The following is a 72,089-nucleotide window of genomic DNA, read 5'->3' on the forward strand; positions in this document are numbered from 1 at the left end:
AATAGCACAATAAAGAGGGAGAGAAAATATGGTAACATTCTGTTTTAAAGTGTTCTGTTCTAAGGTTCTAATGCTGTTTTCACACCATACGGAAAGCAAAGCAAGTACATTTTTGGGATTGAATCACAACAAAATAGTTTATTTTTGGTTGATAGAGCAGCATTACTATACTGCAGCTGTAAAATAGGCGCTACACCGGACCATGTTGGTGAAGAGAGAGTTGAGCCCAGAGGGGAAGCTTGTAATTCAGTGTAGAAATGAATAGTCATTATCTTTGATAGGTTGAATTTCTTCAGCTGCCTCAGGAAGACCAACCAATGCTGAGCCTTCTTAGTAATAGTGAGAATTAGTGATGGAGCTGATGTTGCGCTGAGGTCCGAGGATATGATATGACTCCAAAGAGGTGACAGGTGAATCTGCCAAGATGATTTTTTAGCTCTAGTTTTTTAATGACTGGACTGCCAGTTCTCGCTGTAGATTCTGCTATATTAGATTAAATTGACTGCTAGCGTGCCCTCCTATCTTTGCTAGTTTTGACCTGATCTAGCAAAGCTGACTTAAATCATTGAAACTCCCAGTTTGTAGACTGTGAATGTTTAATGATATGGGTGATGAAGTGGTTGTTGTTTTGCATTTTGAGGAGTTTCTGCTGAGGGCGATCAACCTTTTAGTTTCCTGTCCTAACGACTAGGGGTGTGGTCAGCGCAGCCAAGTAGAGGTTAAATTCTCATTCCTGGACCTGACCTGATCAGTGTGACTTGACTATTGGGCCTTCAGACATCAAGGCGACGTGAAATCGGACTATCGGTAAGTATCTTTTGTTTAAACCCAGCTAGTCTGCTAAATTTGTTGTTTATTCTGCTGTTTTAAGTTAATATGAATGCTAGTTTGCTTTAGCTCCTGCCATTTTTTAATGACTGGACTGACAGTTCTCGCTTTCAATTCTGCTATATTAGATTTAATTAACTGCTAGCGGGCTAGAGGGTAGCTTCAGCATTTTTCAAGACTCGTTGCAACAAGACGAGTAGGACAACAACAAGGGAGTCTTCGGGGGCGGCTGAGTGGGGGCCTTTGATTGTTAATTATTAATAATGTGTTTGCTCCCGGTACCTGTAGCTGTTCGAATCTCTTCCCACAGATACTACAGGATAGATCTGCTCTTTAGTAACCTTTCCTCTCTTACCTATTCCACCCGCTCCACACACATCCAACACCTTGTCAGAAGAGGCATCTGGAACTGCCAGTAGGCTACTTACAAGGGAAACTTCATCTCTAGCTTTGCTATCCAGCAGCCGCTCGACTTCCTCGCTCTCAATGAGACCTGGATGACACCGGACAACACATCCACCCCTGCTGTTTTCTTCTCTGCCTCTCCCTTCAGCCACACACCCAGACGCACCTGGGTAGGAGAATCTTTTCCCGGAAAGAAGTAGTTTAGTCTTTTTGTGGGGTTGATTTATTTTCAGATAGTGAGCAGACATCCACTGAGAGATGTCAGTCAGACAGGCATGGATCTGTGCGGCCACCTGAGGGGACCCAGGGCAGAGCCTTGGGGAACTCCAGTAGTAAGAGGACAAGTTTCTGACACAGATCCTCATTATCCTAGTTGTCCGGGTGGTATGGCCGTTAAGGTAGGATGAGAGAAGTGAGAGAGCAGAGCCTGAGACACCAAGTTCCTGAAGGGCGGAAATAAAGATCTGGTCGTGTACTGTGTCAAATGCAGCAGAACGTTTCAGAAGGATAAGGACAAAGAGGCTCTAACAGTGTGTAGTTGCTCTGAGACAGCAAGGAGAGCAGTGTCTGTGGGATGGCCTGCCTTGAAGCCCGACTGGTGAGGGTCAGGAAGGTTGTTATGGTCGAGATAGAAGGAGAGTTGGTTAAATATAGCACGTTCAAGAGTTTTGGACAAAAAAAGGAAGACAGGAGCGATAGATTGTAGAATATGGGATGGAATGGGGTCGGACGGCAGAGGGCGATAGAGGTGAAGTCGATGGGGCCCAAGTATTAGAAGAGGGGTTTGATAAAAGAGGAGCAATGTGAGTAATTACTTTGGTAAAATAGTTGATAAAGTCTCGCGGAAGAAAGAGGAGGGGGGAAGAGGGCTAGGGGGTTCGAGGAGGTTGGAGAAGAAGGAAAACAGTTTTTTAAAGGTTAGAAAATAAATGTGGTGGCACAGGTTTATTCATTTCACCCAAATGGACCTCTTCTGGTGTTGTGGCCTCTCTCAGTGCACACGTTTGTCATCTCTGACCGCCTAGCCTAAACTGTGTCTTCATTTAGTCACAACTGCTAAACGCCTGATCCTTCAGCAACCATAGCTTTCTGACTTAAACTGTGAAAAAAGGTCTGTTGTAACTCACCCTGGTGCATGACGGGACACAGCTGCCTTTACAGAAACTGATACCTGACCTGAAAATATCCCACTCCGTAGAGTGCAGATCTGCCTGAAGAGCCTCCTTAGCCTTGCTGGTCCACAACAGGATTATAGAGTTTTAATTTCTGTCTGTATGCAGGGATCAGATGGATCACAGTGTGGTCACAGTGCAGCGCAAGGCCCTGCTCATATTGGAGTAGCAGTGGTCCAGAGTATCTGATCGGCGAGGTTCTGCTGTGCGTCCTGCATATTGGCATGCAAAAACCGACCAGGATGAACGAATCAAACTCACAGCTGAATTAGATGGGAATCATAGCAGAAACAAAACATTGCCCACCAACACACCAAGGCAGCCATCCGCAGCGCCATCTTAATTTTTAAGACTGACGCTGGGTTTTTGCCGCTTGTTTCTTGGGAGATTTAAGCTAACCTCATACCTTCTTCCGCCCTGCATTTGAAACCGCAGCTTCCTCATTTGAATGTCCGTCAGAGCAAATCATCATCGATCGAGACACTGTGTTAGGTCAGTTAGGTCATCTAACGTTTGTATTGTTAAGAGATTATCAATTGGCAAAATACCTTAAATCCTCCAAATAAGCCACTCACAAACATAACTACGTGTATATTTTATCTGATACAATTTTTTATTTAATTTCTTAAAAATCGTTCATATAATAGTACGTGGCCCAACATTGTTTTTATTCCCATCTTCATCCGTCAGGTATTGAGTGCAATAGCGTTACTGTTACTTACATTAATATGTGCCTTTTCCTACTGAGCCAGCAGAAGCACCACAAACACTCACACACACACACAGACCTATGCACACACTTAGACACTAGCATTTACACCCCGCCTCCATCCAAGCACAGCGTCGGGAGATGAAAGATGAGACAGAAATTTGAACTTCACAAGACGAGAGCACTCATACCGTCAGAGGCGGCCAATTTATGTGAGTGAATTAATCATCAGCACGTCTCCATCCAAAATACTTATGTATGAGCTAATGGAAAAGGGGAGAAAAACGAATGTGTTGATGAGCAGCGTCCCAGATACTCACGGACGATTCCACAGCTGCAGGCTGCTGTACCTGCCTGTAAGCCGCCCTCTCCCTGTATTTCTCCTGCTGCCTCTCTTCCTCCCTCCCTGGCTCAATGAAGTCTTGGCTGAGAGTATAAGAGATGAAAAGAAAACAAAATGCCTTTTGATCCGGCAGCCTTGTGTTACACCTCTGTCAAAGAGCATTACCATGATAACCCGACCAAAGGAGAGAAAAAATCAGCCAAGGGGTATCAAAGCCAAAAATTCAGCGCTTTAAGGCACTCACTATTAATGCACAGGCCGATACGGACAGGCTGACGGAATAGCAACGCAGCAGAATGGACACAGCATCCCTGCCAAATGCCCTTTACATTTATATTCTATTTATTTGTGTTTCTTGTAGCCAGCAGTACAAAGCTTTTTCATTTCAACCAACAGTATTTTTTCTGATCAAATAACTGTGAACTGCACACAACGCTTTCTTGTTGTTCATATTTGATATATTCACAGAGGGGATAGCAATATTACCCCTCTGTTATGCGAAGGGAAGAAAAATAACAAGGGCTTTTGAAAACTGACAGGATGAAGAAATTACTTTGATATCACCTTATTTTAGTATCTGAGAAATTTCAATCCTGACTATCTCTGGGTCAGATAGGTGACGTCGCCTTGATATTGGATGGGGAGATCTTGTGTGACGTGGTGTAAAATATGTTCTAAGCATGTGAAGAAATTGGATCATATAACGAGTAGTTAATACTCAAATAATGTTTGAAAAAATGTTTAGTACTAACATTGGCAGCAGCGGTTTAAATACTAGAATGGTAAAGACAATACAATCCGTAATAGTATTAGAAAAAGGTCTATTAAAGATGTGTCAGGTAGGGCCATGGTTAGTGAGATTAATGAGACATGGGTGAAAACTGACACGTTTTTAATATGTGTGCAACAACACCTGTGGTCTGTGTTGCAAATGCAACACTTAGCACAAATAGATACAGTTTTGCCTTCAAACCATGTCACATCCTCCCATTACCTTCCCTCAGAACCAGATTTATCGCCGGCCAGACCAATGTTAATCAGATTAATGTTGAGCAGTAATCACATCCTGTGGGTTATTCAGTGATGAGGGGATTCCTCGGTTTTCCTTCGATGTCTCTCATCCTGACAACATGAACGTTTTTGCTATAGAAACTAAGTGCAGATCTCAGACCCTCTCTACTGCTGGAGAACACACAAAGGGGGCAGTGTTGAGCACAATGCAATTTAAATGACAGCTGTCATCTGTGAAAATAAATAACTAAATAAATAAGTCACAACAGCCTCTGAAACCACTTAAAGACATCTTTTTGACATGCTGTTGTGACTTATTTATTTAGTTATCGGAACATCAGTTACATGGTAGCATCCAGCTTTATATGAACAACGCAGAGAAGGATTGATATATTAATTATATTAATTATTTCAACAGTTTTTTGCCATATATCTGTAATGATGATGTAATCCTACATCGTATAACGTACTTACAAGCAGTGAGGCTCAGGCAGGCCCACATGGTGGGTAACAGGGCATTCTAAATCTACTGGAAACACTTTGTTACACATGCTATTTAACCGCATCTGCTGACAAACAGGAGAGACTCGTTTTGAATCAACAATACTTTTGTTACATCGGCAAAACATTGCAATAGGGCAAATTTTTGGCAATTGGACTCCATCCTCCACCGATGCCGAGTTCTGCTCCAACAGAATCCCCCCTGGAGTCCAAACACTTGTGGTGGTGAGGACAGGAAGTTGCTGCAAGCCAATGCTGCCTGTGGAGTATGACTGAAGGTGGCTGGAGGTGCCTCGGACGGAGGAGGGTTGCATTTGGTTGTGATCTGATATGACAGCCGACAGGACCCCTTACAAAGTTTGACAGCAAGCGTATGATTGGTTGAGGGACACAGTGCCGCGTCTGGTTGGTTGGTTGTTACACGAGGAAGTCGCCCCCTTGCTGCTTGAGTAATACTTAGACATTCTTAAATGACCTGCTGTAAAGAGAGTCTTCCTTGCAGAACAACTGCTTAAGATTGATTTGTGAGGGAATGAGTTGTAAAAACCCGGAAATGAGTCAACAGCAATTTTGCACTTCCAGTTAACTCCCGCGATTTGTTATGGTTCTTGTACGTCAGAGACATCATGCTTGAGTGACTGCGAATGAGCTTCCTTACCATTCTCTCGTCACTATGAAATGGGAGTCGCTCTTAAATTGCCTTGCCCCACCCCCTACACTCACTATAGATATATTTGCCAATGCACTTCACTTTGTTTTTGCAAACCTCGGATACACTTGGAATAGCTCGCTAGCAGCGTGAAGCAAATTAAGCCCTCAAGATGCGCTATGATCGGCTGCACAAATCCACGCAGAGGGGGGAGGCAGGAGCTGGCTCATTAACATTTAAAGGAACAGGCACTCAAAACAGGTAGTTCTGTTGAGGGATGTTTTAAATCAGTGATTCTCAACTGGTGGGACCCGTTTTTAGTGGGTCGCCAGTTGAGACAGACATTTCATTAGGACCCCAAGAAACCAGATCAACTTGTGTTAAAATGGACATGTGATGGGTCCTTTAATTTGGCATCTGTTCCATTACTTACAAAAGCTTAACTTTGAAGATGTGTACTAGTGTATAGTTGTTTATAGCCTAAGTTTGACAGACCAACCCACCTTGGACTGATTATGTCACCGTTTGGGTTTGTTTCCCGTTTTATTTTGTAGTTTCCTGCCTCTTGTGTCTCTGGGTTAGCTTCACTTCCTGCCATGTCCTGTAATCCCCTGTGATTGTCTTCCGTGTCCATGATTGTTTCCACCTGTGTCCAATCACCTGCACCTTTCCAGTGTATTTAAGTCATGTGTTTCTTTTGTCCCTTGTTGTATCATAGAATGTCGTTCCCGAATATCTTTTGAGTTCCTGGTCCCTGTCCGGTCTGCGGTTTTTCCCTGGGAATTTTGAGTTATTGTTATATTAGGGTAGTTTTTGTTTTCAACTCTGCATTTGAGTCCCCTTCCGGGAACCACCCTATCTAGTTGTTACAGATTAGCAGCTACTATAGAGATCACAGTTCACGTCTTTTTGTAATTCTCACAGACCGTATCCGGCCCACAGGCCGTATGTTGGGCACCCCTGAACTAGATGATATCTACAGCATCTGTATTTTGGCATCAGTACGTGGTTTAAGGTGGCAATGCTAATCGCGTAACACATAATCAGACTCTAATCTCTTACTCTGAATGAGGACAGAGGGAGCGACTTAAAACACCTGTTTACATGAAAAGATCAGGCCTCTGAGGACATCGATCGGCTGCCCAAGTCCTCTCCTCGCCGGGGAGGGGGTAGCTCCTATGCTGTTTGTTTGCAAAGAGATTACCAAATGCATTTTAACGTATAATAGGTGAATAAAAGTGTGATATTTGATGGTCAAACAGCGTCTCTAATATAAATCAAACGTATTATACAAGTTTTAATACTGTAAACATGACATACAACGTTCAATCTTATTGATTTTTTTTACCCTATTGAAGGGATTTTCGGGGAGTTTTTCTTCCACATCAGAGGATGTCGTGCAGGCCTATGTGGGAACATGTTGATTTTGGAATATATAAAATTAGTTAAATATATTTTTAATATTATAAAATATTATCTGTTATAATAAGAATGTGTTTAAATGGGTTATATTGTATCCCATATTATATATACTTCAGGAAGCTTTAGACCAAAGGTATAATCATTTAATGTACTGTGATATTGATGAGGTTGCCAACATATGGTTGGTTAATTTTAAAGTCCCCGCCCCAATATAGTTGATAGCGTAACCATTGTGAGAGTGGCCCGACCTGATAAATGAACACGATTGCCCAGCTTGTCTTCCGAACTGAACATATGAGTCAAATCATTTGCTGAAGGACATCATGATAACCAAATCCCCATGTTTTTATTAAAGCTTGAATGCATCTTAGTCTAAATCAAATTATTGTTTGATAGCAAAAGTGGTCAAAGAGAATTCCTGCACTCTAACCTCTTAACTTGTGTGTAATAAATCACTGTATGAGCTAACTTTTCAACACAATAGTGTGGTACTCTGTATGCTTTTATAGATTGGCACAGCTGTCTGGTTGTTTAGTTGTGTTTAGTCTATAATCTGTTGTTGTTTCCTGTGGGCACATTAGCTTATATTACTCAAAGTGAAACTGCTTTTAACTTTTAGATATATTTGACTTCTTATTTTTAATAAGAAGCATATCATATGATTCATTTAAAGAAAAATAATTGCAGCTTAAGTTGTAATTCTTCTTTTAAATTTAGTTTGGGTCTGGTTTTCTTCTTAAGTCCACATTACTTTGGAGGAAACTAACATTGTTATATGCAGCCAATACATAGTTAATGTAGTCCGCCGTTGGCCCACTGCGTCCGATCCCCTGTGATGGAGCTGCCTGGTGGTAAATGACCTGTGATCGTGTTCCGGTGTGCCGGATCCTCTGTCATACAGAAACCTACAGCTGGCTAGAGTGTCTCACTCAGTAATTGTCAATCAGACCTCGATAGAATCCCCCTACTGCTCCTGTTATTTGCGGTGTATAATTCAATCTTCAAAATCGTTTTTCCACCAACGGCCAGAGTTAGAATTTTCCCAGCAACCAGGGTCATGCTATAGGAAGTGTTGGAGCAGTGTTGTGAGCCAAGATGTCATTGCTGACTCTTTGCTGCTGTTCCCATTATAAAAGATCAAGTGAAAACGCAGCTGTTTTGCTGCCTCTGGAAAGCTGTGATAATAATTGTGTGTGGTTTCAGTCAAAGTGTGTGTTGTTGGCAGGATACTGCATACGTCTGAGAAAGAGAAGAAAGAACCATAAAAACCCAGTTTTACTACTTGTGTTAGTTGTACAGTATCATTTCAGCTAAATGCTTCACTCCATAAAAGGAATGAAGACTTTTCCAATACAAGCAGTGGCTGTATGATTTTTGGACTGGACCATCCACTGACAGATGAATACCTATCCCAGATAATCTCAAGGTCAAAGGCAATTTTCCCTGTAAGGCTATATGCTGCACCAGGCTGTTCAAGGGTCTGTTAAATATGGCGCTCATATCATGCTGAGCTAGTATTTAGAGCCGACTGCCATTACTTTCTTGCAGTGATTGATGAGATACCACAGTCAAATGCATAATGGCATCGTCCACTCGAGTCAGTCTTTTCTTTTATTCCACTCGATAGTATATCATATAAATTTCACATAAACGATTATTATCTGCAGCCAGGGGGATTTCCGTGCTTCTGGATACACGTGATCCCTAAAGAATCCAATAATTCCACAGCCTTTTCTCCATTTTGTACCTCACACTGTAATCATCTAAATAAATAATCAGGACATTGCATCAGATTAACCCATTCTTCATTAAGAATGGCATCCAATTGAATTTGTATCTGTTCAATTGATTTTTAAACTGCATTAAAATAAACATGAAGTGTCATATTAACTTGCCTTGTCTTAAACAGTGGCAGCTGGTCCATAGAGTGGAAAGGGGCGTGGCCCCACCTTGAGCCACAAAAAAAAATTAAAAACGCATTTTACAAACTTTTGTTTACTTCTGTTTTCGAAACATGAAATATACTTAATATTTGTAAAATAAGATATCTGTGCAAAATATATGCTTTTCAGGAATCAGGAATAAGGAAACAATGTCAAAGTCTGGAATTTGACTTGGCGGTTGGTGAATGACAGCAGACAGTACGACAATGGACAACAGACAACGTAGTGCAGGAAAAAGATAAAAACATAATAAAATATAGTGATATATATGCTATGGGTTAGTATGCTAAAGCTATGGGTTAGTTAAGAAATGAAAATAGAAATAAAAGTAAAGATAAAGTGCACCAGCTAACAGAAAGTGACACGTGTATGTACACAAAGAGAGTAAAGAGTCAGTCAGAAGGGGACTCGGGCTCTGATGATGAGCTCGAATGCCGACAGAATGAAACTGTTCGTGTGGCGTGAGGTCTTAGTCCTGATGGACCTCAGCATCCTGCCGGATGGAAGTGCCACAAACAGTCCCCGCTTCAAGGTCCTGGAAGCGAACAAGTCCTGAAGAGACGGCAGATTTCAGCCAATAGCCCTCTCTGCAGAGCGGATGTCACGCTGCAGCCTGCCCTTGTCCTTGGCAGTGGCTGCAGCGTACCACACTGTGATGGAGGAGCAGAGGATGGACTCGATGATGGCCGTGTAGAAGTGCACCATCATAGTCTTTGGCGGGTTTAATTTCTTCAGCTGCCTCAGGCAGAACAGCCTCTGCTGAGCCTTTTTCGTGATGGAGCAGCTCCCACTTGAGGTCCTGGGTGATGATTGAGCCCAGGGAACGGAAGAAGTCCACAGTGATGATGGGGGAGTCACACAAGGTAATGGGGGAAGGTAGGGCTGCGTTCTTCCTGAAGTCCACGACCATCTCCACTGTATTTATAGAGCTCCAGGAGCTCCAGGTTGAGCTTGACAGACTGGTGACTGGAGGTGCAGTTGTTTGTGTACACTGAGAAGAGCAGAGGGGAAAGAACGCAGTCTTGGGGGGAGCAGTTTAGCCAATTATTGCTGAAAATAAATGAATATAACATTTATATAATTTTAGCGCCCTAAAATCCAATCTGTTTTAAAAACAATGGCGGCCACAAGCAGTATTCTACTAAGAAGACCCAACCCAAACTCGCTACATTCACTTCTCCAAGACCCGCTTGAGAGAGGAACCTGTACTCTGTACAAGAGAAGAACTTTCCCGGAGAAACTAGAAGTAAAACAGCCAAAATCAGCCTGACCTCACAATCAGACGACAGACTGGCGTGAAAGGGATGCTGCACATACGTCGCATCTGTAGAGACTTTTACACCCGGGAGGTTAAGCTAAGTACAGTTGCAAGCAAAACTATTCAACCCATTGCACATTAGGTTTATTGGCAAAATATACTCAGCTGTTTGCAATAAACAAATTACACAAGAATTGTTTAAGTAGTTTAATGAAACTAATATTAAAGGTTTAATCCAAATTCAACATGAAATGCTACTTTTAATGATTTTATTGCAGTCTTAAAATTATTCAACCCCTTCATGACAAGCATCTTCAGTACTTAGTAGAGGACCCTTTTGCTGTTATGACCTGCTGCGTGATGCATAGCTAGACACCAGCTTCTGACAGCGTTCCTGAGGAATCTTAGCCCATTTCTTATGGGCCATGGCCTCCAGTTCAGTAATATTAGTGTGCGTTTTGCAACCGCCTTCTTCATATTCCACCAGAGATTTTCGATGGGGTTCAAGTCAGGTGACTGTGACAGCCACTCTAGAATCTTCCATTTCTTCTTCTGAAACCAAGCATTGGTGGACTTTGAGGTATGCTTGGGATCATTGTCCTGTTGGACGGTCAAATGACGCCAAAGTTTCAGCTTCATCACAGACGGCATGACGTTTTTTCCTACGATTTCCTGATATTTGACTGAATCCTTCGTGCCCTCCACAGGCTGCAGGTTTACAGTGCAAGAGGCAGCCCCAGAGTATCACCGAGCCACCGCCATGCTTCACTGTAGGCAGGGTGTTCTTTTCAGCATATGCTTCATTCTTCTTCCTCCAGACATACCGCTAATCCATAGGCCCGAATAGTTCCAGTTCTCTCGAGCTGCGTAAAAACGCTGTGGGAACGCCTCTGCGTGACCGTGTCTTGAAGCTTGTGTGAAATTTAATCAATGGCGGGAGACACCGGGACCAGGGTGCTATAAAGGGACCCGAAGGGCAGGACCATTCATCTCTGGGCCTTCATCTAGTGTGTACGAAGTTTTTTCCACCTAGTAATGGCTGATCGGTTTGTCCAGTGTGTCCCCCCTTGCAGATTGTGAGCACCTGTTGCGGCAATATTGTCTCTCCCGTTGAGCTCTCTTCACTGAGGACGGCTTGATAAGGCTTGCTGCAGATTGCGGCACAGATAAGGTCCGAGGACTGGTTTGTCACGGTAGATCTCCAGGACGCTTATTTTTATATTTCCATCCTCCCACGACACAGGAAGTTCCTGAGGTTCGCTTTTGGGGACAAAGCTTACCAATATTGGGCTCTTCCGTTCGGCCTAGCCCTCTCACCCCGTACGTTACCAAATGCGTGGACGCTGCTCTGGCACCATTGCGTCCCCAGGGCATCCGCATTTTGAACTTCATAGACGACTGGTTGATTCTAGCGCCATCCGTGCGGCTGGCAGCCCAACATCGAGGTGTTGTGCTTGCCCACATCAACCGTCTAGGGCTGAGACTCAACGCCAGGAAAAGCGTGCTGTCCCCAGTGCATAGGACCACCTTCCTGGGCGTTGTTAGGGATTCGACCACGATGCGGGCACGTCCGTCTCCCGCTCGAGTAGTTTCGATCCTCTCTGCAGTCAAGCAGGACAAGCTAGGCCAGCAACTCACTGTGAAACAGTCCTACGTGATCCTTTGCGTCCTGTTACACTTGAGACCGTTGCAGTGGTGGCTCAGGGCCAAAGGGTTCTCCCCGAGGGGAAACCAGCGCCGTCTGATCAAGGTCACTGGGCGTTGCCTGCGGGCTCTGGCCATATGGGGGGCAGACGCCCTGTCGAGACAGGGGCCGAGGCCCGGGGACTGGACTCCACAGCGAGGTGGTGGAGCTCCTGTGGAAAGGCGGACTTACCGAGGTAGACCTGTTTGCGTTCTGAGAGACCACTAACTGACCTCTGTGTTTCTCCCTCACGCATCCTGCCCAGGGGCGCGAGGATGACGTACCAGCTCGCCATTGGTTAAATTTCACACATGACCGCAGAGGCGTTCCCACAGCGTTTTTACGCAGCGTCTCGTTCCCTTCAGGGAACGAAGGTTACATACGTAACCGAGAGACGCTTTGTCTCATCGCTCCACAGAAAATAATTCCAAAACTTATTTACATGGTTTTCATCACATTGGAGCCGACTTTTCTTGTGCTTTTGGGTCAGTAATGGTTTGCGTCTTGGAGTCCAGGCATGGAACCTTTCAGTTTTTTCAGTATGCGCCTTACTGTGTAAACTGAAACCTCAGTGCCTGCTGCCACCAAGTCTTGCTGCAGGTGTTTCGCAGTCACTCGAGGGTTTTTGACCACTTGCCTCCTCAAGAATCTGGTAGCAGCCGCTGATAGCTTCCTCTTTCTGCCTCGTCCAGGTAGTGTATCCACTGTTCCTTCAACTTTGAACTTGCGAACTATGCATCCAACTGTATTTCAAGGGACATTCATTGATTTTGCTATCTTTGTATCCTTTTCCTTGTTTGTGCAAGGAAATTATGTCTTCTCTGAACTTTTTGGACAATTCTTTTGACTTGCACTAACATGCACTCAAACGTCACTCTCAACAAACCCCTTGCCAGACCAGGTATGTATGTGTTCTATCTCAAACACACCTGAACTAATGAAGCCCTTGATTAGTTGCACCAGGTGTGCTTGATACAGGGAGTTGAATCATTTCAAAGGGTGCTCTACTAAGTACTGAAGATGCTTGTAATGAAGGGGTTGAATCATTTTGAGACTGCAATAGTCATTAAAAGTAGCATTTTGTGTTGAATTTGGATGAAAACCATGGTAATATTAGTTTTATTGAACTATTTCAACTGTTCTTGTCTAATTTGTTTATTACACACAGCTGAAAAATTGTAAAATTTCCAATAAGCCAATAATTTTGATTGCAATTGAAGTTAGCTACATACTAACGCCATGTTTAGCTTCCCATGCTCACTTTTTAAATCAACAGGGACAGAATCCAGCATGGATAAATGCTGATAAATGTAAGGGACATCAAAAAAAAGAAAATGAAAAGAGAACACCAGGACACACACAGATAACTCCATCAAGCTCAACGTGTTAGGAAAAGTTTACATTGCTACCCAGCTGTGACGGACAGAGGCTAGCAGTGAGGAAACACAACAAGGGGGTGGATGTAAACACATTTTATACAAAATAACTGATTGTGTGATGTTTTGTATTATATTCATGATTTTTCGTAAAAATTACAATGTTAGTTATATCATGTACAGAATATTGTTTTATATTTTTACAATTAATGCACTGAATTGTATGAATTCTACCCATCTTGTCACAGGGTGGTGCACGCAGGTAGGACTCAAACTCAGACTTCCTAAAAAAGGGACATGAACTAACAACATGTAGACAATGCACAATGACATGACACGAGACAAGAGACTGACATGGCTTAAATACACAGGGGAGTTGCAGGTCATTGGACACAGGTGGAAACAATCATGGACACTGCAGACAATCACAGGGGAAGACAGGACAAAGCAGGAAGTGAAGTTACCCAGGAACACAATGAAACTACAAAATAAAACAAGACATGAACCCAAACCGTGACATGTCTGGTCCTAAGGTTACAAAATTAGACTCCCAGCACCTCTAAAGCAAAAATTTTGAAAGAGTGGGTTTGTGTGCACGACTGTTTTCTTTGCCTCGTTTAGGACTTCTAAAAATTGAACCTGTAACAGCATGAAATGTTGGTTTTAGATTTTAGACATAATTTGTTTGTGTGGTTTGCAGGTGCGGTCAAGCATATTTTGTGTCCATTACACTGTGTTTTCCACATGTGTATCTATGCTATGCTAAGGTGACTGGTGCATGTATATATGAGAGTTAAATGTATCTCCTCATTTAAGAACAAATCAAATGTGTATCCTTAGAGCTACTGAGTAACTCGCTTTACAAAGCCTCCCATTTTACTGCAGCACATTTTAAGTTTTTTCTGCACAGTCTTGGTTCTCCCGGGCCTCCCTTCCTCCCGAACAGTTCCAGCGATACAGCCTGCATCTCCCAGTGGGGAGCCGAGGAGCAGCGAGAACAAAGCCCCCTTCCTGGTCCTAACTTTTGCTGCCGGGAGCGGAGCTCTTCTTCTCCTACGGGAGCTCCCCGCTGCAGGTGAAATGCTGCAGCTAAGCTAGAACTCAGCTGGATGTCCCACTGGACCTCCGGTTTCTGGTGAACCTACATGACTTCATCTGATATTGCGATGAATCATTCCCTTGTGTCATTGTGACAAGCCTTAAGAATAACTACAGTTTTAAAATAGACCATCTTCTTATCGATGGTCTTGTTTCCGGATGTAGGTCATAAAAAGGAGACAAGGATTCTACTCAAAATGGTTTCCTAAAAGCTCCTCACAGACATTAAAAATGTTTTTGTTGGCCTAAGGTGACCTTTTTTATTTGGTGACGTTGAGATGTAAGCCTTGGCCTGGCATTAGTGTTATTAGAGTCTGGCCTGTCCAAGATGCAATCAATTTATCACTTTTCCTCCATCACAATTCCTGCAATATTTAAATTTAATAAAATGGGAAAATGTAGATGTCACGGCTACTGGTACCGGAGTACATGAGAACCCAAACACACGACTCGGACAACGATGGGCAAGACAGGGGGGTTTTAATAAAAGTTCAGGCAGGGTCCAAAACCGGGAGAACAATTCCAGAGGGGCAGGCAGGTAATCCGCAGACGAGGACAGGCAGGGTCAGAACCAGGATGGAAAACAGACAAGCAGACAAATCCGAAACGGGGCAGGCAGGTAAGACAGGGTCGAGGAGCAGACAAGGTCAGGATCGAGGCAAACAGGATAACCTGGGGACATGCTGGAAAACTTGGTTGGACATGCAAGACAATCTGGCAGTGAGCAACAGAATGTGACGGGCTTAAATAGTGAGTGGCTGACGAGGGGAGGCACCACAGAGGTGAGGGCGAGGAGAACCAGGTGCAGGAAATCAGGTGACGAAGTGGGAGGATCTGAAATGACAGGAGAGTTAGTGAACATTCAGTGAAGCTGAAAAATAAACTATGATGTGAACATTAAGTGAGGATGAAAAATAAACTATGATGTGGACATATGTGTGACAGTAGATACTAATTCTTAAATTACACAAATTAGCTTTGTGAGGTGAGAGTAACTTTCGACTAACACAGTTCTAATCATTTCATTCCAGGTAGACTTCTGTGTTTAATAAAATCCTACGTAGTTTCCCTGAGACAAGTATAAACAACCCAACAACATAATGCCTCCGGCCACAGCTGTTGCTTGTGATCAATTAAAAACACAGGATTCCATTTTGACGCATTCTCATACAGCTTTTATTTTTATTTGTATGCCTACAAGGCTTCTATGAGATCAAATATGACAGAGGAGCAACTCTAGTGGGCATATCATAGTTAAACTGTTGAGGGGGCACCATGAAACCTGTGCAACACGCCTCAGGAACATTTGTTGTTCTGGTTTATCAATGGCAACATGGAGCAGCGGTTGCAGGTATAAGGGGTTCATGTAAACGGTTTGAACTCAATGAGACAAGGGGCTGGCCACTATCAATTTCTAGGTTGCCACTGTTGTGCCTGCACCATGGCATGTCACAAAGACTGAGTTTTGGAATACAGTGCTGCTACAGGACTTAAAACCCCTGCACCTGAAAGGAGTTTGTCACATCCATGTGCAATTCCTCTCTCTTTGTCTAATTGGTCAAGCCAAGGACACCACAAGAGTCCCCGTGCTTTGGACTGAGAAAGTGATAAGAGATTTGTTGTGTTGGTGGACTGTGTCTCCAGTGAACTTTCTTTCTGGTTTGCTTCCTATAACAATAGCATTGAGTATTCAGGCCCTCCAGCTTTTGGTGGTTACCAAACCTCGCCGGTGAGACCCATGGTCTAGCTGCTCCAGAAAGGTCTGGCTCCTTCAGTCCTCACTCTCGGCAGCAGCAGCTTAACAAGAAAGAAAGCTTCTACCCCCTGTGATTCAGCTTGCGTTTTAAAGGGCACAAATAACTGTTGCGTCACAAAGAAACCCAACAGTTCCCAAGGCCCCCAATCAGTCCCCACAACAAAGGCCTGAGCAGATGTCGAGCTAAGCAAGACTTGAGGAAACACAGCAATCCAATAGGGCACAGTAAGACTATGTCTCGGCAGAAGTTAGATTATTATGTGTTTTTGTGTTGATTTTTACTGTATTGTTTAACAAGTGATTGTGTATGTTTATGAACTACCAAGCCTCGCCACATGGTGTGTGAATATGACTCTGGTATTACATGTAAATGTGCATGTGTCCAGGCCCCAGAGCAGTAAACACTGCTTAATAACCACGGTTCTTGCTGTAGTAGTATTCTGTTGGTTCGCTAAATCGATCCCTCAACTGACCAACCAGTATTTGGAACTTCAATTAATTTTCCAAGTCTGTCACAAAGTGAACCGCTATTGTATCTCACTGGGGCGGATCTACTTTGCGTTGAGTCTTTTCTTTCTTCTTTTGTTTGTTCATTTACTGACATACACCTGTTCCTTCACACGTGTACGTATATATATATATATATATGGCTTTGTAATTAATTAATCGAAATTAATCGCATATATTATACATACAAATACACTATTTGACCTGAGAACAGTGAGAAGTCATTTTCTTCACATGGATTTTTATTTTTGTTCAACCAATTCCAGTGGTGTAGCAATAGCATATTTAGAGATATAGTACTTTCAGAAATTCAGGTAGCCTAAAGGTAAGTAGACCTTCTGTAAACTAGTTTTTTTTAAGTAGACCAATACTTTCAAGTACATTCAGAACATTGGTTATTTTTTCAGACGTGGTCTTAGTTACCCTGGTCCTTAAACCAGTCATCTGGTGCAGTGTGGGTTGGGTGTGGGTCCTTGTACTCGGCCGGATATAGACATATACATAGCCGGATATGGCATTTATTAGATGTCAAAAGAAAGGGAAAAAATAAGGTTGGTTTTGTAGCTGCGTTTGAGTGCCATGTAAGGGAAGTATATACGGATGGTGCTAAGAAACCTGAAACAGGAGTGACAGGGTTTGGGGTGGTAGTATCAGATAAAGGAATAGGAATTAACAGGAGAACATCTGATAATCTAGGGGTCTACACAGTGGAGATGGCTACACGGTGGCAGTGCTGGTTGTTCTACAATGGGTGGAGAAGGCAAGACTGTAAAAGGTATTGATTTGCTCAGACGCATCTTCAGCATACATGTACACCCTCCCGATTTTTCCGGCAGACTCACGAATTTCAAAGCCCCTCCTGAAAATCTCCCGGACCGACCTTTCTCCCGAATTTCTCCCGATTTCCACCCGGACAACAATATTGCTACACCATGGGTCACTGGGCGCGCCGTTTCAGACTGAACAATAATAAAGGTTACACCTTGAAGTCAAACGCGGCAATTAGAACGGAAAAAGATGAGACTGGCGTTGCAAAGAAAACCGCTAGCACCACCCCCACCCCCCTCGACTGCTACACCCCCCTCGTCGAGACCGCTAGAATATCTCCCGAATTCTGAGATCTCAAGGTTGGCAAGTATAATCTTCAGTGCTAGCAAGTATGAGGTCCTTTCAGTCGACCAGTTGACAGGACAAGAGAAGAGGAGTCAGTAGAGCACGTAGTGTTGAGATGTGGGGTGTATGAGACACAAAGAGAAGTTATGAGGAATAGTTTGAGGGAGGTAGGGATTCATGATTGTTCTCTGAAAGGAGTACTGGCCATGGGTGAGAGAGCACAGGTTAGGGTACTGTTGGCATTTTTTAAGAGCACAGGTGTTTTTTATAGGATATGAGTGAAATGTAGGGATGGGGTACAGGGGTTACTTATTTGTATTTTTTTATTACAAGTGGACAAACATGGCCTCCTAGCAACACCTATGTCAGTAAGGTTAGCTTAGGTTTTCAGCTAGCCCCTCTCTCACATCTCCCACTCCTTATTTCACACTCACATTCACACATTCCACCCCCACAACGTAAGTGAATGATTGATTTTATCAGCTGGAGAAGTTGGGCTTGTAATAATACACAATGCACTGCACCATTTTTCCTTCTGACATCATTGACACAGGCAGTGTTGTGCCTGAACGCGTTCATTGAATGATAGTTCATGAACTCCTTATCCAACCATAAGCACCTTAATGATAACTGTCATGTTTTTATTCCTTATTTAAAAAAGACCATTCAAGCAGCATGTGTTGAGAATGTACTGTAGGGGTGAACGCTGCAGCTGCTGCTAGTGTGGAGTGAATGGACAGCAACATTAAACCAACAATGGGGAAATGATGTCCCCTCAATGCTAATGTAAACCCTGGTTGGATAAGGATTCAAAATTGATTGAAGATTAAATCTGATGCATAGCTTCAGTGTTAAAACTGATAAAATAATTGCTGTGATTCTGTGATTCTATATGGGCTGTGGCAATAATTTTGAAAAATAATAGCTTGCAGCAACATATGGAAAAAAAGAACTGAACTAGTTGGAACTGTGAACTTAGTTCAAATATTTAAGTTTGAACTATGAACTGAACTAGTTCATTTTAAAATTTGTGAAATGAACTTTGAACTAGTTCATGTAGAAAGTGAACTTTCCCAACACTGGACACAGGTTTTGTTGTATTGGCTCTGAAAGCCGGCTGCCCCCATTTTAAGTGCTGACATAAAATATTGACGATGATGCGTAAGTGTCAATATTCTGATCAGTTTACATGTCATTGGTAAAAAAATAAAATCAAGATAACACAACAACAGAAAAAATATCACTAACAGGGAATTAAGCCCTATTAAACATGATACCAGGCTAAACACATCTACGTGATTGTTGCGTCAACCTCGGTCCCAAGCCGTACAAGGCACTCAAGGCCCGTATTCGCCCCAGACAGTCGGAGCGCTCCCAGACTGCAGGGGGCGACGATGCGGCTAATGTTGATTTCACCCACAGGAAGTGCCTGCGTACCAACAGGAAGCGCATGGCATAAAATTGTGTGGAGAGCTCAGATGGCCCTCTCACTCGGTCCTGAGGAAAAGGACACTGTGACCATAGCTCCTAATCTCCCAGAGACGCAACTGGTAGAACCGTATGATTTATTGCTTTACTTTACTTAGTGAAATGTGTCATTTGAAATAAGTAATGGAGACTTATCCTAGGTTTTGCTTTGTGTTTGAAAGGTTATCAACCTGCTCTGTTCTGTCTGATCCACCAAACCACCCTTAAAAGAAATAAAAGATCATAAAATCAATAGTTCTCGAGTTGTCCTTTGCGTCCACCGGAGAGAAAGCTCGTTTCAATTTTGGGCAGAGCCGTGGTCAGTCCGAAAAATCACACGAAACTTGATAGTGATCTAGTAATGTTTTAACTTCGCAAAATTAGCCTAATCAGTATCAGTTCTTTGCAGAAGGCACCTTGTGTTCAGGAACTCTCCTCCAGCTCGGAGAGGAAATATACATTTCTGCTGGCTGAGCAGCCGTCATTTTCAGGAAATTATCGTTTGGTTCCATTCCAAGTCAACAGCAGCTGTTCTTATGCCTCCACCTTTTACATTCCTTTATGAAGAAATCTGTCTTTAAAGCAGAGACATAAAAATTGCTCTGCTGACAATGTGACCTTTACAATTTCAGAGAAAGATTGTGGATATATTCCTTACTCTGCAACACATTACATCTAAAGGTTAACGACACTTCTCCATCTATCCGTCCCACAAGTTCTCCAGCCATTTCTTCACTTGGGAAGGTTCCGAGCTCAGAAAAGTAAAAAACTAAACACTTAAAAACTTTGGGAATTAAGAGGAGTAATCATCCTCTCGGCAAAGCTAGCAAATCAAAAAATAATAATTGAACCTGAAACCCAACATCAACAAAACTGTTTGTTTAGGGTTAATTAACATGAGGAGAAAAGTGCCTGGATTTGCTGTTTTTAAACCAATGTTTCTAATTTAAACTCATTTCACACTCAAGCTTTACTCAACAAGGTATTTTCTGTTCACTAAAAACATTCTACTGCAGCTGGATTCAAACTGATGTGAGCAATATGGCAGAGCAAATACAGTCATAACAGTCAAAGTATGTGTACGTCATAAATAGAGCCCTCTTATCGACTTGATAAAGATGAAAATATGTATTTGTCTGTCCAATGTGGTCCGTCTGCCACAGTCTGCTTGCTGCTGCTACCTCCCCGCTCCATGCATCTGTACCGATCAAAACATTAGAGCACAGGCGTGCAACTTTGCGGGTCGAATTTGGCTCGCCAGGGGGTCCAGCTCGGCACGCCGGATGACTTTCCTAATGTGAGAATTACAGAAAGCACAAAATTGCATTTTGATAAAAGTAGCTGATTTTCCTAAAAAGGCACTCTGTGAGTGAGCGCATGCGTTAGACCTGGTCATTCACCAACGCAATGCCGGAAAATCACGTCGGGTCACCAACAGTTAAATTTATCCGAGAGGTAACTCTGAGACAATGCTAGATAATTAAAACCATGAATGTCGATAAGAAAAAGCTAACTGTGTCTTTTAGCAATTTAAAGTTGCCTATATCCTGCTTACTCATCCATTGCTTGTTAAATGTTGGTAAAATACACAATCTCACACTCAGAGGTGAAATAACATTTTGGATGGTGAACATTCAGACACAGCTCTTGTGAAACATGACGCGTCTGCCTCTTGTTTCACTTGAAACCATATGAATCTGTATGCTATGCTATAAGCAGTGGTATAATATGAAAAGAATCATAAAGTCAGTGAACACAGTCCTTTAAATTGCAGAGAAAATCTCTCCTCCACCATGAGCTACCGGTAACAGCAAACGCCTGCAGAGTACTGGATAGAACAGGCATGTGTTTTATTGCTAATGCGTTCAATTCCTCTGTCAACAGTTACAGTCTGTCTTTAATTCATAGATAACTGAATAATTATTTGCCTCAGTGAAGTCATAATTTTTAGTATAAACCCATTACAACACTTACTACCGCACACATTACTTACAATACATTAAAGTTCTGGAGGGGAAGGACACAGTTGACCTGATTTCAATTACACTGATGATGACTAATGATGGTTGATTATTTTTGTCTGATTTTTGGATTTGGTTTAGTAGGAACTTGCATAATGCATGCATGCATTGGAATACAGAAAATGTAACTATTTCATCTCAAGAAGTAAAACTTAATTGGCGAAATGTCGGAAATATCTTTCATTAGAAAGAAATTTAACATTTCTTTTATAGCAAGAACAGACGGTGCCTAATTTGTATGAGGGCTGGCAATATGTTAAACACATAGGGTCACCATATGTGCAACAAATAATTTCAAATGAAAGGGAAAGAAAATAAATACGTAGACATGCAAATGTACATTCAAGTAAAATAAATCAAACAAAACCAAAAAGAGAAACTGAAAAGAATGCGATCGCATGTGTACTGATATGCACATACAGTCAACAATGCACACGTAAACAACTGTTAAAGTACAGAAACATTTTCCTCATTTCCTCTTCTGTAAATGATGAGAAACCAGTAATACAGAGCCCTGGACGCAAGTTGCATCATTCAGAATGAGAATTGGCTTTATTGACCACGTATGCTTACACAGAATTACACTCTGGTTCCCACATTGAAAACCAGGTTCTGCCTTTCCTTGGAAAATGGGAAGAATCTCTGCATAAGAAATGACAATGATTAATATGGAATGTATTGTTAAATGCATTTTTCCATATGACTCTCTGAGGGTCTCCGTGGCACCAGACATGCCTCCATGTGTGGGACTTTTTACAGAAGCCTCCACTGATGAAACCTCACACAGAGTGATTCAGAAATAAATAGGAGAGACCAATGTAGCACTGTCTGCCGATTGATTTTCAGAGGCGATCCTGGTATCATCCCTGGCTCTGATATCCTATCTGTCTCTGTGTCAGCCCCAGATACCCATCTGAGATGAAAAAGCCAGACACAGTGCCATGTAATAGTGCGTTGAACCCAGGGCAGAGGGGCAATGCAATGGAATGCCTCGTGAAAGGAATGCGAATTGTACGCTGCAAAGAAGAGTCGGCATTATTTATCTTATAACCAGGAAGGAACTTGTGTCTTTAATACCAAATCACATCAGCACAGTGTCGAAATGGGAGCTTTTGAAGAAGTTAGGTAAAAAACAAATTAGAAGACCTAGCCTTTAGAAGTTAACCTTCATGGGCGCGTTTGTAGTTTCACAGGAGACTTTCAGTCACAGTTGAGCGTTATTATCACATCGCGGCTCGGCTCTGAAGACGGATCATTCGCAGCGGAGACGTGTGCAACGACTGAGACCGGGCTGGTGTTCTCTTAATGTCACCGAAGAGCGTGTTGTGTAAGGGCAAACCTTTTCGAAAGGAGCGGCTGACACATTGTCATCACTAGCATTGTAATTAGATAACACCTCCGATTAAGTTTGAGGCAGGGCCAACAGATCCAATGAATTCACATTCAAGCATTTATAGCCAATGAAATGATTTCTTTGCTGTTCAGCGGCGCAACGACTTATTAAATCATGGAAAGAGCCAATCGTTAAAGCCCGCCTCCTCAGAGACTGTGTGTTTGTCGGTTTATTGGGCTGGTTAGTTCTGTAGTCAGAGCGTGCCTTGCCTCAGTCTTCACAGCAGCTATTAAGTCAGGTGACGAACATCGCACCCCCCACGTTAGGCCAGGCAGCGGCCAGATATTGCTCGGCCTTGGCCATATTCTACTGGAAATCTTTGAAATGGTAATACGGTTCGATGTAGCATCATCTTTTTCTCCGGGAGAGCAAAGAAAAGAGGAGGAGGAGGAGGGGCTTCGGGAGCAGCGCTCGGGGTCACAAAGATGTAATGATGGATAAGGAGGATTACCGTCTGTCCTCGCGCTCGGCACAGCTCTCCAAGGCCAGTGTTTTAATCCCAACTGAGCAGATTTCCTCCAGCTGCCCATTTGAAAAGAGCAGAGGAGCATGGCCGGTAAAAGAAATAATCATTCGGTTTGATGGGATGTGTGTGCAGCAAAACCCACTGTTTTTATCTCAGTGTCCTCTAACTGTGGCCAGCGTTCATATCATCACAAATAAATATGGTATTAACAGCAACGTTTGTGTATTTGTTAAACTCTTTTTTTCTCTTCTTCGTGTTTTTTCAACAGCAGAGCGTCAGTGTCTGAATAAAAAGAATTTTTAATACTAGAAAAAAATAACTACAAACAATATTTTGATATTTAATTCACTTTATTTTATATAACCCAAAAATCGCTAATTACTAATTTGCAGCGTAGAGCTTTACAGTCTGTACACGTGCAACATCCTTTCTCCTAAACCCCTCACATCAGAATAGGAAAAACTTCCTAAAAAACTAAAAACCCTGCGATAGGAAAAAAAAAGTGAAGAAATCTCAGCGTAAGAGGAGGATCTCTCTCCTGGTATGGACAGACTACAATGGATGTCATGTGTACAGAATGAACAGCAGAAAAGATGTACAATACATTCAATTCCCACGACAGCAACAATTCAAATATTGAAAGCTTATGATGACAGTAATAGTAATGTGATTAATCATAGTAATCATAGTGATAGCAACAGTTCTCCCACGGGGCCATGGCGGGAGGCAGGAACAGGATCCAGATAAGCACAAGAAAGACCAAAAAACAAGTTAGTGATGTTCATTAATGTCGACAGTAAGAGTAATGGGACTAATAATAGTATTAACTGGTGACATCTTTGCATGCAGAATAGTTTTCCTCCCTCAAACAATCTATTCAAATAGAATCTAATTCATGGTGCTCACTGTGTCAAAAAGTTAAACATTTTAATAATAACATGTTTATGTACTATAACTTTTCAAAAGTATTCTTTCTTCTGTAAATATGTGACAATGTGTACCACTTCCTAGACAAAGCCTAGAAAAAAAACACCTGGATCATATTTTTTCCATCTCCATGGACAGATGGGAAAGTATTGACCTTTGACCTGAAGCCCTGAAACCAACAGGTCTCTTGCTGCAGGACAATCTCTGAGCCGAACTTTTGGTCTCAGCTGGATAGCACAGACATGATGAAGAGGTTGTCAGTTGTCTTAAAGCAGGCGCACTCTTCTTCACAGCCCCCCTGCCCCCCATTGCGCTCTCCTCCAAAAATCTGGAAGCCATTACAGCTCCTTCATATCACCCTTTGGCTAGATACGATGTGAGCTCACGTTATGAATATCTCCATTCCTTCTGATTGCCTTCCAAATAAGTCACACTGTTCAAACAAGCAGGGAGCGGCCCCCTACGCCGTCCCATTGTCTGCCGCTGAGCTATTGACGCCGCGTTTGGCCATTTATTATCGGCACCTTTCCCTTGTGACCGATAAGCATTGTGATGGATGCAGGATTTTATTGTGCCAAAATAGCTTTATCTCGCCCTTCCATGCAACTCTCTGCAGTGGGCTGATGAGCTGTGTTGGGACTCTCCCCCCCTCACTTTCTTTCTCAATCCCCTCTCCCCTTTTGCCTTATCTCTCAGATGGCAAACCGCTGTGAGTCTTATTCTCCATGGAACCCATTTCACCAGGAACAAACGTCTTCTATTATTTACTGATTTACTTATCTATGCACTTTGTCGCTTTGCCCATTTCTTCCGGTTTATTTCCCAGTGTTCTTTATGCAAGCTTTTGTTGGTGCCAGTGTAGCATCTAAGCGATGCCGTTTACTCCCCCGTGCACATTTCACATTGTTGCTTTATGCTCTAGTTGCAATAGCCTGCTTATTAGAAAGCCAACTATCAATCATCTCAATTGTTGCTGACAAACTTCAAAGCACTTCTTAACTTGCTGCTCAATTTCTTTCTATTAGTAACGCTCAAGTGGATTGAAACACAATGGAGCTGAAATTACAAAATGACTTGTGTGTGTGTGCATGTGATTGTGTGAGTCTGCTTGTGTATGTGTCTATGTGTGCAACTGGTTAGGTGTCTTCACTTGGAGCCAAAAAATAAAATGTGAGCTCTTATCCATTGTCTTAACTCACTGCGACGCTGTGTGCTGGTTAAAAACTAGTTGATTACTGTTCGAGCAACTTGACTTGTTCCCAGCTAATTTGAAGTGATGCTATTGGTTTGGAGCTAGGATCAGCTTCCCACGTAGCCAGCGGACTTGGCCGTATTGCAGCTGAGTGTCGGCTAGCTCGGCTGTGTTCCGGCTCGAAGCGGCCAGATGTGAGCGAGCTTTGGCCTATTTCATTCATACCATATCTGGCCCAGGTGTAGCTGTTCTGGCCCAGACATGGCCACTGTTTATCGCCAACCAGCACTAAAACAGGTTCTGGCCCGCTGATGGCTTCCAGACCTGGGCTGAATCTGTCATTATAGCAACCGGCCATAACTGGTTGAGACATGGCAGCCGGGTTAATCAGCCACCAGCTCTGAAACCGGTTCTGGCTTGTTGATGGCTGCCGAAAATCGGAAAAATCAGGCATTATGGCTTCAGGCTTATTCTGGTTGCGACATGGCAGCCAGGTTTATCGGCAAACAGCACTAAAACAGATTCTGGCCCAATGACGGCTGCCAGACCTGGGGTGAATCTGTCATTATTACAACGGGCCTAAACTGGTTGAGACACGGCAGCCGGGTTCATCAGCAACCAGCACTAAAACGTTGATGTCTGCACAATCTGGGCCCAATATGGCTTCATAGAAACGACCCTTTTCAAGCTAAGACATGGCAGCTGGATTTATTGGCAGCCAGCACTGATAACGGTTCTGACCCATTGACGGCGAGTTTATCGGCCACCGTGCTCTGAAACCAAGTCTGGCCTTTTGATGGCTGCCAAACATGGGCCAAATCAGGCATTCTAGAATCTGGTTTATTCTGGTTGAGACATGGCAGCCAGGTTTATTGGCCACCAGCTCTGAAACCGATTCTGGCCCGTTGATGGCTGCAGAATCTGGGCCCAATATGGCTTCATAGAAACGGCTCTATTCAGGCTAAGACATGGCAGCTGGATTTATTGGCACCCAGCACTGAAACCGGTTCTGACCCATTGACAGCTGCCGAACTTGTGCCGAATCTTGCATTATAGAATTGGGCCTACTCTGGTTGAGACATGGCAGATGGATTTATTGGCAACCAGCACTGAAACAGGTTCTAGCCCATTAATGGCTGCCAAACCTGGGCCAGATCTGGCATTACAGAATCAGGCCTATTCAGACTGAGACATGTTTGAGAGAGAGAAAATTGGTTGTCTGTCAGGTTTCTAAGGGACATAGACAGCAGATTTTTGTATTTTTGAACACTCATGTAAGCTTTCAACTTAACCTAGAAGAGTATTTAGGCCACTAGCCCCAGTGCTTCCAGGTTCGGGCCACAGAGGTCTGTCTGGCTGCCACATTGCTAGCCAGCACAAGCTCACCCGTTTACCCTGCTGGGATCTTTCCATCCTGTTAGCAGACCTGTAAGAGTTGTCAGGCTAACAGGCTGGAAGTTCTCCAAACTACCAGCATGCTAGTCTGAGGATCCTGTGGTCCATCTCAATCTTGCCTTCTTATCAAAGAAACTGCAACATATTGTCGCTGCAAAACTCTAAGTCCACCTCATGTCCAAAGATCTGTTCCAGCCATTTCAATGAGGTTTATTTTATTCCATCTTAAACAAATAATATTATATTGCATGCATGTAATAACATCCCTCAAAGTCTAATATAAACCTACACAGTAAAAAAAGTATTGTAAACTGGCTTTGCGAAGGTTTTCAAAAGAAAGAGCCTCCACTTTGGTAAAAATAGGAACAGACCTCGTACTCGCAGTTTCTTTTCATTCTCCACCAACGTCCACTGTTTTTAGTAAGTATTTGGTTTTTATTTGTAGGGCTGTCTAAATTAACACATTAATCTATGCGATGTGAGATGAATGCAATATTATATTTGAATCCCTGTTACAGTTTCACCGGAAGTAAACAATGATGACCCGGAAACGAAACTGCCGCTAGCTGCAGTCAATTATCTTTGATTGCAGTGTCCGGGGCGGTAGTTGAAGATGGAGAGAGCTTTTTGCATTGGAAGGGAAACAAGCAGATGAATTCCTCCATGTGTCAAACAGAACACTCTACAAGCTAGCTTCACGGCTAAGTTGCTAGACTATGCAGGTAGTCGAGTTGGGCAGCTGGTTCGGCTGACCGGGGGGTGGGGGATGTGCTGTGCTGCGCTGCTAAATCCGACGAGCGATACGGCTGATGAGTCGTTGACGGCGCGGCTGTCACCCGGCAAGACGGATTGCGTATACAGCCATATACGCACACGTGTTGTAGCAGGATTGACGTATATATTTTATTCCACACTTTGGGTGGGGGGGCGCCCCTCTGTTATAATGGTAGTGGAAACACTGTTAACATCTACCCTGCACTGCACACGGTCTGAAGAGAATCACACTGTTGTCCTTCCAGACAGTGGTTGGCATAAGGAGTGAGAATGGTATGTAATAATATTGATAGATTTACCATTCTTGTTTTGTAAATTGTGAGATCTCACAACTCTTTCTTGTTTCTACCAGGCTGCCACCTCTGCATTTTGGCAATGGGAATCAAAGGTTGCTACCCAGTATGAGTTTTAATTATTTTGATTTAATGTAATTTGACACTTTTAACAGTGGGCTTGCTACAAACTCGATTCTGGGGCGTCTCAGCCGAGTCGGCAACCGGACCTGAAACGAGTCGTTTTTCGATTGTGGCCCAGTGACGGCAGTGTCGTACAACTGAATCGGGCCAGTGTATTCAGCCTGATTCTGGGCCGTCATTCATCCCGAGTCTAAGCCGAGTCCGCAACGATGCGGGCCCCGTTTTGGCGTTTGATTATGGCGTCGGCCGCGGGGGCAGATTGCCATGTTTCAGTCGAGCCGAAAAGGTGTCAGCCTCACTGCTGTGGGCTAAAAAATGTGCGGAGCTTTTCTGTGCATTTCTCCCTATTTTTTTGCTGTTGTTTGTGTTTACACATCACTCCAAGGCTGGACCTTTCTGTTTGCTTTCAATCATTTTTCAATTAATTCTGAAGTAATAAAAATACAAAAAAAGATTAAGTATAAATATGTTATTCTGCTTTCTCATGCTGTCAATCATTTTGTGACCCCTCTGATTTATCTTGTCTCCCCCTGGGCCTTGACCTTCCTGGTTGGAAACAAACTCCCATACTGAGAAAATAATTGATGAAAGCAGTTTTTTCAAAGCTGAGATCTCCTGCAGTCAAACATCAGTAAACTGCTCCTGTGGGGTTGAAAGACAAAAGCACTTCAGGAACACAAGATCGACATTGTAAACTTTGATAACTTTGATTGAGCTTTCAGGCTTATACAAAAACACGTTAAAATAACTTCAAAGGTTAGTCATAAAGGGAAGTTTAGCCGAATACAGTGCTTTCCCTATCACACTGGCAGTGTGGGCTATCTGCTCCTCCAGTTTGCCTCCGCTGGAAAGCGTAAAGTATTTGCCAAAGACGCTAATCACAGCGAGCTGATTGCAGAATATGAGCATCATTCATGACATTAAATTTGGCCTGCGTGCCTCGCCCTCACTGTTTGTTTCTCCACCCAGAATACATTTCATTCAAGTAGTGCAACACGGCTCAGGCCACAGATTTCTCACCGTTGCAAACGCCGTTATTACAAAGATAGGAATGCTGGAGGCAAGCTAGTCCATGTATGATGCTCTTTCTTCCTCCAGCGGCTGTTTATTTACCTTGGAGATGAATGCGGCGAGCCTTCCTCTGGGCCGAGCACGCCCAGGGCTGTAGCGGAGACGTGCTCTGTGAACACAGAGAGGAACTGGGCTGCCTTTATTAAAGCTGCTGTGTTGTGGGTGCTCTTCGCTTGCAGAGCCTCAGTGAGCCGGCCTCTTCCTTTTGTCTTCATGCAGTCAGAGTCCGAGTTCTTTTGCCGATGGTAATCCCAGTAATGTGTTCTCAACTGGATGCACATGCCTCATTGAAACCGATGAAATCAATAATGAAACTGATGAAAAATGCCCATTACATAATACAGCACTGCCATTACAATGCACTTAAAAGAACTTTAACAATAACCCTCCATTTTACTACACAAAGCCAAATACGACTTTAGCCAGTGAAAAGTGTAATGGTATCTGCTTTCATTTTTCTGCCCGTGTTCCTCATATCATTCTGTCGTCAGCGAGTGTTTTTGGTAAAAAATGTAAAAGTTGTTCCAAGGACAACTGTTCGCAGTGAGGTCTAAGGACTCAAACATGTCAGAAACATTTCAGTCTTGTAGTTGTTTGAGGTGGAGACATCTTTAACAACTTAAACACTTTTGTTTTAAAAGATGAGCATGTGTTTTGCATGAATCTGCAAGATAATTGGTAACAAAAGCTGTCAGATAAATACAGCAGAGTAACAACTGTGGGGTCTAACAGGAGAACAAAGGCTCAGCTCTTTTTTCCCTTCGCCCCGGGCGGAGATGAAGAGTCAAAAGAATGAAATGGCTCAAGTTTAAAAAATGAAAAATGTAATAATTAACAGGATCAATACAATTACAAAGTGAAATACGGTAGGAATAGTACAACATTTTGAGAAATAGGGAAGTCCCTTCGTCCAGTTTCATTTGACCATTAATATACATTCTCAGGAGGCTTCTGGAAGTCCGTCTCATCTCAGAGTCCTTTGAAAACTCCCGGGGGGGGACATTCAAACGCAGCTCCTCCTACGTTGTCCTTGTAAAACCTTTTCTGCTCCAAGGCCTTCCATGACTCTCTTCCCTGGCTTCATCTGATGGTCGGATGTGAAATCCCTCACTGACCTGACGGATCCTTATTCACTTAATATTACAATATATTCAATGATCAAACCTTCGGCTCAAAGCCTCTTCATGTAAACATAACATATGTATTATTGATATCATCTTATATCATCACAGTTTGAACTATTATGCAATGGCGTCTGGTGGATTTTTAAATGGATACAAGAAATATATAATATATATTATATGAAAGGACAAATATATTGCAATACAAATATATTAATATGAAATCTACATGTATATGTAAATTGAGATGCCCCTATGAACCTAGTTTGGGGAAACACCAAATCATTGTGTTGAGGAAAAAACAACTCAAAAGCCCCACAAAACTTCACACAATCAATACTTTTGTATAAAATGTGTTTTCATCCACCCCCTCGTTGTGTTATCTCACCGCTAGCCTTTGTACGTCACCGCTGGGTAGCAATCTGAAGATTCCCTAACCACGTCGAGCTTGATGAATTTATCCGTGTGTGTTTATCCGACAAGCGCTTCACGTCCCTTACTCACGTATTTGTCCTTGCTGGATTCTGTCCCCAATGAACTATTTTGGATAAAATGTGCCTATTTTCAGCCACGTCCTGGTCCTGTGTGCGTCGAAGCTGGTTAGCGATGTTAACTTTAACGCAACGTGCGATGCGCGGCTATTTGGTGTTAGCATGTCACTAGCTAGCTAAACCTCCCAGGTGTAGAAGTCTCTACAGACCCTCCGCTTTGGGACACGGCTCAAGCCCAGCTTAGGCATGGGGAGGACGTGCAGGAAAAGCATATATTTTGCGCAGATATCTTAATTCACAAATATTACCGAGTATATAATTCACGTTTCAAAAACACAAATATTGACAGTTTGTAAAATGTAATACTAGATATATAGTATAATATACTTTTTCTGTCGCTCATGGTGGGGCCACGCCCCATTGCCCTCTACGGACCAGCCGTCACTACTATTATGTTTAACTGGTTCAAAATCGAAATATTTTCCTCGCAGGGCAGTCCTACACCCTTTTGCTCATAAATGACCTGACAAAAACTACCAAAAACCTTCTTTGGTGTGAAAATTGGAAGAAATCCATCAAGGAATAAATAAGATCCTTCCTCTTGTCAGGTATTGAAACACGGAACAGAGGGGTAAGTTTCAAATACAGTTTTTATTGATGCAACGATGCGGACGTCGAGTGGAAAAGGTAAGTTGCATTGACACAGGGTGGATGGAGAGTCTTATCTGAGTGGCAAAGAGTCCTGCTTGCTCCGTGACAAGTGAAGATGCCGATGGGGACGGTGAACAGATGAAGCCTTGGAGGTGGAGCGGGCGGAAGACCGAACGATGACGACTGGAGTTCAGGTAAGCTCAGGCAGGTATCTGGGAAGACACAGAAGTGAGCTCGGAGGGTCTGTTGTCATGGAATGACGAGATCAGACAACGGGTGAGTGATGCATGTTGGGTTATAAAGGAGTGCTGGTGATTGGGTTCAGGTGAAGATGATTAGTAGTCAGGTGACAGGGATTGGGTGATTGAATGAGAGGGAGGCGAATGGGATTTAGTGGGAGGCGATGTTGAACGAAGGTGGAATCCTGACACCTCTATGCTTTAACATTGTGGCAGAATATATATATATATTTAGTAATTAAATGACTTGCATAATTACACACTGTGTTTAGTTCATATTGCAGTTATTAAATCTAACATAATAATATAACAACTAATATCTAATAACACCTTCATTCTCTGCTCAGGTAGATATTACTCCACTAGATCTTTGCAGTTGTTTGCTGTTATTTTAATCCACATAATCACCAGCAGGTCTCCTTAAGCCAGGGGGGCTCTGCTCGGCTGGGTGATATAAACAGGACATGCTCCGAGGAGTGGGACGATGGCCAGTGGACACAGCTGAGGAGGCAGCTGTGAGGAGGAGGAGGAGAGGTGGAAGGAGAAAGGGAGGCGAGAAAGGAGAGATGGGAGGAGAGCAACACAATGTGGAGGGCGAAGAGCCCCGACAGCCGCAGGAGTCTCAGAGTGGGACCTCTCCAGGCTTGACAGATGGACTGACAGCGCTACGCCCCGCTGGCAGACTCCAAGTCTCGATGCCAGGGCACTCTCCCTCGAACACACATACACACACACAGAAAAACACCTATACTGTATAAGCATGCTGAACACCAACTGATGCACACAAACACGTAGAATGGTGGACAAACAAAGAAACAAGCTGAGAACAAAAGCAAATCCTTTCTGTTTTAGAGGAGTAACACAGAGGTAAACTATTCTGCTTTGCTTTATGTCAATTCTGTGTTGGACCAGCTGTCTGAGGCATTTGTCCGGCAGAATAATGGGGAAGAAAGAAAAATCAAGATCTTTGTTCTGTCGATTCAGGACTGTGCCCAAGACCGCATGGACTTGCCGGGCATTGACTTGTGTGTAGATCAGCTGCCCTTTGTGTTCCCGCCCACGTGGGACGGCATTGGCCAAGATGCTAGACCTGCCGGGAGGCTTGTGGAGGCTGAAATGAGATGGGAGGTGGGGGAATTTAATCAGAGAAAGACCATCTGCCAGATCACTCAACATGCCAAAGGTGTCGTTCCTCTGAGCATTGAGACTGGCCGAATGTGGAACAAGTCTTTGACAAAAGTACCCTAACAAAGTTTAATCGTATTTAACAATCAAGCATTTTCATAATACACTTCATTTCTTACCATTTTCAGGATGTGTAATGCTCTGTATGAGTACTCCTCTAACCTCAAATCATATGCACCTCTTCACAGGTCTTACTTTAATGTTTCAACTACTGTGGGTGATAAAGGTTCTCAGACGTTACAAATGTATATATTCAAAGCCAGTAGAGGATATGGACTAAAATAATACGTAGTTATCAGATAACATTTACCAAATCAACATCATTATAGAGGCTTCCTTTGGCAGCATATTGTATGCCACTAGTTTTATTCCTGATGTTACCTCTGCATGTAGCGTTGAAGTACTTTGATTCTTAAAAGACTAGAAAAATAGTTATCAGTTTTGCAATGGAAAAGTTATTATTAATATTAGCTTTATGTTCTCTTTGTTTTACCGCTGCCTTCAGTCTGAAAGTACAGCTGGTTTGCAAGAAGAACTTCAGTAGATTCAAAGGCATACTGTCAAGAAAACTCGATCACCAAAAGCTGAAAAAAGGAATTAGTGAATGAAGCACCGTGGGGTTTGTTCTTCTCCTCCTGCTGCTCTGTACAAAACAGCGCAATAAGCACAGAGGGCGAATGAGAGAGCGCTGTGAGGCTGAACGAAAAAAAGAGGAGGAGCGTTCAAATTGATTCCATGACCTGCGGGTCTGCATCCTGTCACGCCGTCCTGCATCTCCAGCCCTCGCCGTCCACAGAGCACATCTGAGCTGACACACTTTTCCCCGTCGAGGTATTTTCATCTCGGGGTATTTCTCAGCTCCGGCTGTTCCCTCCGCGTTCTCTTATCTTTCAGACTGTCACAACCATTCAGCCATTGTGAGGAGCCGCAGCTTTTTACAGAAGAACTTTCCCGTTGTCTCTCTTCCTCTCCACCTTCTAGCTTCCTTCCCTCCCTTGTTGCTCTGTCGTAGCCTGCCATCTGGGCACGTGTCCCCTTCACATCACCAATTCGCTCTCTTCCTCTTCCACTTTCCGTTAATGACTTCTCCTCCCCGTCTTGTATCTTGTTCCCTTCTTCACCCTCTTTTCTGTGCCTCGCTATCTTGGTTCTTGCTTCCAGCCACATGCTGTCCTCTCCTCTCTACCTCCGCCGTGAGTGCCATTTGATGAGAGCTGGATTGAGAGCGCTGGAGTATCGGCGCCGTGCAGCCAGGTGCACCCAGGAGAGGATGTCAGGGAGAGAGACAGGGCCCTCTTCACATTAAATATCATCTGACACCTAATCTGCTCCACCTTCTGCTGCCGTGATCAAAGGAAGAAGACGGGGACTGTTCCGCACGCTCTCGCATCCATCCCTCTTTGTTTCTGGTTGGAGGAGGAAGAAAAACCACGTAATTAATACATCAAGACAGAGGCTGTTCAGAGCTTGTCTGTGTTTGACAGGAAGAAAGAGGAAGGGGAAATGGAGACAGGCTTTTTGACGGCAGCCATAATCCTCATGGAATAAAAGATCAATCAGTTCATCATTTTGTCAGGTAGAGAATTGATGACCACCGCCTCTGCTGCGTATTCGGACAGCCGGCAAGATAACGCTAAATTGTCCCAGTTCTGCTTGGTATCAATACATCACATGGTCGTTTTGGCGACCACTTCATAGATGTGCAGTTGGGTGCAAAATAGCAGCCAGGAAAACAGTCCTTTTGTGATTCCACAAAGGCTGTGGGTCTGCGCTGATGCAGTTGCAAATTGAAAAATGAATGAGACCTGACGTGAAATCAATCCCACGGAATAGGATTCCAATATGGAGATATGTGGAGAGGGTCACCTGGAAACGGTTGCAGTGCATACCAGAATATCCCTTTTTTAGGCTAATGAATTGTTTTTTCCTGTGGGGTTCACCCTGCAAAGTTTAAAATTAAAAATTTAACCAAAAGCAGATTGAAATTCCAGTTCAAAATTAGTTGTAAAAAGGTCCAGATAACCATTTTTTACTCTGACTATGAGGGTCCAACATCAACACGACATTTTCCATCAAAACATATTTTTAGTTAATTTCCATTAGAGATGTTTATTATTTTTTCTTTTTTCATTGGCTGAATTGGAAAAGTGATTCATAATATTACTGTGCTTGTTTCCAGGACACTGATAATGCAATATAATATACACAACAAATACACATTACTGATGAAGCAGAAAAAATAATGTTGTACTTTATATTACAATTAAATACCTACTGTTACATGGCAGGCTGGAGCAAGGTAGCTTCTGTCTTTGTGTTTCTCTCCTAGTTTTAGTTTCATTTGGCATTCGCTGTAGACCCGGGCTGGGTCCTTTAGGGAAACCAAGCAGCCCCAAGCAGCCCCTAAATCTGGGAGAATTCGGACTTCCTGCATGCGTCATCAGCTTGTCCTCCAATGCTCTTGTTGCCTAGCAAGTTGCTGCACTTGACAGTAAAAGCTTTAAAATTGAGGTAATCTTCATTTTATTGCGTTTAATTTAGGAGAATATGCTTCACCTCTGGAGCATTGATATATTTAAGACTGAGAGAAGTTTTTTTCTTCAAACAGTTCATTTTAAATTCAATTCAAATTTGTAATATTCAATCTTAAGGCAGAAGAAATCAATAAATACTGTAAAGAAACGGAGGCAAACACATGTATTAACTTATAGGCAAGGACTTTTCTTGCATAGGATACGAGCTATTTTAACTATAATTTAAGATTTACAGAATATGTCCAAGCTACAGTAGCTGAATGTCACCACACACAACGTTCTCCTTCAGCTTGATGCTTCTTCCTCCTGCTCCATAAAACACAAATAAATGTAAAAGTTAATTCATAATCACACCACAAAACTAAAGGAGAAAAGTTCAGTTTCTTTTTGTATTTACTCAACTGACTGAAAGTGATATTTTAGATTCATAACTTGTCTACTTGAGCTCACTTTTATCCATTTCTGATCCTAAGTGTAAACTATAAAACTGTCTAACCTCAGTAAGATAGCAGGCAGCCTGTAAAGTGTCAAAGTCGAGGCAATAAAGTGACTTTTCACTAATAACTAGCTGCCGGTAACATGAGCTGCTGTGTATTTGTTGCAAATGTGTGTCGGTACATTGATGTCCACAAGAGGCAGTACGTGGACCCAGAGGGGGGTTCAGGTGAGGGGGACAGTCCGGGTCAGGGGCTCTATGGGGGGTGCAGCATCACAAAATGATTACTAAGGGCTGTTTGGTCTCACATGTATTCATGTCTTACGTGCATCGGTTACCAACGTCACGTAACTTAAGCGATTGTAGAAACTAAGATGCAATGTTTTATGTTATATTATAACATTTCTATTGGTAGATATTTGAGTGAAATCTATCTGTCTATTCTGTTTCTAAATGTAGGTAATATTAGTTTCTTTTGTTTGGCTTAACCAAAGGTCACAGCCTCCCCCAATCTGAGAGCAAAGTTGTGTTAAGCAGATTTAAGAAATGAAATACGGTTTGAGAACCTCTAGATGGAAGAATGAGTAAATCTGTTTGGTTAGAGTCATATTTGGTATCCAACCAGCTGTCACTCACAAATTCAATCCCAATGGCCGCAAAATCATTCTCTCCCAATTTTCAACACAGTGCGGTCGTTTCGTGCCTTCAGAGACTGGATTTGGCCCTTCCTGTTCCTAGATTTGGGGGTAAACTTGTTCCTTTTTCAACTCACAGAAATCAGAGAAAAAAACACATGCAAAATAAACTGGATTATTGGTTTTGAGAAAAAAATTAAAATAATAAAACATTCCCTCCAAAACTGTTGCCAGGACATGGTCTTGATTTTGATGACATCATTGCCCTCTCTACTGGCTGGGCCTGGGCATTTTCTCTGCAGGGAGGTCGTGATGGATCTCGACAGGCCCACATGAGCTTTGACTCGGCAACTCAGAGGTTTAAGACCCGGCTTTCCACTCAGTCAGGTCTCACAAAAAAAAACAGTAACGCATCACAACCAGCAGCCGCAACAATGCCACCCGCGCCGCTCTCACTGTCACTCATCCTTTGGGCCACTTTGGCACCAAAAGAATTCTCTCAATCTCTTCGACCAGTGGCTCCCAAATGCTTTCTGTCCGGGCCCCCTTTGAGGATATGACTCCCCGACCTCCCCCCGACTTCCTTTTTTAGAATTAATTGCATAACACACAGTATAAACTTTTGTTTATAAACCATGTATTATTCCTCCCTAAAGCACCACAAGCGCTGAACTAAGATTTCTGACCAAACTCCATGAGGAGTTTGAAGATTTACTTCCGAGGAAAACATTTCTGCTTTGATTCAAACGGTCGGATTCCATGCAATTGTCAAAGTATGAGAATAATGAGAAATAAATCTTCCTAGCTGAACTCCTAGCTTTCCTATTCCAGACAGGAAAAGACTTGCTGCTGTGCTAAGAGGTAAAGAACAGCAAATGTAGTTCGTTTTATCTGATGATGAAGAGTGCAACCTCTGAAAGGAAATATGACACGACTCGGATTGTTAATGGAAAAGCAATCTGTTAAGCGTCATACGTGTCTGGATATCTGCTCTGGAGTTAATGACACGTGCCTCACATGAGCTCCCCTCTTAGTAGGAAGAGGTAGCTTTTATTAGAAATGCCAGAAGACAGCTACCCAACAACAAGGATAGCCACCTATGACTTGTGACCTCCCGTGGTGTGGTGAGCCCAGAAGAGATGTTCCACTCAGAAGTAAAAATATCCCTAAAAAGGCCACTCTCTGGCCACTCTCTGAATGCACAAATGCATCCAGGTAAAGGTTATACTCTTGCCTACCCATCATACACGTGTGTGGACTGGCTGGTACTTGTGCATGTACTTGGCGGTGAGAAGGAGATTTGGGGGAGAGGCGGTTCTTGGTGAGTGTCGAAAGCGGTTAAATCATCGCACATGGAACCAAAGTGGCACTTAAAGCACATCAACGTCAGCGGGAATGAGTTGGTGCTGCGTAGCCGGTGTGATATGCATATACTGAGATGTGTGTGTGTGTGTGTGTGTGGGAGAGGACAGCGTAAGGAGGAGAGGGAGGTTAGAAACAGAGAGGATTCAGTCAAGCATCTTCTCACATTAACTTGAATTATCAAGCTGTGGAGATTGAGCTCGTGTCCGTTCTAGTTTGTTCCACTCGCATGTTGGACGCCTTTCAAGCCCCTAAAGTGACAAAACTTATAGTCGTTAACCGCAGCCTGGGCTTTTTACGCGTCCTCCCTGACGGGCCTCGTCCTGCAGCACGTCGCAGGCGATGGAGCCCGTGGAGGGCGGCCGCTTCACGCTGCACAAGCCGGGGATGATTAAAGGCTGACCTTACGCTTAATTAGTGGCAAATGGGAGATTTGAGCTCCTGGCTATGAATCGTGGGAGGGAAGAAGCAGCCGCCGGGGAAATGTTACCTAAGTGACTAGGTGAGCGGTGTGAATCAATAGTGCTGTTGACCTGCGAGAGGAGTGGCAGTGGGAAGTGAGGTACAAAATGAATGGATGAAAAGGAGGGAAGGCAGTGATTAACATGGCTGACCCCGCTGCTGTCTCTCCGACTCCAGCAAAAAGATACACTCATGCAGGGTGAGGGGAGAAGATCAAGGGGCTGATTCTCTCTGTTTGGTTGAACATGTTATGAGGAGGAATGAGTGTTTCCCTTTCTATTCAATCCCATCGTTCTTTCTTCCTACCTTCACAATTATCCAGTGATGTGTGCGTTGGGATGGCCACGCTCCCACCAGCGGACACAGAGCGCCCGTGGGAAAAGGAAGGTGTCTTGTACGAAGCCCCCCGCTCCCCCTGTTCCCTGAGTGCTGAGATTAATAAATAGGCAAATAATGAATGTTCATACAGTAGAATTTGTCCTTTTTTTTAACACCATAATGTTATAACACAGGAGAAGTCTGCTGACTGTGAGATTAGAACTTTTAGGATATTGGAAATAAATTGACGACCAGGTTCATAAATTAATTATATATAAAATGCATTTACTGTACACCAGAATACCGCCATGATTCTGGTGATTTGTATTCAACAAAGTAATGAGAATGTCGTAAAAACGCTGTAATTTTGAAACTGTAATCAATAGAATAATACTAATGTACAGTTAGGATTCTATTTAATATAATGTAATCTACCAAAATGCATTCATATAATACTTTTGATTTTAACTGTTCATTCCAGTCTTCCGTCCGTCTGGTGTTTCTTCATTTTTGAACATAACAAACTTCATTGATACTTTTACAGAAAGTTGGCCAAGCAGCTACAGAAGAAATCAACATTTTAACACCAGGCACCAAGGGGCTTAATGACTCTTTGAAATCTGCAGCTTAGTCAGCTGTTGATGCCTCACAGCCTCCCTCGTCTGCTCTGAGCGGGCCAAACTCTTCCTAGTATGTGGCTAAGGTCAGGCAGGAGAAGCGTTAGTTATTAATAAAGAATGGAAATCAATAGCCAGAACAGTCCTCGACAACACACAGCGCCAGAATGGCTAACTACAACTTATCTGTGTGTGTAAGTGTGTGTTCTTCTGGGGGAGAAAGAGCAGCTTGTTCACACCGGTGATCACCACAGAGTTTCTGCTTCTGCCGCCGCAAAGAAAATCAAACGGTATTCCTTTAAAAAACTCACAGGCAACCAAGACGTGACGGCGGCTTATATTGATCTGTGTGACTTGGAACAGATAGATAAGGTCATTAAGTAAACGCCCTGGTTGGGTTTAGTTTTTCTGGGATCTATTCCCAAGTGAAACACAATATTGGAGCGACACAGAAATTTCGATAAACTCTGTTGTCATTTGTTTGGACCAGACGCTTTGCTACATCAGGTCGTATCATGTTGTCTTTACTGATAAGAATGGTGAACCATGGTATGGTTCAAACGTGGACGTTCCCTCCCAAACCAATTGCTTTAGCGGCCTTCTCTGTCGATGCGCTTATCATTGATGGGAGCCATTAGATGAAAGAACAGGTTTGTCTCCTGTAGAAATCAGAGCATTAGTGCATGAACTCCTGATGCTGCAGAATGCCGCTTTAAAACTGAATTCATGCCTAACTCTTGTGCTAAATGCAGCATTTGCGGTTCAATCTAAATCAAAATCAATTTGCTGAATCTGCTCCCAATTAAATAGCAGTTGGTAATGCCCCGTGAAAATATGGCCCGGGCACTGGCTGTAAGATTCCGTCAATTCAGGTGGAGATGAGTCCCAAGTGGCTCCTTTCCCTCACACACACCTACACACAGACACACAACACCACGTCCACATATAATGTACTCCATTGAGCAGGAACAGCGTGCTCTCCCATTGCTCCGCCGCTAATTGGGTTCTGCGCCCTTACTTTTGACATGAAACGCGTTTTATGAAGCAATTTAAAATACATAGCGCTGCATAATTAGAAAGAGATGAGGGAATGAGTGGGATCTGTGCCATGACAGTGGGATGAAGAAACGTCTTTTCATACACTTTGTAGCGCACACCGCTGAGCAAAAATCCTTTGACTGAAAGGAGAGTGGGTTTGGACAAGAGTGGCGGATCGCCTCCTTTATGCCGACCGCACCAGGAGAGGCCGTGAAATCCCTCCACTTCGCCCATGAGTGATTTGGGAGAAAAAGTCGCCGGATGGAATCTTGTGATGATGAATAACGATGTCGTTCCTTTTGCAGACTTTCTGCTAATGACTTATTAGGCGGTTGTTGTTTTGACCCGTGTGTCCTGTGTAAAATGTTCAAACACTGAGGTGAGGCCCAGATGTTTGGCAGACACATGTGCGCATTAATAAACAGCCTGCGCACACATGCTTCTGCACACACTGTACAGCTGCTCGCACAAACCAGCACGTCGGCTGTAACACATGTAGACACGCACACACACACACAGACACACACACACACACTTGACATCCACAGCGAGTCAGTAGGGGAAGTGCTGCTGCTTGTTGATGTTTGTCAGCTCTTTAAACCGGCCTGAGCAAAGCACTTCAAACAATGTAGCAAATATTTAACATGCTGAAGGGGGATTTGCTTGGAATTCACTCCCTGCTAATCTCAGAGGATAAAACACACACTAAACGGGTGTGATGAAATAGATTATGCAAAGATGTACAGCTTGTTGCTACTATTATTTGTTTCGCTCTTTCTCTTGACTGGATGGTTATAATGTAGCAAAGAGTTGTGTCCGAGCACATTCATGTGGGACACTGTTTTACTATTATATTTTGTCTAAAAAATATCTCTGGGATATTTGTTTTGTTTTACACTAGCTAATTAGCTATTGACAAGAAAATACTTCAGCTCATGAGGGAGGCGAATAGCTTAGATCTGTGTGTGTGTGTTCCAAAGAGTTAGACAATATTAAAATGTGTGTATTAAATACATTGCTGTTAAAAAAACATCTAGGCTGATTTGAAAAAGAAGAGAGACCAAGTATAGATGTATGGACTGTTTCCGCCCACACATAATGGAAGTACGTGCTGCGTTCCACGAGCTAGATCAATGAATCAGATCAATCAGACGGTATTAAAAGCCCATTTGCAGACTAGTTAGTGTCGACTGTCACGTTTCAGTAGCTCTGTTGGGCTGCCCTTTGTGGATGGGCTCGGGGGCTCACTTGTGTATCGTGTGTTTGAAGATGGGAGCAGAGATCTGTGGTGTTTTACATCTTTAGTCCTGGCTTGTTTATCTCACAGTTTACACACAAACTCATGTTTCATGTTTTCATCGTCTCCTGCTGGAGTTAAGGCTTCATGGGTAAATACTCGGGCTGGGCGTAGTTTGAAACTAAAGTCATGTTTATTCATAGCTTACATTGCATGCAGTAGTTCACTTGTTTTGGTAAAATATTCATTTTTCGGATGTCTTTGTTGCCATTTAGACTTGCAGAAATTATACTTTTACTACAGTCAAGAATGTTCAAACTTCTACCTGAATTAAGGGGGCTCGCATCAACTAGGAGCACAATGAATATATGAAACCATATATGATAATATGGCTTAGTCTTGCTTGAAAAAAAGTGAATGAATTTAACCAGAACGTTATGGGCTCTCACCTGAATGGCACGGTGGTGTTAGTTAGCCATCCTGGTACACATTCACCTAATTCAGCTACGCTAACGCAGAGCGTAGCTCTGAGCTACGCTATGTGTAGCTAGGTGTTACCTTTTACGTGGAACAGTGAGCTTATTACCTAACAAACACAGTCTAACAACGTAATAATACAGAAATATTCAATGGAGCTGTGTCATATACTGAATGGCCATTCTGCAGTGCATCTCAGTAACCCTATGCAGGGCAGTTAGCGCTGATAAACTATAAATAACACATCCTTGGACCGACCTTGTATGACCGTCTTGAAGCAGTTTAATATTAAGAGCACTGGTGATTATGGCAGTTACCGAAGCCTCATGGCCAGAAATCTGGGCCCTCTAATACTCTGTATTATTAACCACTGCTGTGATAGCATCTGGTTTGTTTCAGGTTGAAATCGCTCCATGTCATGACTCACTCTGAGAAGCAGCGCGGCAGCTCGGAGCTCCTCAAAGAGCTCATGTATCAGACTCTGCTCCTCCTCTTGGCCGGAGGATCACAAGGACAGCGTTGTAAAATCTTGTGAGCGTGGAAACTTTTGTTTTATTGTATCCAGAATCCTGCTTTTGATTTGACGATACCTTACAACACACTTTGAGTTCTAATATAACTAAAAAATGCACTGGATTTGATCAAATTAACCAAAACTGACCGGTTTAACATTTCTTATAAGTATCAGATGTTTCTGTTTTTTTCAAACAAATTTGGTATTTTTTATATTTTATAATTCAATGATGTATTTAATCAACATTCTGAACACAACAAAAGGTCCTGGCAGGTACAAAACTAAATATGTACATATTTTTGCATATGTAGCACTACTATTTTGTAGTCATTTAATTATAAGTTTTTCATTTATTATTTGCAATGCCGTGATTTGAATTGGCATATGTTAAAACATAAAAAGGAACATTAACAATAACGTGGGGCCTGTCTAGAATTAATTTGATGACTTAACCTTGGTTAAGCCTTAACAGATTAACAGAAAAAACAATTTTTTTTCTCATTGCTCATTCAAGGGTTTTTTAGGACGAACAGCTTTATTGTACATGTAGAACAAAGACACTTTAGTGGCTGTCTGTAAATGTGAATACATTATTAGCCCCAAAATTAGTTTTGAATGCCTGTCTGGCACCTCGAACGAGAGAAAGAACATGCACGGCTCAGAGAGGCAATAACAGGTCAGATTTCCCCAAAGGTTCTGACAGCGGCACAGAAATTAATTGCACCGCTCTGAAGATGAATAAAGGCATTTGTGCTTTGATTAAGGAAGCCGGAGCACGCCCTCCTGCTGGCCTGAACCAACATCCAATATGCCCAGAGCAGTGGCTCCTTGATGGAGTCTGCCTCAACGGAGCTGCAGAGCCTGACAGGAAACAGAGTGCCAGACACACACACACACACACACACACACACATCTACTGCAGGGAAACACTCCCACATGCACAGGCAGAAAGAAACCAACTCAACCACACACAGACTACCCTGTATGCATGCCAGTGCACATATACATAGATTGCATTTAACACAAAAAACAACGTAGAACCATCAATCAAACTGTTATTTCAGACTCACGGTCCAGATAGTACAAAACTACAAAATTCCATAGAAATTTGAAGATTGTGGCCTGGACTGCCTGCAGATGTTGCAAAATACACGTATAATTCATGCATTTATTGAAAGTAGCTTTAGATAAAAGCGTCAGCTAAAAAACATGCAATGTAAAATAAAATCCAAACCATTGGGCTTTCTAGCCCATTGAAACATAATGATAAACCCACCACCACTTAAAAAAAGTAGATCCAGCAGTTGTGATGAGCACTTCATTCTAATTTAAATCATTTTAAAATGCATAAGTTGTAAAAGCATGGTATCGCAACTCTGACCACACATTATACAAGCAACAATCAGTATAAATATCCAAGAGGAAAAAAAATCTCAGAGATAAAAACTAAACATCGAAATAGCAATTTGTCCCCCCCGCCGATACCCACGTTATTTTGTTCCGCACCATAGACAGTACATATAGTAAAGGGCAACAAGGCATATAGTAAAGTAAAGCACTATATGATTAACTACCAATCATGCACCCAGTATTACAGGCTTTTAGCTGCTTGGATAGATCATATATATATAGATTAAAAGGAACTAGGGACAAAATCACTCCTTGACGCACACCATTGCTGACCCCAACTTTACTTGCATTGTCTGGTGGGCGTACCAGTGAGCCAAAATTCTCAACATTTCAAAATTCCCAAGAAAAAATGGAGTCAAAGAGGTGCCCCCCAAATTAATTTCCATTATTAACATGGTCAAAATCTTTTTCAAGGCAAAAATACACAAGTCAAAGCTATGTTTGCTTTTAAAGGCGAACTGGTTATCTGAGGAGTGAATATAAAATCAGCTTTTGTGACATAATTGTCATCTACATTACTCTGAATATTGTCCACTCTATATAGGGCACTACTAATAAAGTTATTGTACTATAATGCTGTTGCTATAACTCTGTAATATTATCTGCCCTAAAATCACCATCTTCGGTGCAGGGCAAAGATGTTTTAAAGTTGTTAAGAACTCTCACTTCTTTCAGGAAATCAACAACATTGTTGTTTGTCAACTTCTCGGCCACAGAGTTATCCCTTGTGGTCTGGTCCTTCCTGCGACAGCACGTGATTTAAAAGCTTCACAGGCTTTGGCGCGGTACTCAGCTACATACTCGTTCCAACCAGGCTCTTATTTTTATGCTTTTGGCAGCGCTTCCTGCCTTCATACTGAGCACTGCCTATATCATTGTACATGGAGCAGAGATCTCTTCTATGCTCCACGTCCTTACAGTTAACATCAGCACACATAGTTGCATCTCTACGTGGATGAACATTACTTACAGATTTGTAAGTATGGAATGGAAACTAGTGTGTGCATGTGTGTGTGTGGTCAGCTGGATCCCTTTGAATCAGGCTGCCTATGACGAGTCTCGATAAGAGAGCGCTTACGAGGCTGTGCCCGACATCTGACGGTCTGTCACAGATATTTGGAGCCGTGGTGTCATTTTAATCGTCACCTCGGGTGGAGGGGGGGCAGCAGAGCTTCATAGCATCTGGGAGTAATAAACCAGGGAAAAGATAGCAGAACCGGGATGGAAGGTGTGGGAAGTGGTGGAAGATATAGTGGTCGTCAGGCTTTTATTAACATGGGCTTCAAATGTATAAGAGGAATATGTGAGGGAACACCACTTGCAATGGATTGTCTCATTTTTCCCTAACAATGACCAGGTCAGGAGTTGTTGTTTTAAGTTCCCTTAAAATATCATTTGAAAACAGAGGCATTTAGTTAAGAAGAAACAGCAGGCAAATGTGCCCTCAGGAAAAGTTTTAACAGTGGCTTTCATCTTGCTCTTTAAAACTGTTTTGATTTCCATGTTTTCATGGATTGCATCTTCTAACCTGGATCTGAGCCTCAGAGATTCACTCTCCCCTCAGCGCCATGCGTTTGATCGGTCTGGTCAACTTTACTCTAACAGCCGGCAGCCAAAATCGCCCGTGAGCGGCCTCTCACTCTCACAAGTTTCCTTGTTTATGCAAAACTAATCTCCCTGACAAACACAGTTCCACTTTTCCACTTCTCTCTCTGCGTTTGTTCTCCTGCGCAGCACCATCACCATCCCCACACTGAAAATATTTAAAAGCTTTTTCAAAGTTCTGCCACTTCCACTTCCACTATTATTTGTCAGTTAAAAGGTGATGTGTGATGGTAGAGCATGCACCCAAGAAGTATATCGGACACTTTTATTTTTAGTTCAGCTGGAGTTAAGTTAAAAAGCATTACCTTGAGAATGCACTCAGATGACTGACATTTCTGGCATCTGATGTTATATCATCTATTTTCTGCCGCACCCCTCCTCCTACACACATGCACACATACACACACACTCATCTCTAAAATGTACAGCTGGGTCTGCCCTTGAATTATCCAATTGATCTCCAATCTTGGGTCCCTCTACACACACATTTGGCTTTAATGGAAGTGCTGTGATTATCTAAACACTGTTTTTCTTTCAGGGGCTGGGTGGGGACACGGTTGCAGTTCCAGGGACAGGAATAGAATTCCCAAATTATTCTGGGGGGGATTGCTGTCTTCCCCATTTAAAGTTCCAAAGCTTTTTCTGCTATTAATCGCTGGCAGCTCCTTTACTCTGTTTGCCATTAAACTATTAGCTGAATTTGCTTCCACAATGCCATTTGTAAGACATAAGCTTAGCATTTGTAAAACATAAGCTTAGCGACAGAACATAAGCAGCTGGCGAGTAAAGGTTTAAAACCTTTTGTTACTTACTGGATATGGAAGTTTGCTGAATCCGTTGCAGCCTCTTTTACATTACATTACATTATATTACATTACATTACATGTCATTTAGCTGACGTTTTTATTCAAAGCGACGTACAAAGAGTGCATTTCCACCGTAGAGATACAAACTCAGAAGAACAAGTGACAAGAAAGTACAATTTTCATAAATAAGCAGTTTCAAAACATGGTATAGAAAAGTGCCATTATAAGTACAATTTAAGTGCTACTATTTGTTAGTGGTTTTAGCAGCCATAGCAAAGTGGTGGTACGGTGCCAGGCTTACTGTCACCGATGCACCAGATTCATACACTAGCTGATTGATTGAGTGAAATGTGAACACATATATTCATGGTCCCCAGAGGATGAATCTGGATGACTTTGATGCCACAATGCGGTTGTTATTAGAGGTTAAAGTGGGATTTGGCAAACTATTCTTGATAGTATATACACTGTTTTAGCAGGTGGTATACATAAATATATTATAATACAAAGTTATTGTTATACATAAATATATTATATTATATAATAAATGTATGTATAACAATAACTTTGTCCAATAAAACTTTGCATAACCAGCCTAATATTTTTTATTTTTTATTTAGTGCTGATCATTAGTTTTTTTGTCCCATCACTCTGAAGTTTTAGTTTTTTATTTCCCAGGGATTTAGTTCATTCTTTGAGCTATGAGCAGCTACTCCGTTTTTTTTGCATATCGCATTGTCGAGCAGTGACAGCATATCGGATAAATGGCTGCGTGTTGAGGTTACTGCATGAAATCATATTTCCAGCGTAAACGCCAAAATATATTTATCCAAACCGGTATAGACTAGTACCTCATTCTGATGAAGGACTCGCATATTACACCACCAAGAACAGGGCACTTGTGAGATGGTTTGCTCCCATGTTTCTATTTACTGCACATTTGTTTGTTGATAAAAAAAACAATTAATGAATCAGTAACACTGCACACATACCACAATGGAGAAGGAGGATTTGTCTGTTCAGCTCTCAAGTTTCTATAAGAACAACTTTATACCAGTGGTGAACGTGTCACTCTGGTGACTCTCCATGCCTCCTTGCTCCAGGTCTGCATGTCTGGAGGAGCTGTGATTCACTCATGCATGACGGCAGCCTCAGAGGAAGCTGCCAGGCCCCTTCCCGAAAAATGAAAAATGAAAATACCTCAAAGTCTTCTGTGTGTAACCAGAGAACAGGACAGAAGGAAAGAAGAAAATCACATGTAAACAAGGTCTTGCATGGAGAAAAAGGACTCTACCTGGAGCCCCCGAAGGTGAACCCCTCACACAGCGACACACGGGCAAGCTGCCGATTGATGAGGTGCGGATGAACTTTCTCTTTTGATGAGATGACCGCCAACTGTTATTCTGAAGCTGATTGCATTATGATTAAAACCATAATGGTGGTCTTCACAAGGTGAAGGCATCTGAGAATGTGTCGGCAGAGGAGAGGCAGGAGTGGATGCACTTCATTCGTCAGCAGCCTGTCAGATCGCCTGGCTGATTCATGGGTCTGGGTGTCAAAAATCTTACCACAAATCAGTTTACCATGAAAAGGAGGCCGACACTCACTCCGTCTGGATTCAGCCACTGGAGGGATTCTCTAGACGTGTGTCAGAGATACGGAAGAGGCCGAGGGAAATTGAGTTCCAGAGCGGCTTCGCCGAACTCCCATTTAATGCATTTAATTTGTTCAACTCACCAGCTGCTGTGTCCCTGCAGTCCTTTAATAATTCAGAGCTGGAAGAAAGGAGGCAGCCATGTTTGCTGCACTTATGTCTACATTTGCTACCTTTTTACACTTGGTGGCTAGTGCTTCTTTCAAAAAGATAAATCATCATGCCTTCTCCGTTGTGACTAAACTGATGTGCAAATTATGAGATTATCGGAAACATTTATTGCCACAATATGTTTGACATACATTGGACAATTAATCACAGTGCAGAAGTATGGCATATTTTTTTTACAAACAAAACAATATATACAAAAAAAGAAACAGAAGAGCACAATTAATACATTAAAAATAAGTGGACAGGCAAACATATACATAAAAAAAATTCTCTTCAACGTTTGTCGTGCCAAGGTCACCCAAACTGATGGCGGGATGGAGCAGGGACCCCTTATTTTGCAGAGTTTGGTCCGCCATCCTTTATTTTTGAGCTTTGCGCTTTAGACGTGAGAATGAACGCGATCTGATTGGCTATTGCCTGTGCTGTCGTGTTAGATAAAAGGTGATGTCAATGAACCAGTGCACAGCTTGAGAGAGCTCCGGTGGCTGAATGTGTGCATTGAGGACTGAAAGATAACGCCCTCCCCATCAATGTATCCGTTTGCTTAAATATGTTGGATTCATGTTAATATGTATTTATTTCTATTTAATAAAAAATACAATTCTGATTCTGAAGACATTTAAATTTGGTTGAAAAAAAACCCTGCAGTACCTCTTCAGTGTATGTGAAAGTGTTCATATACAAAGGGATGTGAAGGGGAGTGATCGGTAGAAAATTGGGATGAGATGACAGAGTCCGTCCGTCGTTAGCTCTGTTAATGAGCCCGACGGATAGACACTGTTTGTGTGGCGTGAGGTCTTGGTCCTGATGTACGCGGCATTCTGATGGATGGAAGGGGCATAAACAGTTGGAGACCGGGGTGAGAGGTGTCAGCTACAATCTTTCTAGCTTGCTTCAGGGTCTTGGAAGTCCTGAAGGGACGGCAGATCGCAGTTGATAACCCTCTCTTCAGAGCGGATGATACGCTGCAGCCTGCCCTTGTCCTTGGCAGTGGCTGCAGTGTACCACACGGTGATGGAGGAGCAGAGGATGGACTCAATGATGGCCGTGTAGAAGTGCATCATTGTTAAACTTCTTCAGCTGTCTCAGGAAGAACCACCTCTGATGAGCCTTTTTGGTGATGTTCAGTTCCCACTCGAGGTCTCTGTTGACATCTCTCTCCAGAATAGAGACGGTCGTGACTGGGGAGGGGGAGGTGTTGGGAAGGGTTGTACAGAGGCATAAGTCTCTGATGGTTGATGGAGCTGTGCGGGAGTCAAGACAGTCCAATACTTCTAAAGTTTTTAAGTGGGCTCTGTGCATTTCTGCTAAATTCTCTACGTGGAAGAATAATGGAGAATTACCCTGTCTATAAAATGCTCCTGAAGTCAGGAGGTGAACCGCTGCCAAACAACACTGAAAGCAATTACCTTATGTTTCAACACCTTTTTCATAGGGAGGGATCTGTCTCCAGGGCACTCGCCATGTGTATGGGACTCATTTGGTTCACATTACCATTTCCTGCCATAGCACATTGAAGCCCCAGCTGTCACTTTCTCGTCCATTGAATGTATTCTATGTGTGATGGCCGTATTCTTGTATCAACAGAAGATAAAGGAAAGAAACTTTCTGCGTGTAGACATTTTTTGTTTAAATTCCTCTGGCATTGAGGTAGGAGTCATTCCCTGCAGCTCTGGTCACCCTACATGAGTGAAAAATGAGATTGGATGAAAGAATGGGGGGACTCTCTTCCTTGCCATTTTGGTGCCGTCATGGGAGTTGTGAATTCAGCAGATAAAGGTGAGTCTGGCCGCCTTCCCCTTCTCAGAGAACAAAGCTATTGTTAAATGTCAGAAAAGGGGGACGAGAATTCTCAATAAAACCAAGGAAAGATGGTGTAATTTGTTTCCCTCCCGCTGTTTCGTGCACCTGGATATCTCCCCTGCTGCCTCTCCACACACATGCACACACATACACACACACATACCCCTTCTGGCTATTGAACTCTATGTGGGTTTACTGTTAATTGGATTCAGATTGCTGAGATAATAAAATGTGCGGAGCGCTGTTTGGCCCGGCAGGGTCGGGGTTTTCCCGAGCCTGTCGATGCGGTAAAGCTAGTACAGCAGTCATAGAGAGTACGCAGAGTAGTTCAGCAGTCATACACACACAAAACACAAGAACGTCTCACATACATCTGCTCGGCAGGAGGCGTAGCCAACGGTAGCAAGGTCCCCCAATCATTATCCCTGGGGATGATGTCATACCGCAGTACGCCGAACGCCAGTCAGCTCCTCAGCACACATGTGTCCCTGCGTGGGAGAATGTGTCCCCACCGCCATCCTGCAGAGTCAGCCGAGTGTGGGTGTGTTTGTTTGCATTCAGAAAAATTGTTAACAATATTGACAACCACATCGACATTGGAGAGATTCATTCAACAGATGACGTCCCTCCTACTGAATAAATTCATGCTACCTGGATCCCTGAATTTCACCATGGCACTATTTTCTAGCCCAAAGTAAAGCATTTTTGTTATCATCATTTCAAATTATACCTACCTTGGAGAGTTACTATAACCAGTATCATGTGTCCATCCAGGCAAATTTGTGGATTCAAATGTTATAAAAGAAGGATACAGCGAGTGGGTTCAAAGAAGCAAACAGACAGAAAAGGCTCCAAAGGGAAATAAAAAAGCTGCACATTTGTTGTCAATTTCTCTCAAACATCTCATAAAACATTGATCGCAATTGCCGACCGACACATTAGATGCTTTTCCTCTCCTACTTCACCCTGTGCTGACGCCCTCTCGCATATCTCCTTTAACAGGAAAATAACTTGTTTGATCACCCCTTTAATTAGCCCCCAGCCCCTTTCTCACCGCTGTCAGTGTCTGTCCGTCGGCACGGCACAGCGAAAGATTAAAGAGTTTAAGGGAGGAACAAGGCTCCAGTGCTTGGAGGTGGAATACGGTGCTGATCCGGGACATCAGTTCTTCCATCAAAGGGGGGGGGGTTAGGTCTGCTCAATGAAGCCGCTCTCCTCATTGATCAATAGGACAAGTCAACCTTTTGCATTTATCTCACAAGCCGCCCACACACTGTAATGTTCAGCACAGGGAAAAAGTCGTGCAGAAGTTAATTTATAAATGTCTGCACTAAAAAAAAAGCTCAGAATAAAGTTGCCCAATTTTGCTAAGTTCGGAATTTCGGAAGCTTGGTGAGAAAACCCAGCGTCCCTCCTCTAAAAGCAAAGAAGAAAATACAACGTAAGGTCTCCCCTCTTTGTTCTCCACATCAAGTCCAAGCCCCAAATGATTTACTCCAGGGGTCAGGGCAGAGGTATTGTTTGAGAGCCACGGCATTCCTAAAGCATTGTGCGTTTCTGCTATTTCTGAGCCTGACTTGCACATCTTTAACTGCGCAGAGCACTTGTATCGCCGTGCCCCAGATGAACTCCTCAGGGACAAACAGGACAAGAGACTCCTTCCTGGCTGCTTCTTCCAAGGAGAATATCCTGTTTATTACAGCTGGATGAGCTGCAGAAGAATGGCTGGCAACACACACACTGATTGTACTGGCCGTGCATTGAATTTTTGGATAGGGATCTAAAATGGATAAACAGATACTTGAAACAAAGCAATACGTCTCCTGAGCTTTGTTTTTTGTTTTCACAAGTTTGGCTGACTTTTCAGTGCTACGCATTTTGTTGGATTTCAAATATTTCTTAATCTTACTTGCACATAAATGAATACACAAACGTTTATTACAGAGCTCTTCCTGTTTTTTTTTTTTTTTAGCGGTTGATGGATTTTCCTCTTGAACTAGAACATATCCTAAATCACTGTTGTACTGACCTTTCTTTATAAAGTAGGAATCAAAAGCCAGAGCTGATTTGCACGGGAGGCTGGTTGTAAGCGATGAGAGGGCTTTGGCCGGGAAAGACTGTCAAGGCCTTTGTTGGACAGGGGTATTACAGTAAAGCACCGACATAAAGCAGCGGATGGTAAAGAAAGTTGTGAGTTATTGCCGTGGACAGAACATATCCTGTTCCCCTCCATATACAGGATTACTGTTATTGACCAGCGGAGCACAATGTGTTTCCGCTGAGCTTTATGTCTTGTTCTGACCAAATCAATGCTATGACACAGTGCCACATGAAAGTCAAACCTTCACTCCACTTTAATGAGAAACTCTACTATTGTGCTATGCAGATAACCATTGGGCTGTGTTGGTGTAGCATGTTCGAAGTGAATTTACACTATTGCATTTGAAAACTTGTTCTAAACTAGCTTGTATGCATCTCCTTGGAGTTAAAGGAAAGATTCATGGGCTTCACACTACTTTGATTTCTGGCAGAGAGTTCGATGAAAACATTGGAATCACTCTTGTATCTTCATCGTAAATGTCTGAGCCAGCAGCCAGGTACCTTATCGATCAGACAGCTAGCCTTGACATTTTTGAGCAACACTGAAGGTGTTGACAAACAATAATAATAATAAAAAATGTAAAATGTACAATTCACCATTATGTTACATCTCATTCACCCAAATGCAGGTCATTTTACAACCTTCACGACCTAATAATCAGGGGTTTGTTTGCTGGGAGCTGAATTTAACTCAAAACAATTACCAGCTTTATCCCGCCCTCAATTCAAGTCAACGATCTCCTCGATCCAGCTATGGACTTAAGCTGCAGTTCAGTCTTGAGTGTGGCATTAATCTTTACAAAAACACCTTGGCAAAACTGTTTTTCATCAACCTCAGGGAAACAGCCAAGAGGTATATTTTGTTGACCGTGTTTCAACTGTGCTGCAGTTGCTACAGCAGAGATGACACAGAAAAAAAAGCTTGCTATAGGTTTGAAACCAGTAAGACACTAAGGGCCTCCTATATTAACGCTTTTGCACCAGCTTTGCGGCAACATGCAGATAAAAGCATGCCGATGTATATGTACAAACCCTGGCGCACCGAGGTAAAAGCACAGGACTGCCTGTCGCAGAAACGGAAAATGGCAAAATGCGCTTTTCTTAGTCACGCATATGCATTCACAGGGTCAACTGGAAAGTGGGAGTTTGATGCATTTTGATGGAAGGTGATGCGTAAATTGCGCCTACTTATGTATACAAACAACAAATTATGTACAGAAACCGCACGTTAAATGAGGTGTAAACCAGAATGCAGCTTTCCTCGCATGTGCCTCCTGGTGAAATGACAGCAGTAATCCGAGTCAGACGGAGACATAGGCAAAGGAGACGAGCTCAAAGGATTTTTGTCACAATGATCACACTTTTTCAGTTGAACACAAAATCATTATGCGTTGCAGATGAAGAAGCCATGCAATATTACAGTCACTGGAAGAAATCAAACATGACATTACATCTATACTGACTCAGCATTCACATTCCATTCCAGCAGTTGTCAAACCCCTCGCTACATTACAATTATTGGCATCAGGGTCATTTCAGACAGTCATAGCATCAGCAGTGGCAACATCACAGTTTGCACTCAGCCGTATCACAGCTAGGGTTGCCATTTATAGTACAGAAAAATAAGGGACGATACAGCTGACGGGTGGGGGCGGACGATGCGGGACTGTTGGGGCGCGACTCAGATCCCCCTGTGATTCCTCACACTCACGTGGGACGTGGGGGGGGGGGGGTATCGGGAGCTGGCTCCGCCATTCTTTCAAATCGACACTCTGCCAAAAGACCATCAGAGTGAGAGGAGGGCGGAGGGAGGTTCAGGTTCACGGCCAATCAAACCAACAATGGCAGCGAGTGTTACCTAATCAGGGGCAGAATAGGACGAGTCTTCACAGAATTCGGGTGGGATTATTTGCATGGGATGCTGCATGGAAGACAACACGGAAAATACGGGACAAACCATGTTCCGTATGGATTCAAAACAGGACGTGCTATTATTTTCTGGGGTGGACACCCTAGTCACAGCACAAGTACTTCACGCTCTGCTACAGAGCACGGGTCAAAACATACATTTCCCCACAACTAATGCTCATTTGCTCATCAACACATTTTTGTTTTCGCTGTTTTGACTTTGGCTAATCCAAGAAAGAGAAGAGGTCTGTTCAAATGCACATTTAAATACTCACAAGGTCCATATATTTGGCGCAGGAAGGCGCTGATTAGTAAACTGACTAAAGCACTACAGCTTGCGATCTCTGTGAGTTGGGTGTGGCGCTGATCAAACTATGTTTGCAAATCTACGAACACAATCTTCCAGCACATTTCAAACCTACCACACTGCTAACCCTCCACACTGCAACATTTTAGCTTCGGCTCCCTGCATTGTGTATTTAATGTATCCTGTCTGGGAGGATGCACGTAGAAATCCTGGTTTCACTTACTGGGAACCAAATGTTCTATCGTTTGAGATCATATGTTAATTCAAAAATATGAAATATGAATATTTTAGTCATTGCCGCTCAATACAAACATGTTGTCTCAGAGGAGGTAAACTATTTTACACATATTATCTTTGGGAGAGGTTGCAAAGCTTGTGTCAACTAAATGCAACTTTCTTTTACTGGGTTTTTCACACCAGTATCCCAAAGCTCCTAACATACAGGTCTCCCCGGTAAATGGTTGATTAGCTCAAAGGGCTTTCATATTATGGCCAAAGTTGCAGGGCTCCTTTCAGACGAGACTCTCGTAAAAGTTCGGGAGGTTCACTTTTCTCATTAGGTCGGAGTCAGCTTCGATTTCCTCTGTGAGCATAGAGTGGCAGGCTTGGATGACTGTTCTAAATGTAAATCATGGCTGAATGGAATTACACCGACAGTCAGACATCTGTGTTTTAATTGGCCTCTGTCCACCCCCCTGCACCTTTATTCACTCCCCCAACCTTTCCAGCCCCTAGCAACAGGCTCCTACAAAAACATTAATTTATAGCACTGGCGCAAAGAATACACCCCGTTTGTGTGTGGAGAACAAGGGGGGGAGAGCCTGTAGCCGACATGGCAAAAACAATATTTAGCAGATGTGTTCCCTGCTACGATCTTCTTTGTAGCATCAGCATGACTAGGCTGCCTGAAAATATTTCGCTTGGCAGCTTGCTGTGGGTTTCTGCACCCTTTTGCTTGCATGTGTTTGTTTTGACTTGAGGGCGCTTATTTTCACTATAGTCTATCGGGCCGTGAGCTGCTAATTGTGAAGGTGTCTCGAAAGAATGGTGAGAGTACAGGAGAGTATTTTTCAGTCTGTGGATTACTTCAGTGAAGTTCAAGGCCAGGGCCCGCTCTTTAAGGTTTTCTGGGCCGTTCGGAGGTTGAGGCAAAGAGGAAGAATGTAAAGAGACATAAAAATAACTTACAAATCATGTTAACGAAGACTAAATAGATGTGGACAGATGGAGAGGTGATAAGGAAATTTGAGTACAGTTATTAGGATATATTTATATATATATATATACACAGCAGGTGAAATTAGTATTGAACACGTCACAATTTTCTCAGTAAATATATTTCCAATGAAGCTATTGACATACATATATGTATTACCAAGTAATACATACATACAAAGAAACCAGAACTAAGAATTTCAGAAATAAAGTTATGTGTAATAGTGTGAAATGACACAGGGAAAAAGTATTGAACACATAAAGAAAGAGAGGTGTAAAAAGGTATGGAAAGCCAAGACAACAGCTGATTAAAAAAGTAATTAAAAAGCAATCCAGACCCTTGTCAGTGCAAATTAATATCAGCTGGTTCAGTCCCAACTGATGGCCTACAAAAAGGTCTCATTGCCAAGGTGTCACACAAGACACACCCCATGATGGGTAAAAGCAAAGAGCTGTCTCTAAATACAATGATGGCATTGCTTATAGGTGCATTTCTAAGCTTCTGAATGTTCCAGTGAGCACTGTTGGGGCCATAATACGAAAGTGGAAAGACTATCATTTCACCATAAATTTTTTTCGACCAGGTGCTCCTCGCAAGATTTCTGACAGAGGAGTGAAAAGAATAAATTAATAAGAGTTGTCCAAGAGACAAGGACCACTTGTGGAAAGCTTCAAAAAGACCTGCAATTAGCAGGTGCTGTTCTCTCAAAGAAAACAGTACGGTAAGTAATGCACTCCACCGCCATGGCCTGTATGCACGCTCACCACGCAAGACTCCATTGCTGAAAAAAAAGCCATAATACACAGCATGTTTGGAGGAGAAATGGCACTGCACATCACCCTAAAAACACCATACCAACAGTGAAGTTTGGAGGTGGGAACACTGCTTTTCAGAAGTCTGCTGCCATCTACCAGGATGATGAAGATGAAATGAGGGTGGACATTTCAGCAAGACCATGATCCCAAACACACAGCCAAGGAAACTCTCATATGGTTACAAAGAAAGAAAATGAAGCTGCATCCGTAGCTCAGTACCTGTCTGCAACTAAAAGAAGAAGTAATCACCACTTTCAACGTGGCTATAGCGCTAATCAGCGAACTGTAGAAACCTTTGCCAGAAATAGCACATTCCGGTAATAGGAACTCAAAGATTATTAGACAATGGTCAGACATAAGAGAGTTCTGTGGAAACACTGTTAAATGTTTTATCCCAATTCCATACAGCATGTTGAAACAACAAGTAGGTTTCTATACACTCTCACAGGAAACCAATCAAATCTAACAACGAAACATCCACATCAATATTGAAATCACCAACAATAAATGCTTTGTCCGTCTTAAGGACCCAAACATGTTAAGAACTGTGACAATTCTGAGAGAAATTCTGAATAAGGACGCCGCTCCCTGTACACTAAAACAAAAAGAACCGACAGGTTGGGTGGGAAAGAGTGTGAACCAGGCTTTCAAGTGAGTTATAATCTAGTTTAGTTTTAACGCCTCGGCTATTTAACTTTGTTATAAATAACTGAAGGGGCCAGCTTCTAGACATGAAATATTTGATCCTTTTTATCTTATGGCAAAATAAAAGTCTGGGTTTGAAGAAAAGAACAGATACGTTCTAAGGCAAAAACAGTTGGACAAAGCGTTTTCCAACATTGATTGGCTGAGACTCAATCGGTGCATTCTTAGTTGCAGTTGAGACCTCTGAAGGATTTATGGAGAATGGGTTAATCGTACACGCTAATTGTTTGAGGATCTAGGCTGCATAGTGCGTTAAAAGAGAAAGGATTAGTCCGATCAGTGTTCCCCTGGTGAATAAGAGCCAGGAGTCCAGTCTTTCTGTCTGGGTGTGTAGAGGACACCATGTCCTGACAGAGAGGCACAAAGAGGTGTTTATGGGAAAAAAAGAGGGAAATGGGAGGACAGAAAAATATATATACCCCCATATAACCCCAAACCTCCCCAAAAAGTACAGTGGACTCCACAGCTTTAAAGCTGATGAGCAACTCGGACTGAGACCTTGGTTGGATTTACTGCGTGGGAATTATTGTAGTATGGATTTTCTTTTGTTTGTGTACTTTATTTATTTTGATTTAATTTATTTCCCTTTTCCCCCTCTAATCTGCCATTTGCCTGAGGATTTACATCCCAGTATTGAGTACACCCAGAGAACCACTCAGCGGAATAAGTCCATTACTCACTCAATTACTGGAACAGCACGGCCTGCTGGGTCCGGCTTTGGGGAAAAGCAGGATGGAAGGTCTTGTGGTTACTGGAGGGTTTTAGTGTGTCAATGCTTTTGGCAAAATGCGTCTGTGTGTCTTTCGGCAGCTCTGCTCTTACAACCAGGAAGCAGCGCCATGTATTTAGGCTGCTTTGATTGGAGGCTCATATTGGTTATCTGCTGTTTCACCCTGTGCTATATAACTATGCAGATATGAGTATCAGTGTGACTTGCCCTTCCTTAGCTGGTATGTCGTTTTTAGCTGTCTGTATACTTTAATTACAGAAAAGAAAATGTTAGTCAAGTGCATGCTCTTTTCCCCCCAGGCCATGGGAAACAGCTTGCCATTTTTGCCGGCTGTGCGATACTGAGTAGCTGACGCACCGGGGTCCTTTCTGTACAGTATATAACCATGTATGGAACAATCAAAGGTGAAATGATTTACTTTTAATAGAAAGGAGTATCTGCTTGTACTGTGTATATACTGTATGCAGTATATACTGTATATATATATAATCCCCTTTTTATTTAAGCTGATCACAAGGGCTTTTGAAGACAGTCTTAGCTTTCATCTTTAGATCGCATATCCAGGACTTCCTCCTGCTCACTCTGTGCAGACATCTGGCATTGTGGCCTTTGGGTCAGGGGCTCCTGTGAGGGGAAAAGACAAGATATTAGCATGTGGTGAAAGACAGCGCAAGATGTAGACAAACAGTAAGGAAAGGGAAGAGGAGAAAGTGTGTGAAAGAGAGAGAGGTGGGCACACGAGCAGCATAAATCATGTGAGACCCAAAGATAATAGAAAATGGCAGTCCCCACAGTCTGCTAAATCAAGCCGCTGCTTCCTCAGTCTGTTCAGTAATTGCAAAGAGTGCTGATCGGGGTTGTTTTTTGTGGCAGCTACGCATTGCAAAACAGAGATGAGAAGACAAGAGCCTCACGTCGTCTCTGGCTGACCTTTAGAGGGGAAAGATAGTGATTCAGTGACAACTGTGGTTGTCACACGGTGGAGCAGGCAGAGGCAGGAGTGCTTTGGGATTGGTTTGAAACTGATGGAGATTGTGTATGATTGTTGCTGGAGATAGACATTTGTAGAATCAGCAGAGGTGTTTGGAACCAGGTCAGACACTGGACTTTTCCTCGTGAACTGTCCATAATCATTTGTGGCCATTATGTTAGCATCTGGGATCTAAAGACAAAATAGAACAGACAACCCTACAAATCAATCAAGATGGTCACAGGGTCAGAGATATGGACAGCAAGTGCAGTCCATTAATTTTTTTGCATGTATTAGTTCTCTCTGTATCTATAAATCATTACATTTAATTAAATTAAACAATTTAAAATCTTTTCAACTTGTATGGGCCGTAATGTCTGGCTTTTGTTCCTGGGTTGAAAACAATGTGGTCAGGACCAGAAACAAAGACCAGGGACCACTGGTCTGTATAATGATTTAGTGAATTGGTTGATTGTTCAAATTTGAATGTGCCCTGAATAAGGTTGACTATATAGCCATTTCTGTTAATGTTATACCTTTATTTACTCTTTTCCTTTGCCTGTGCTTCCTACAGTTCAACAGTCTGATTGTCTCTGAAGTCAAAACAAACTCTAGTTCATGAGAAAATAGAGACAGTTGGTTCTACTTGAATTTACTCAGTTGATGTCAGCATTTGCTGATTCTTTTGCAAAGAATTGGATAGAGGGAGTTTCTCCATTGCTGAAAAAAACATTCTAGAGACTTCCCTTTGCGCTTCATGGCGGGAGGGTCGGGGGGGGGGAGATGTGGGACCTCTTTAGATCCAGAAAACGCTTTTAATTCTTGCAAATCTTTACAATTACAGGATTCCATCAGTGTTTCAATTGAAAAGGGAAATGATTGTAATGCTTCATCTGCTTGATCATATGAAATAGGGGACTTCAATCTGCTCCTAAGGTGAAACATCTTTCACCCTAAGACCAGAGATGAATCTGGTTCTGGCTAGCAGAGGTGTGGACTCGAGTCATGTGACTTGGACTCGAGTCAGCTTCGAGTCATGAATTTGATGACTTCAGACTCGACTCGACAAAACGTCGACTTGCAACTTGACTTGCAACTCGACTTGGACTTTAACATCGATGACTCGTGACTTCACTTGGACTCGAGCCTTTTGACTCGAGAAGACTTGCTACTTCCCATGAAAACTGGGGGAAAACATTTTCACACGGCCGCGCCGCTCTGTTTATCTGCATCTGTCAAAAAAATGTGCGCCACCTGTATGCAGAGAGCGCGCGCTGCCTGCACGACATCCAATCACTGCAGTCCATTTTACCGTATCAACGAGACAGCTCGTTCATGCTTAAAAAAATCGGGGTTTTTGAACCCGGATTCAGACTCGGATGGAAATCCGAGACAACATTATGTCAACGTCCGTTTTAAAGTACTATAACACAGTCACAGTTGATCCACCATTACCCTTCCCTTCGTAGTCTAGGTCTGTGAGGCAGCGCACCATCACCCAGGGTTCCCCGTCCCCACTATAATAAGAGGACTTGAAATGACTCGAAACTAAAATGGTAAGACTTTGGACTCGACTTGAGACTTGTTGGCTTTGACTTGTGACTCGACTTGGGACTTGCCTCATCTTTGACTCGACTTGACTCGGGACTCGAGGGCAACAACTTGAGACTCACTTGTGACTTGCATAACAATGACTTTGTCCCACCTCTGCTGGCTAGTATGAGCCTTCATATTAAAAGCAGTGAGAACATTTTGGCTGTGCAGGACATGAAATTGAGGGACTTCAGATTATGTTGACGGTGAGAATGAGAAAAACTACTTGCAGACACTCTGCCTCTTCTCTCAAGCCACCAGAGCTTCAATCGGCCTCTCTTAAACCAGAAGATTGAAGCTGCTCAGAGCATTGTTCCTTCATCCGATTGAAAGCTGTGACAAATAGAGCATTGGCCTGGAAGGGGGTTTGTTCCGTTTCCCTTACGAGCGGGGATGTGAAGACAATTATTCAGTAGTGGGCACTGGGATGGGGAAGCAAACCACTCTAACTCCATGTGGGATGTTCAGTCTTTGACTAATCTTCTTTTCCCCAAGTAGGCCAGAGTCTTTTCTGGAAAGTCAAAAGAATTGTATAAAACTTTGCCACTTGCTAAACTCCATATTTTTGTGTGGGCTGTTTTCCACAAGCAGCCACACAAACTGAGAATGCTATGAGGATGAAAAGGGAAACAGCTACTGTGTGTTTGAGGCACCAAACGTGTCTGAAATTTCCACCCTCTCTTGATTGTAGTAAGGATTTCACAAACAAAACATCAGCCATTAAAAATGTTTTATGCGTCTTGCTATTTGGTCAATGCATGGAAGAGTTATGAATAACACAAATTATTTAATCACAAACCTATTGAAAAGTAGGCCCCCAAAAGCTTCCTTCTCCCAGCTCGTAGTTCAATCAGGAGAGACTCGTTCTGCAAATAGACCCCTTTATTACGAATGAAACAGAATTATAGTCTTTGGCGATTTGGACTCTATCCTCGAACAGGATAATCGGGGGAGGCGGTACAGTACGGCTCCTCCAGAATTCCCCCCTAGAGTCCAGACACTGGTGGTGGTGGTGGTAACGCCAGGAAGTTGTAGTGACCGATGCTGCCTGTTGTTAGACCGGAGGTGCCTGGGGTGGAGGAGGGTTGCGTCAGGTCCGACCTGAAATGACAGCTGACAGGACCCGCCAAGATCACTCCTTAAAAAGTTTGACAGCAATGCTATGATTGATCCCCCGACCCATAGCCACTTCTGGTTGGTTGTTTTTTACTGGTGGAAACCACCCTCCCCCGCCCCCTTCGCTGTTTGTAAACAGCTAAGACGCCAGCCACCCCTATTGACCCACCGTGAAAGGGGAGTCTTCCTTCCAGAACTATCGCTTAAGCTTTACTTAAAAGGTTCCTGTGATATTTTTTTACTATTTTACTACTACATATGTTAGTTTGTCACACAGATGCAGTTTGGGCTCCCTGGAAAGCTGAGTATAAGCTGACGAAATCAGCTCCAACTGTTTATGATGCCAATGTTCAGCATTCATGGGTTTAATGTACAATTGAAAGTGATGAAACACACACAAGACTCCTGTACAATCAATCAAGTTCCACTTTTTCTTCTGACAAGGCACCCAACTTATCACGTATTGGAAATGTGCGCCATCAAAGTATGTCGTGGATAGCTATTTCCGGTGAGCGGCAGTTTCATGAAGTGTATTCATGTGATGACGAGTGTCTGAGCGCTGATTGGCTTTCGCAAGACAGCGTCGGGCGACATCCATTTCATTAGTGAGACCAAAGCTTGAATTAAATGTGAAGCATTGGTTTGTTCAATATGCTCAGTCTAGCTCCAGGAATAACAATGAATGGCATTTAACAAAATCTGAATTCATTTTGCATGCAGTGCAGTAGGTGATGTAGAAATGTCTTTTGAAAGCCAGATTCTGTCGCAGCCTGACATCTGAAACGCAATATCAATATCAGTGAAATCAGAGTCGATGAAATGTTAAAGGCAGTATTCTAGCTTTTTGAATATTTCAATAATAGTAAATCACTTAACATGTTAGTAGTATGAGTATACTGTCTGCATAGATCCCAATAATGGAAGCAAGTGTTTATTCAGAAGCCTGTGAGGTACTCCAGGGGGAAGGGAAAAACGTGGGCAAGGCGCCATATGTTTGGGTAAGCGTGTAAACAATTTAAAACTTCCAGGCCAGCAGTCTTTGTCCTAGACAATGATGGACTACTGGAACCTGCTGAATTAGCACAAGGACCTCTGACACACCAATGTAAATAAGAGAGCAGCAGAATTTACAGAGCCCTTGTTTATTTTCTACCTCTGCAACCACCCAGAGATCAGAGGTTAAATATATGTCTCTCCCCCCTGAATGGCACAGAGAGGGAAAGAAAAAGCTGCAGATGGTAACTGAGTGGCTCGTGAGCAGAACACCTGCAGAAACACGAAAGAACGGGATCGGTGCTTTGTATCTGATTTGAGTCAACCTCGCAGATGAAGCTGACCTCAAAACCATCAAGGATTGAGCTGATGTAAAATGAGTGCATGCTGTGGAGGAAATATCTCACTTCTGGTGTAATATTCAGGCGTCCACCTACACACCACATTTTAAAGTCCAGCTGTGAGGCAGAATATTGAGCCTGTGAAAACAGTTGTATAATGTATTCTGTGTCACATGTGTTAAAGTAATGTTTGTCATTCATTTAGAAAAGGGAATAAGTAAGACTGACATGTTTCCGCTGATTGGCCATTTCTTTCTGTGCAGTTAAAGATCTTTGTTTAAACAATTAAAAAAGTGAAAAGTTACACAGCCTTTCCAAACTTTGGCAAGCTTGTTAGGGTTAGAGCACAATACATGCCAATGACTTTGACTGCATCTTCACTTACTTAGTGGATGATTTTCTCTCTTTAGCAGTAAGGATTAATTAATGATGAAACCTAAAAGGGTGGTGCTGCCTGAAGGCTAATAAAGATCTCTGCGGCCAATTTGTCAAATTTCTTGCAAATAGTACTCAGGGTTCTAACAATTGTTAAATTATTTTATAGAAATGCAAAGGAAACTTAAGAATCACAAAACTTAAGTTGCAAAATTCAGAGTAAAAACAAAATTGATGCTAGTAGTGATTTTGGAGGGAAATCACATTGCTTTGTATTGATCTTTCTCACTTTTTTGGTTTACAATTAGTGTTACATTTTTGGGGATTCAACATTTCAAATTGTTTTTAAAAAGATATTAAACGAATTCTCAATTAGCTTACTGTATATGTTGTTAAGGCAGTTGTGTGAGATCAACTTAAAAGGTTTTAAGATGTAAATAATACTTGTGGCAAAATGTAAAGTGGCAAAATGTACTGAGACAAAAGATGACATTCAATGAGTTGTGTGTGTATTTAATCATGTGCTGAAGGCTAATCTGAAGGCTTTCCATTCAGACCTGTGAAGTTTGGAAATGAAACAAGATCTGAAGTTGCAGCTGTAGAATCGTAACTTTTATCTTGAATTCACTCAGGTGCTTGGAGGGGCCTGATGAAGTAACCATAGTGCTGCCCATTATTTAAAGGCAAAAGGCCTTATTATAAAGTAGAATGAAAAAAACAGAACCTTCCATTTTTTAAAGAAAATCTTGCTAATCAGCAATCGCATCAGGTTTTTTCGAATAAAACCTCCTTATTTGGGTTTCGCAAAGGACGATGGATTGACTCAATATTTTTTTTTAAATTGTAATTTTAATAAGTATTTTTGCATCAATGTCCGTTTGTTTTTGTAATAACGTGCTGTCAGACAAATGTCAGACCTTTGGGACCTTTGGAAACATTGCCAGGGAACCATTGGAAACATTGCCAGGGAACCAATGTCATCTAGGTTGTCTCAGCTTGGGTAAAGTTTTTACATTTAATAGTCTGGGTTACAAACAGTTGGCGTGAAATTGGAAAGACATGGGCATTTAACAAGAAGGATGGGTATGTATAAAAGCGTGGCCTCTGCTGCTTTAATTGTGTTCATCATTTAAAAAGAATCTGTCCCTCATACCATCCTCAGTCTTATGGAAGCGATTTACTAGGATCACTAAATGTCTTTAAAAGCCAGCGAGCTTTACAATCCGGAGAATTCATGATGACATATTAATTGAAGAATGGAGGATGGAAAAACATGAGTTCTCGGGATGAGTTCAAAATGTTGAACACATTGGGAGCAAAGACAGGAGTGAATGATTAGTTGTAGATCATGTACAGTATGTGGTGTGGGGGCGTGTGGCAGAGTGAATTTGGGAAGCGGAGTGGGAGATGAGATAAATTGGAGTGCCATACAGTAATGGTGCGTGGGCTTCAGTCAGCGTGTTTTAAGTCAAGAGGAGCGTGTGTGGTTCTTTTATCACCTGCTCCCGGCTCCCTTTATTTTAAGGCCTAATGACAGTTAGGAAAGAAGGAACTGAGGTGGTGACTCACAATATGGTGGGAGAAGATGTAAGAGGATGTCTGCTGCATACTCTGGGGCTTTAGTCACTACGAGGGGATGTGACGGGGTTATAGAATACGTTCAAATCAAATGGAAATGTGCACTGCATTAATGAGACGGTTTGTTTTCCCAGATGGCTGTCTTGAGGCCGAAACAGTAGTTGGGGTGTGAATGTTGCAATGAATGCAAGGGAATTGTGTTGTTGACGAAAAATGAGTGGTGTAATTTTACAACTGTTTAAAAAATTCATTATTAAACCTTAAATCAGTCAGCATGCGCATCAGGTGTGGTATATCTTGTGTAGCCTGATTTTATTTGAGACCTTTTATGTGTTATACACTTGTGGCATCAACAAAGAAGTGCTTGACCTGATCTGATTTTGCCTTTGCATTGCTAGACACAACCTTCTGGCAACCAAAAGATGAATGTACTGAAAGCAGTTTTTAATGTTGGGAGTATCCGATGCACTCTTCAGTTAGACAATACCAGATGTCTACTTAACCATCTGTTTCAGACTGACACTGTAACACTTCCACTGTTCACTTCCTAACATACTAACAAAACTACTCCTCAAACCATACTGACACTCTCAGTCTTACTCCCTTAGAATTTTTGATCTGTTTTCTGATCCATTCAGTGCAATAGATTGGCTATTGATTTAGTCTTGATGCAGCAACCGCGTTAATGCAGACCGATACTAACACGGCTCAGGAAATAGACAGCCCATAAGGATCTGCAGAGTTATTAATATCAGTGGAATCGAGCTTTCCAAGACTTTTAGCTGCTCATAACCTGGACAACCTATGTTGTGTCGACATTTGGGGTGGGACACCAGGCCTTCAGACACTTCTTTCCAACCCAAATTCTCAACATTAAATCACTATACTGTGAGTAGCGAAAGAGGAAGAGAGTCTCTGGAAAATGGGGGAGTTCTCTCCCCACAAGATTTGTTATAGCGCTGACTCGTAGCTGTCCTCTGCTGAGTTACGGCTGGATATGAGCGTCTCTTTGGGTTTGAAACAGGATTCCCAGGCCCCAGTCCTCCTCCCCACAGGAAGCAGAGGTTAACGTTGAGTTCATAACACAACCTTTTGAACGGATTAGACAGCACACACTCCCCCACCCTGAACTCCCGTCTCCTCATTCCTTGTCTTTCGCTGAGATGTTGGGGTTACAGGGGCCATTTCTGATCCGAGATGAAATGGTAAGACCCCATTCTCCGGCCTCAAGTTTTTTCTTTCGACTCTCTGCAGCTGTTGACTGTCCTTTGGTAAATCCCTACTCGCTACAATTCGCTTTACTCGTCTTCGATGTTTGCTCCCCCACAAGCGATAGCACCTTGTACTGACCGCATTTCCACCTTTCCCCCTCTAGCTTTGACAAAGTGTTTCTGTAAAACTCCCTCACCAGTGGCCAAGTAGAGAAGGACTTCCGAGTCCAGCTGGGAGAGCACAGATTCCTGTGGAGTATGTTAAATACTTCGGAGGTTCCGAGGTCAGCTTTCTTGACCTCTGAACCACAATGTCTGTTTCTATTTACTTTGAACATACAAAATATGAGAGGATAGATTTTCATTTTGTATTGAAATTCTGAATTGCTGTTTCCTTTGACTTCAGACTGTATGGTTTATCTCTTGGTTTTGATTACTGAAAGATATAACAATAAGTAGTCAGTGGTCTATCGACAGGCTTTGCTTCTTTTTACTCTAAAACGGTAACAGCAACTTTTCGTCTAAAGAAGGAGCTTAATGCCAACTGACAGCCAATGACACCTGGCCCCATGAGAGCTGTGAGAGGCTATCGGCCCTGAAAACTGCCCTCCACATGTGAGTGTATGACACTGTAGAAATCTCTGTATTTCCATGTCCAAGGAGGCAATAGACAGCATTGTTCCAGCCTTTGCCCCAGGGGAGTCAGAGGGATCTTTTACACGTTGTGGTTTTACTGTAAAACATCCCTCTCTCTGAGCTGACGGCATGTCGTAGCACAAGAAAAGCTTGCCTGGGATTTATTGGTGATTGCAGGTCCGCAGATGATGGACGGATTGCCCCTCCGGAGCTTAGGTCTTCTAAAAGGCAAAGGCCGCAAGAGTCTTTTAAAATGCTGTTTATTTCGTCTGCATGTCATGGCCGATGTCTTACTTTCTCTATTTTAACATCAGTTTTTTTCAAATTCTCTGGTGGCCTTTGCCCTGCATTTCTTTTTTGATCCAGAACACCGGCAGAGATTTTGTTTCTGCGACCAAAGTCATTTGTAATCTCCATCAGTTGATCTTCTTCTAGCACAGGAATGCTCCATTAACCTCATTTGTTCACAAACGTGTCGTGGATCCACTCCTGGGTCTGCTGCGGTTGGGAATTAACACAAAGATATTGGGAGAATAAAGACCTATACCAGTGGCGGCTGGTGGATTTTTTTGGGGGTAAGGACAGTCAGTTTCAGTAAACATCCCAGTATGATTCAATGCAAAAAAGGGTATCAAACATGCATTATTACTTTGCTGTTAAATATTTAACATTTATTCCAACAGTTTAACATAATAAGGATATCTTATTCAAACAATTCGTATATCAATGAACATATACCGTATTTTCGCGACTATAAGGCGCACTGGATTATAAGGCGCATAGAATAGAAGATACTGCAGTAAAACGTTTGACTGGGGTTGCGTTATGCATCCACTAGATCGGGCTGTGCTAAATCAAACGTTATTAAGCGTTCACTCCCATGGTAACGTTGTTCATACGTTAATGTGGATATTAACAATATCTGTGAACCTCCAACTTTCGTTCTTGATTAATGAAAACATTCTTGGCAAATGCTTTGGTCCATCTTGCACCGAGAGGCAGCGGCTGGAACAGACGGTGGCGCCTCGGGGACCGTCAGCTCGATCCCAAGATCCAACTACGAGCTTTTTAACTACAGCAGCTTAAATATACGCTGTTGGAGCTGAAATTACCGCAGCTGCTGGCACCAGACTTTCCCTCCAATGGATCCTCGTTAACCAGTATGGATCAACCAATTGATCCAAATTTATGGCGCTCCGGATTATAAGCCGAACTGTCGTTATTTTAGGGGAAAAAAAGGATTTTAAGTGCGCCTTATAGTCGTGAAAATACGGTATATATAATTATATATATAAAACAATATTCACAATATGATATAACTGCTATATCGTAACTATTATAAATATCCAATATAAATTTGATTTATTATATAATTTTAAAGGATAAATATATTACAATGGAAATATATTCATATAAAATCTAATAGAACATGTATGTATATATACGTATATATTGAGATGCACCTATGAACCTAGCCTTTTCAGTGTGTCGAGTTTAGACCAACTCAAAAGCTCTGCAAAACATTTCACAATAAATTATTTTGTAGCGATGTTAACTTTGCGCAAAATATCTGCTTTTCCTGCACGTCCTCTCTGCTTTTCTCAGCTGGGCTCGGGCTGTGTCCCTAAAGAGGCGGGTCTAAGAATCAGTGAGCCAATCACTGATAAAGTTATGAGTGACATTATAATTTTAGCGTCCTAAAATACATTGAGATCTGGGCTTGGCCTTCGCCGCCCTCCGCTGCCTCTCGTCAGGGCGCCGTTTAACAACAGAGCAAGAGCGACCACCGTCAGCGTCTTTCCAAGAAGACCCGACCGAACTCGGTACGAGAGAAGAGCTTTGGTGGAGAAACTAGAGGTAAGACAGCTGGACCCAGATGAGCAAGACCCCACAACCAAACGGACCGGCGTGAAAGGGAAGCCGCACATACGACGCTTCTCTCTCATACTGTCTTACACACTGTCTCTCATACTGTCCATGTCTGTACAGTGTTGCGATGCAAAGAACATCTGGAAAGCCGCTGCATGTTGTGCGCTTCGTAAAGTTTATTTATCGCTTAATAAACTTCTGGATGTTTCATGTTTCATTGCTTTAAATGATCAAATGTCTGATTTTAAACAATATATAGGAACAACTGGACCATCCTTTACCAAAGGAAAGGAGATGAATCCGTCCCATGATTCCTTGTATTTCCTTGCAGTATTTCAACGTCTCCTGTCCATCAGAACTTGGTAGCTTAGTGATAGCAGGGTCAGAGTCCATAAACAACGTGGTTGTCTTTCCCTAACTCCTCATCAATTCTAACCATCTTTACTTGACCCCCATGACTTTTTTCACAAAGTTCTAGGAAAAGTGGGAAGGAATATACAGTATGTTAGGAGGTACTATTTCTATACTATTGAAATCCAGTCGCCACTGGGGGATTCGGGGGTGAGTGAGAAAAGGCACAAATTGCTGTTGTAGATGCCTGGCCGCCCCAGAATGTGACTTTTCAGTTTGTTTCCTTTAATTCCTCTGGTCTAAGAGGATAAAAAATCTTGGTTATCCTGCGTCTGCTTTTTGGTCCTTGTACACACCTTAAAAGTTATTGCTCATCAAATGTTTGCCACATGTTTACGTCTCTGAGGCCACGTCCCAATACAGGGATGTGAAGAAACTTCTTCTCACGGGATCCAGGAATGCACTATGAGCAAAATACTTGTATTCAAACAAGTGACCTCCCCTTCAAGCTTGTTGTTGTGAAAGTGTTTGATTTGAAGCAGAATAAGTTAAACAGCATTTTATTTGCTGTTTCTTTCAAATGTGATATTAATAGCTTGAAAAAAAATATCTTTTTTAAACTTTTTGGTTTGAAAGTCGATGACAGGCTTTATATTTGATCCTTCAAACTGTGTTTCACTGAATAAAAGAGGTCTGTGAGACATCGCAAAGAATGATGCATCAAATGCGTCATTTTCTTCCACTCAACAAGCACTCCTGCAACAATGACACAGATCTGTAGCAAATGTCAGCGTGGGCCACTCACTAATCACCCAGCAGGGGGGACAATTCTGCCAAGTAAATCCAGAGGTGACACACTTAGAACTTTTGAAGATGGATCAGGGGTTGAAAGCTACCAGGTCAATTGATCAGATCTAATAACAAATGAAGCTTTTGAGCTGCACGAGAAGTAAATTCACAAGGAATTTGACAGCTTAACAATGATATAAAGAGAATGTACACAGGTTCACATCTGGAGAGAAAAAGGAGCATGGCAAGACAGTTGTTATTTGTAATAAAACAGGGCCCTCAACAAACTTCTTTAACCATCGTCCCAAAACCATCCAGGAATACAGCCTTCCATTTACTTCTATTTTCAGTTAGAATCATCCAAATGATTCACTCATTAAGGTGGATGAATGTAATATTTTTTTATTGGCTGGTATTTATAATTCAAATATTTATTTTGATGATCAATGGAGCTATTATTGTTGCTTTTTTATATATAGTGCTGGGAAATAAATTTGCATTTGTAATGGTGATTAATCGCATCGAAATGCGCAAAAAAACGTTGTACATTTACACACTAGCAGTTAAAATATTTTTTGCGAATCTCAACCTAAACTTAATTAAATTATGGATTTAATATTGAATGAAATCAAATCAAATGTAGAACCAAATGTGTGACTGCCGGGGCATTTGGGTTTTATCTAGATTTTGCCTCATCATAACATTATAACAGTGACGTTTACATTCATCTTTTCCTTGTAAAATTCAGGCACCAGCATAAACTGTGCCTTTCATCAGGGAGCAGCGTAAACAGTCTGTCTATTAATAATCTATTGATCAACAATGTATGTTAAGTAGCAGGTGTCCAGCACTAAGGACACCGCTGGGATTTAGTTTATAAAGTCCATGTTTGTTCTGGATTTCCTTTAAAGAAAAAAAGTAAACTTTCAGTGATGCAGGTTACAAATGAATTTGGTTCTAACAACTTCCCCTTTTGGAAGAGATTTAAAATGAATAGAGTTTACACAGTAAATTCCCGACAGTAAATTAGGCATGGTCAAAGTACTGTATATCAACTCCTTCAGAATTATTTCAACAACAGCAAGAGTAAATACCACGGATATGTATCGCTCCTCCTTTTTTGAAAAGATACTGCATTACTGCGCGATAAAGTGTAACTAATGACATGGCTTGTCAGTTGAACAGAAAGGGCCTGTGGTTCTAAAACTCATACAGGCTTTGTAAATACCTACAGTAATACCTTGATATTCTAGACAGGTAAAACCTTACACAGCACTGAAAACCTCCTCCTTGGTGGTTCCTGCTACCATTTTAATGCATTTTTGTAAAGAAAATTTCAAATACAACTGCCCCCAAAAAAAGTCTCAATTTTTCTTTATTCACTGATAGAAAAATCTTACTCAACACTGGTGTAAAATCATTAACATTTCAATAAGGTCAGTAAATAATACTACTATGCAACTGGAATAAACACACTGAAACAAGGGGGGGCTGGTAATCAACCACGGATATGGACCATCCTGTTCTTCACCTCAGGACTTACACCTTACCCTGTGAGTACACAAAGCACTATCTGGACCAAACATCTTGGCCATCAGCTGACGAGACGCAGACAGGTACCGTTGTAACAGAGGGGACGGACTCTCCGTCGTCCGAGGGCACTGCTGACTGTGACTTTATTGCAAACAATTGCATTTGATAGAATTTTGAAACTTCAATTACCTTTGTACTTAATAGAATACATTTCTGTATGAGCTATGACTATGAGCCATTTATCCCTTGGCTGCAAATATTTACCTTTTTTCTTGAGGCGGTCTGGTTGAAAAATAATATCATTATGAATGAATCCAGTGAAGGCCTTTGCTGGCTATAGTTAAGTAGAACTTTCTTTAAGGTGATTTTTTTCCATCGGTCGATAAGACTCCACGGCAACAAAGCCCAGGATATACAGCACAATTCACCTTGCACTGTATCTTTGACCTAGAAAGCCCCAGTGCAAATTTGTTTTGTTATTGCCTCAGTAGCAATAATATGCTGGCCTGCTTTTACAGAGGATTACATTTTCAGTCCCATCTGTAACCCCGATGTCAATGGGTGAAACCGTCCCCCACAAAGAGCTCAGCCTCCCCGGCATCGCAGGCCTTTCATGTCCCCCCACTCCCAAATCCCTGCCTTTATTCTACGGCAATCCCATGAGTTATCACCCTTCACCGGAGGTGAGCCTTTTCACCTTGGTGCTGCAGCGGGCTGCAAGTTTCCTAATCCATCACAAGGAGCTCCCTCGACTGAACCCAGGCGGACCTCGTACTGTGACTCACTTAGATGTCAGACAGGAGTGAGAACACGGCAGCAAGAGGCCGATCAGACAGTCAAGGTCAGTTGTGTGAAAGCTTAAGGGTTGTTGCCATTATGGCCATTGCTAGGCGACAGTTCGCATCGCACGTAATTTAGCTACAGTGCAACATGGGACTTTTGAAAGAAGGAAGGGAGCCATTAAACAGTAATGCTGACCCTACAGTCTGCAGGAACTCTCTACATACAGGAAAATAAACTGTGACACATATGGGTTGTTCACATTTATAACTGTAAAATAGTTTCAAAAATAACCATTATCATAAGATACATCATTTGCCAAACCCTGCTTTGAGGGAGAAAGTTGAAACCTGAAATTTGGATATTTTATTTGGAAAAGGTTCAAAGCAATAAATGTTGTGCAAAGATGAAGGGGTAGAAAAAAATCTGAAGCCTTTTCTCTTGTAGTGGAGGACCATAAGGTACTTCCATAAATCTTGTCACAGTGGTTTCAGACGCTCTGATGTTAAC

This window comes from Pungitius pungitius, chromosome 20, assembly GCF_949316345.1.
Source record: "Pungitius pungitius chromosome 20, fPunPun2.1, whole genome shotgun sequence".
Taxonomy (NCBI): domain Eukaryota; kingdom Metazoa; phylum Chordata; class Actinopteri; order Perciformes; family Gasterosteidae; genus Pungitius; species Pungitius pungitius.